General features: G+C 49.8%; 2 protein-coding genes and 2 long non-coding RNA genes across 7 annotated transcripts; 2 read left to right on the top strand and 2 right to left on the bottom strand.

Moving 5' to 3' along the window:
• Positions 1-2,136: 2,136 nt before the first annotated feature.
• On the bottom strand, positions 2,137-5,357 carry SLC25A5 (solute carrier family 25 member 5). The gene is made up of 4 exons (XM_045472642.1): positions 5,097-5,357; positions 3,568-4,054; positions 3,210-3,350; positions 2,137-2,545 (listed from the first exon to the last, which is right to left on the bottom strand). Exons 1-4 carry the CDS (start codon positions 5,205-5,207, stop codon positions 2,388-2,390), a joined length of 897 nt encoding a protein of 298 aa, XP_045328598.1. The 5' UTR covers positions 5,208-5,357; the 3' UTR covers positions 2,137-2,387.
• A 9,376-nt stretch (positions 5,358-14,733) lies between these two features.
• Positions 14,734-50,314, bottom strand: SLC25A43 (solute carrier family 25 member 43). 2 transcript variants are annotated; one of them, XM_045472639.1, is made up of 5 exons: positions 49,941-50,234; positions 42,139-42,380; positions 39,286-39,458; positions 17,626-17,760; positions 14,734-17,031 (listed from the first exon to the last, which is right to left on the bottom strand). In XM_045472639.1, exons 1-5 carry the CDS (start codon positions 50,213-50,215, stop codon positions 16,831-16,833), a joined length of 1,026 nt encoding a protein of 341 aa, XP_045328595.1. In that variant the 5' UTR covers positions 50,216-50,234; the 3' UTR covers positions 14,734-16,830. The 2 variants fall into 2 exon arrangements, with proteins under 2 accessions (XP_045328595.1, XP_045328596.1); XM_045472640.1 differs by lacking the exons at positions 14,734-17,031; positions 17,626-17,760 and adding an exon at positions 33,350-33,779 and having other exon boundaries at positions 49,941-50,314.
• LOC123595237 lies at positions 28,310-39,926 on the top strand. The gene is made up of 3 exons (XR_006711093.1): positions 28,310-28,352; positions 29,564-29,565; positions 39,646-39,926. It is a non-coding gene; the product is annotated as an uncharacterized LOC123595237 (long non-coding RNA).
• Positions 49,474-55,322, top strand: LOC123595236. 3 transcript variants are annotated; one of them, XR_006711091.1, is made up of 4 exons: positions 49,474-49,659; positions 50,764-50,970; positions 52,795-53,127; positions 54,862-55,322. It is a non-coding gene; the product is annotated as an uncharacterized LOC123595236 (long non-coding RNA). The 3 variants fall into 3 exon arrangements; XR_006711092.1 differs by lacking the exon at positions 49,474-49,659 and adding an exon at positions 50,019-50,126; XR_006711090.1 differs by lacking the exons at positions 49,474-49,659; positions 50,764-50,970 and adding an exon at positions 50,468-50,763.
• The last annotated feature ends 14,343 nt before the right edge of the window (positions 55,323-69,665 follow it).

Below are 69,665 nucleotides of genomic sequence, written 5' to 3'. Positions count from 1 at the left end.
AAGAGTCACATGCTCTACCAACTAAGCCAGCCAGGAACCCCTCAAATCCAAGTCCTTCCGATTCTGGAGCCCCTGAAACCTTCACTGTCTCCTAATAATTGTCATAGTCACCACTTATGGAGTGGTTATTATGTATGTTCTATGGTGGATGCTTCGCCTAAATTCTTTGATCCTTGTAACAACCTTCTGAGGCAGGCGTTATCACCCTTATTTTATAGAGGGAGAAAACCAGGGCTTAGAGAAATCAAGGTAACTTCCCTAACAGCAAAAGCAAACAGCAGAATCCAGGCTTCTCTGATACTACGGCCGAGTTTTCGGTTTTTGAAAACTTTGAGATATCTTTGACATATAAAAATGGTATATATTGAGGGGCACCTGCATGGCTCAGTCGGTTAAGCGTCCAACTTTGGCTCAGGCCACGATCTCACGTTTCTTGAGTCCGAGCCTGCTTGGGTCCTGTCTCCCTCTCTCTCTGCCCCCCTCCCACCGTTTGTGCTCGCGCTCTCTCTCAAAAATAAATAAGCACTAAAAAAAAAAATTTTTTTTTTAAGGTATATATTTAATGGGCACCTGGGCAGCTCTGTTGAGTAAGCATTTGACTTCAGCTCAGATCATGATCTCTCGGTTTGGGAGTTCGAGCCCCGCGTTGGGCTCTGTGCTGACAATGTGGAGCCCGTTTGGGGTTCTCTCTCTGCCCCTCCCCTACTGGTGCTCTCAAAATAAACAAACTTAAAAAAAATGATATATATTCAAGGTTAGGACTTGATGTTTTGATACCTGTATATGCCATGACGTGTTCTTAACTAAGCCATATTCTGATTCTGGTGCTTTGCCAGGGGGCATGTAACAAAACCCTAAGGTCCCCAGGGCATTCCTCCACGGCCCCCCGCAGACCCCGTGTGTGAGCTGCACTTAAGACACCCCAGGGTGTGCGACGTCCCTCAGGTGTTTCGCCCGTGCACGTGGATCACCGGTCACTTTCTACTCTTAATGATGTGGCTTGTCAGCCCTGGTGCTTTATTGCTCAAGTCTTGGGTTACAGGCAAAATCCACTGGATTTCTGAGGCCTAGCCAAGAGCTGCACAAACTGTAAACACGTTCTCATGTGGATCCCAAATAAGGGATTATTCAAAAGAAACATAAGTGTCCTCCATTGACTGGGCTTATTATTAGCATGTTTGACAAAAGGTGGCAGATGCTACATTTCCTTTTTTTTTTTTTTTTTTTAATAAAATGAGTTTTGAGGTCATGGCAGGTGTCTGGCTCCCTCTAGAATCTTAAAGGGCCCAGCAATCCCCGCACTAACTGCCGGCTCTAATCCTCTGCTTTGAACGCGATTAAAAGGAGACGGCTTGGGCCAGGTGGACGAGGGAAGGCAACTGGACGGAAGTCTGGAATCATTGTAGTTTAGGATTTTTTTGTTTCAATGAGATTAAATTCGTGTAACAAGAGGCAACCATTAAAGAGGTTTTTGTTTTGAGAGAGAGCACACAAGCGGGAGAGGGTCAGAGAGGAGAGGCAGAATCCCAAGCAGGCTTGAACTCTCGAACTGTGAGATCATGACCTGAGCCTAGATGGGGAGTCGGGACGCTTAACCGACGGCCCCATCCGGGCACCCCCAGTAATCATTTTAAAGTGAACAATTCAGGGGTGCCTGGACTGCTCAGTTGGTTTAGCATCAGTCTTGACTGAGGCTCAGGTCATGATCCCACGGGTTTGGGAGATCGGGCCCCATGTGGAGCCTGCTTGGGATCCGCTCGCCCACTCTGCCCACCCCTCCCCCCCCTTACAGGCTCTCTCTCAAAATATTAAAAAAAATAATCAAGTTTATGGTTCTTAACAACCACAGGATTAGGAAAGAAGGCTACATAGTACTTTTTGGAGAAAGTGCATTCAGTTAGCACCATCCACAGGCAAGGGACCAGTGGTGTTTGGATACAGTGTGCCTGAATTTCATTTTGCTACTTGCTTGGGAAAATGGATGGGTTACACCACACCAAGCTGCTCTGAGAAGTGAATGGCCAGCCGCTGCCTTGAAAAGAAAGCTCATCTCAGGAGATCCTGTAGCATTTATTAAACACGCAACATGTGCTCAAACGTAGCATTTCCTAAAGTACGAGAAGTCACAAACAAAAATATGTTTCGGATAGTGTTTATTTCTTCAAATTTATTTATCAGGAGTGACTGAAATAAAAAATATAATTGAGTCCCGTCATCGTGGAAATAGCTTTGAGAGAAAACTGGTCAGATGAACATTATTGCTTCCCATTTTCAACCAGTCAATAGTTGCCGTTGATAAATAGACAGCCAACAGTCTGTCGAGAATGCTCAAGATGTGTTATATAATACAACATGCCTGTTCACAGGGGAAGAAACTAGGAAATAACTTATGTGAACTTCTTGATTTCATCATACAAGACAAGCACGAAGGCACCACCCATGCCTCTGAGAACATTGGACCACGCCCCCTTGAAAAAAGCTTTGGCCCCTTCGTCACGAGCAATCTTCCTCCAGCAGTCAAGCGTGCCTGTGTACATGATGTCGGCTGCAAAGAATAAAGACATGGAGTTGGTGGCCAAAGTCCTCCCCAAGACTTACGACACTAGACCAGGGGCGCCCGGGGGGCTCTGTCAGTTGAGCGTCCGGACTCAGGTCATGATCTCACGGTTCGGGAGTTGGAGCCCCACATCGGGCTCCGAGCTGCCTGTGTGGAGAGCCTGCTTTGGACTCTCTGTCCCTCCCCTGCTCGCAGTCCCACCTCTAAGAGCTAATCGCAGTTTTGGAATATCCAAGGGTTACACGCTTGTGTGGGCGATACTGAAATATTAATGCCGTGACTAAGACAACAGGGATAGGTACACTACCCATTGGTCTTAACCTCTAATACCATTTAAGCGCCCTCACTCATAGGCATGCCAAGGGCCCGCTCAAAGGCAGATACAATCAACCCCATCCCTTGACCAGAACAGACTGCATTCCTCATTTTAGAGAATCTTAAGCAGGCTTCACGCTTAGCACGGAGCCTGACTCGGGTCTCCGTCCCACGACCCCGGGATCATGACCTGAGCCGGAATCAAGAGTCGCACGCTCAGCTGACTGAGCCCCCCAGGCGCCCCTAGATTGCATTTGTAAAGTCAGGCATCGCTAGCTTGTGGCCACACGTTGCCCCGTGCCCGCATCTCTTTCTCTTTTGCTCAAGTGGAACTTACTTCCTTTGCGCCCTGACTGCATCATCATTCGGCGACGAACAGTGTCAAAGGGATAGGAAGTCAACCCGGCAACCGCTGTGACGGACTGTGCGATCATCCAGCTGATGAAGATGTGAGTGTTCTTGGGATCCGGAAGCATGCCTGGTAACAGGAAAGGGACACTTTGACCAGAAAGCAGAGTTTTAGTGGCTTGTTGTTTTCTACACCCCACCGCCAGCCCCTCGTGCGTCCAGTTTGTACTAGACAACCACGGCTTCCTCTAGCAATCACAGACAATCTCGGGCTCCGGAAAATTAGGATGGCATTAGTGATCTTTTAGATGAAAAGAACACAGCTTCAAAGCACACAGCGAACTTACCCTTTGCGGTATCATAGATACCGAAGTAGGCAGCTCGGTAGATGATAATGCCCTGCACAGACACATTAAAGCCTTGGTACAGGCCCTTAATCCCATCAGATTTGTAGATCTTAACCAGGCAGTCGCCAAGGCCTCGGAATTCCCTTTCCGCTCCGGCTTTGCCCACATCGGCCGCTAGACGGGTACGGGCAAAATCCAGAGGATACACAAAACACAAGGATGTGGCCCCGGCGGCGCCACCCGATGCCAGATTCCCTGCAAAGTAGCGCCAAAACTGGGTTCTCTTGTCCACGCCACCCAGGAAGATCTGCTTGTATTTATCTTTGAAGGCGAAGTTGAGGGCCTGGGTGGGGAAGTATCTGATGACATTGGCCAGGTTACCGCGCCAGAAGGACAGGACTCCCTGCTCCTTGGGGATACGAACCACGCAGTCTATGATGCCCTTGTATTGCTTATCTGCGGTGATTTGCTTGCTGGCATGCTGCACCTGATAGACAAGGAGGCCCACAGGGAGAGTTACAACCGAGGAGGAGGGAAAAAGGAAGACAATACACCCTCCCGATCACGGAGGGCGCTTTAAGGTTAGTTACTTCCTAAATCTAGTCTTCTAGGTCACACAGGATGGACCCTCCTAACCCTGAGGTTGTCACCAGCGGAAGGGAGGTCGGCACCCTTAGAAGGCACTAAGCCTCCACCCCTTTGGGTGGGGAGGGGGCGCCCTCAGGTGGACCCGTGCCCTTTAGACCCGGGAGAAAGGTCACTCACTACCTCAGATCCAGGTTCCGAGGCATTAGGTAGGGCCTGTCCTACGCAGGGCGCGGTCACCTTGGTGACCGTGGCCTCCGCCTCAGGTCTCCGGGGCTGCTTCCCTCTCCCGCTCCGCCCCCACTCCTCTCCTAGAGGTGACCCGCGGGCCACCACCCCTATGCCCGACCGGGAGCGCCCTCTAGAGCCGCAGCGGGAGAGCGCGGCGCGAGGAGGCAGGCGGCGGGGACACGCCGGCGGCTGCGCGGGGGCGGACGCAGTAGTCACACGCGCTTCCCGGCGCCGGCTTCCGGCCCGGCGAGGCGAGAGCGCGTCCGCGGGCGGCGCGGTCCCTCGACCTGCCGCGTGGCCTCCGCAAGGCTGTTATCTCCTTGCCGCGACCTTGAGGCCCTCGCCACGGCCAAGCGTTCCTGCGTCCAGCGCCGGCTTCCAGGCTTCGCCCTTGACCTCCAGGCCCCGGGGAGACTGCCACTCCCGGAAAGCCCCCTCCGAGCTCGCCGCCTCCGGGATGCCAAGGCCCCGGTCTCCCTCGCCTCCCTCCGCCCCGACCCCTTCCTAGATCCACAACTTCAGGTCACTAAAGCACCTCCCTCGAGTTTGCCTGTGGGTCGGCCGCTACGGCCACCCCAGCCCGCACGCGGCCACTTCCCCCGACCGGCCTGAAGAGTTGGCTCCCCTCCACCCCTGGCGCAAGGCTTTCCGCGCCTCCCCCGCCCCGCACCCCCCGCCACTTCCTGGTCGGGTTCTCCAACCCCCGGACCTACCTGCAGCAGCAGCTTGACCCGCTCGATGGGCGCTACCGCGGTCTTGGAGATGGCCGCCGCCACTCCACCCGCCAGGAAGTCCTTGGCGAAGGACACAGCGGCATCTGTCATTTTGAAAGGAAAGAGGAGCCGGGCGACTGCGGGACTGCGGTAGGAACCGGCTGGGACTCCGGGAGTGCGGGGCGGAGCGAAGCAAATGGCCGATTTATATAGGGCGAGCCGGAGCCCGGGCGGCCGGCGTCGGGGGCGGGCCTTGGGCGGGCACTGAACCCCGGCGCGCGGGCCCGCGGGGCGGCTGAGTGGCTCAGCGCGCGGGGGGCGGAGCCGCGGAGTGGGGGCCCGGGGCCGCCCCCCGCGCCTCGCCGCTAGCCCGCCGCACCTGCCCTGGCGGGAGGAAGGGGCGACCCCAGGGAATACCTAGGCCCGGGGCCGCTGGACTCTTGGGAAAAGCGCGCGAGTGGGGAGGGCGAGTGAGCTCACGGTGTGCCTGGTTAGAAACTTACCGAGTATCAAAAAAAAAAAAAAAAAAAAAAAATCCCTATAATCAAGATAAATATTCAGTGCAATATTAAAAAAAAAGTAATACGGGCAAACTACGGCCCGTTGGCCCGGTCGCCTGTTTTTGTAAATAAAGTTGAATCGGAGCCCCAGGGTTGGGATTAGGGTAAGGAGGATGAGGCAGGGTCATGGAAGTGCAGGGTGGCATCCTGTCTTTATTCTAAGTTTGGATAATTTGTTCATCATAGACTTTTGCATTACTTTGGCCTTTTTAAAAATAGTGCATTACAGATCGTTGGTCTTGATTACTGAGTTGTTTGGCGCCCCTTAAGCGAGGGCGGGTGCCTCGTTCTTCGCAGCTAGACCTGGCTCTGCTCTGGAGCTGCCCGGGTGAAGCCAGAGGAAATTGGGGGAACAGCAGAGTCGGGACACTGTCAGCGTGCCCCGGACTCTGGTTTGCAAAACCGACTTGACAAAGATCTTGCTGGGAATTGGCAGAAGAGACTCCAAAGAACTCGGCTGGGGGTAGGGAAATTAGTTTAGCCAGGGGTCAAATAAAGAGGTTGTATCAGGAAGGTTGAGAGGCTGTGTGAACTAGGTTGGCATTTGGCTTCTCGGATGCAAAGTAAAGTACTTTTGGATTGAGTAGATTCCTCACTCCAGAAGCTTTCAGAGGAATCAATTGAGTTCGGTTGACAGCCATTGTGTCAATGGACAAGTGCTTACTGAGTCCCTTAATCCCTGCTCTGGGTAAGCATTTGCCAGACAAGTCCTTAAAAACCTACTTGCTAGCTTGAGTGGGCTCTCAGGTTCAGAACGGGACAGGAGAGTATGAAAACATATCATACGCCTAAGTAATCACGAGAATGTTGACAAAAATGATCATTGTTGTAAATTGTAACTGCTGCTGATCCAAAGCTCCCAGCACACTGAAGACACAGGGGTGTGCATCCCTCGCTTTCCTATCCCGCCCTCTCCCAGTTTCTCCGAATCTGCTCATTGAAGGGCCCAATTCTCGGGGTTCCTCCAGGATTGTCAGGTCCTTCATTTAAGTATACTTTGCAATCCATTAAGTCTTCCCAGGAAGAGGTGTTCCTGGGACACCTTAGAGGTGTTCGAAGAAGAGCAGTTTGTTGTTGTTGTTGTTTTCAAATTTATGTATTTATTTTGAGAGAGAGAGCGTGCACGTGCGCGAGAGAACGTGAGTGGGGGAGGGGCAGAGAGAGAGTCCCAAGCAGGCCCCACACTGTCAAGTGCAGAGCCCAACTCCAGGCTTGATTTCCACGAAGCGGGAGATCATGACCTCAGCTGAAATCAAGAATCAGATGCATAACCGCCCGAGCCACCCCGGTGCCCCCAAAGAAGAGAAGTTTTGAATCCAGCTTTGTTGATCCTGGGTGACATCTTTGACCTGTGTTCTTGGAAGCTGCTCCAGTTCTCATTAGTTGATTATAACAGTGACGCAGCTGGATACCGAAATGACCTTACTGTAGAGTTTAAGTGATGAAGTATATTCTCTGAAAGTGATGGCCACTCCTCTCACCTTTACTGGTGAGAGAATTAACAGCTAAAACAAAAATCTACGGAGCATTTTATTTAGAGGGAGGTGGTTTCTAGAGTGCATTTCAAAATAATATTCAGGGGGCGGGCGCCTGGGTGACTCGGTCGGTTGAGCGTTCGACTCTTGATTTCAGCTCAGGGCATGATCTCACGGTCTGTGATTTCGAGCCCTGCATCGGGCTCTGCATTGACAGTGCAGAGCCTGCTTGGGATTCCCTCTCTCCCTTTCTCTCTCTGCCCCTTGCCTGAGTGCTCGTTCTTTCACTCTCTCTCAAATAAACTTTAAGACTAAATAAATTATAGTAAAAAAAAAAAAAAAAAGACAAAAAACCAGGGGCGCCTGGGTGGCTCTGTCGGTTAAGCATCCTACTTCGGCTCAGGTCATGATCTCAGGGTTTGTGAGTTTGAGCCCTGCTCTGGGCTCTACGCTTTCTCTCCCTCTCTCAGGTTTGGGAGGGGCATGAAACTCTTGATCTCAGGTTTGGGAGTTCAAGCCCCACGTTGGGCATGGAGCTTGCATTAAAAAAAAAAAAAAGGTAAAAAGTATCCGAAGGCAATTCTCTCTCTCTCCCTGTCTCTGCCCCTTACTCACTTGTGCTCTCTCTCAAAAATAAATAATAAAGAAAAATAAAACAACAACAACAACAACAACAACAACAACAAAAAACACACAAAAACTAATTCATCCAGTGAAGCCTTAGTGGGGGCTCTGTGTTAGTAACTACTGTGAGTTCTGGAAGCTCTTTACAATACACGTATAATTAAGAAAAAGAAGTTAAAGCTAAGGCCGTGCCTAGTAATTCTCAAGAAAAAACTAGGAAGAAGGTCAGAAATGATACTTAAGGCCTCAGTTACCTATGTCCCAACACACCCAGAATATAGGTCATAAAGTGAATGTAAAATGCTGATACAAGCAAGAAAACACAAGTTTACAGGCATTGTTCAAACTTGGTAGAGTAGGACTTCTGACTGTCATTTGGAAAAGGAAGGGGAAACCTGGTTCACAGAGATACTATGTAGAAAGACAGCCGAGTAGTAACAATGCAGCAACAATGTATCAATAATTCATTGGCTGGAGGGTGAAAATGAAATGAAAGGGAGAAATGAAAGTGATTGTAGTTGTGGAAGGATACAAGGAACTGCCTGGTTAGATAACAGCTGTGAATAATACTTCATAAAACCATCACATAGGCGAGAGATGGTGACCAGAGGCATAAACCATCTGAACACCTGCTGATAGTCTCATTATTTTGATAGCAACACATTGGATACATTCTTGACTCTCTGGTTGGTAATTACAGTTCTCAGAAGTCTAAAGAATCAGTGAGGTAAATTGCTAAATGGGGCTTCATCCTGATAAGAAATAAGGAAGATCTGGTTAGCAAAGTGAAAGTGACAAGAATATTGGGGAAACTGACCATGCCAATGCCATCTGGATCTGTTCAGCAAAAGAATGCTGGGCATGGTCAGGTAGGTTAATGTGTGCGTGTGTGTATATGTGTGTGTGTGTGTGTGTGTGTGTGTGTGTGTGTGTGTGTAGAGGATAGACTTCACAGGGAAAAGATAAATAGATGTCCTGGCAAAATACCAAAAGAGAAAGATCGCTCAAGGGGGCAAAAGATTCCAAAGATAAAGTTCAAACCTGTACAATTTACAAAAATTCCAATGTGAAACTACAAAGGGAGAGATACTTATAAATGTAAATGTCCTTCCAGATTATTCTCTGATAAGCTCAGATTTTAGAAGTACATATATAGATGACAGGAGGGCTGGACTTCCGAGGACAAAGACCAAAGAGCATCACAGACCTCTAGGAGCTAAGTCAGAAGGGCTGAAGTCCAGAATAAACCCGGCTTATAAAATGGGATGGACCACAATGTAGGGTTCCAATGTTCTATTTATTGGAGGACATTTAAGGATGAGGAGTTAGAGTGGGCAGCAGGTTGGCTCGGTTGGTTAAGCGTCTGACTCTTGGTTTCAACTCAGGTCATGATCTTAGGACTCGTGAGTTCAAGCCCTGCATCAGGCTCTTCACTGACAGCCCAGAGTCTGCTTGGGATTCTCTGTCTCCCTCTCTTTCTGCCCCCCACTCTCAAAGATAAACATTTTTTTAAAAAAATGGATGAGGAGTTAAATGGGAGCATGTATGATAAAGAACTGGGGGGTCCTCACTGTGCGTTGGCAATGCAAAAAAGGGCCAATGAGTCTTTATGAGCTTTATGCTCACTTCTGGATGCCATGTTTAAGAGGAAATTGACAAACTGGAACATATTCAAAGAAGGCATCAGGAAGGTGAAGTTCCCGTAAATCATGTCGTTTGAGAAATGGCTGAATGAATGAGAGATACTAGGGAAGAGCTTTGGGTGAAGGAGGGACATCATAACTGTGTTCATGGGGGTGCCCGGCTGGCTCAGTCCGAGGGGCATGAAACTCTTGATCTCAGGTTTGGGAGTTCAAGCCCCACATTGGGCATGGAGCTTGCATTAAAAAAAAAAAAAAAAAAAAAAGGTAAAAAGTATCCGAAGGCAAAATATTAACTTAGATTGACCAGCTCTTGAGTTTTAATGGACAAATCACTCCGCCCTTACTTAAGCAAGGTGGTAAGCCAGTTCTCAGCACCAGGTTGAGGACCCTACCTATAATCTGGCAACCCTATCAGTGACCACTGAAGCTGGATTTGAGTGTCTAAGAGGTACCCAGGAAAAGCACTCTGTGTGCCGACCTGGCATGCACCACGGAAGACTGTAACATCACACCAGGGTTTGTCCTGCAGCTACTGAGGAGAAAACAATGCTGATCTTTGGCGGCAATCTTCTTGTCTCTAGTCTCCCATTACCCCTTCAGCTTCTGGAACAGTCTTGCTTACCTCCAGTTTTCACCACCGTCCCTTGGGTTGCTCAAGAAACAAGTGATCCCTCCCTCTTTGCTTGGTTGGTCAAACTAAAACTCCTCAGTTTAGCATTTGAAGCCCTTTTTTCTCCCATCCCCACCAAGGATTTTATTTCTGGCCCCTCCGGGTGTGTTTAGAAAGCATTTGATGGATTCCAGCCCGGGAGCCGCTGCCTTTAAAACAAAAAGCAAAAAACAATCTTATTGAGGTATAATTATCATACAATCAAACTGTAAGTATGTAAAGTTTACAATTTGGTAAGTTTTTTATGTATGTATAACATCTGTGAAGCCATCACAATTAAGATAGGGAATATTTCCATCACCACACTAAATGTTCTTCCTCTTGCCCCGAACAACCACTGACCGGCTTTCTGTCACCATAGTTCCCATTTTCTTAGAATTTTCTGTCAGTGGAATTCTACAGGGGTGCCTGGCTGGCTCAGTGAGTAGAGCATGGGACTCTTGATCTTGGGGTTGTGGGTTCAAGCCCCCTGTTGGGGGTAGAGATCACTAAATAAAATAAACTTAAAAAAAATAAATGAAACCATACAACATGTTACCCTTTTGGGGGGGTTTCCTTCTCTCACTTGATACATATATCTATGTAAATCAATATATCAGTATCTATCAATATTTTCGAGATCCTTCTGGGCTCATTTTCACTTTTGGCCTATTATGAGTGATGCTGCTCTAAACATTCCTGTGCAAGTCTTTGTGTGGGCCTGTTTTCATTTCTCTGGGGTTTAAACCTAGAAAGTGGCATCATCAGACTGTTTTCCCAAATGATTATACCATTTTACGTCCCCAACGGGAGAGTCCAACATTTCCAGTCTGAGCCAGAGTCCAAGATTTCCAGTCTGAGCCACCCAGGAACCCCTCAGTCTCTTGGCTTTAAAAGCCGTCTATTTGCTGATAACACCCAGATTTCTGTCTCCAGCCATCACTCTCCCCTGAACTCCAGACCTGTCCAGGTTCGCCCAGGACAGTCCTGATTTCTGTGTATTATTCGGACATAATTCTTAGCAGCGTTCCGGTGTGTGACTTTCCTGTCGTAGCTGTAACAAACGACCGCAAACTCAGTGGCTTAAGCAGCACAAATTTATTACCTCACAGTTCTGTGGGTCAGAAGTCTGACACGGTACTCCACTGAGCTAAAATTAAGGTGTCCAAAAGGACTGCGTCCCTTTCTGGAGGCCCTAGGGGGATACCAGTTTCCTGGCTCATTCAGGGTGTTGGCTGAATTCAATTCCCCATGGTCGTGAGACTGTTTCCTTGCTGGCAGTCGGCTGAGGGCTATTCTCAGCTTCTAGGGGCCACCCTACCCCTTGGCTCGCGGGCACCTTTGTCGTCAAAGTCAGCAAAAATGAGTTAAGTCCTTCTCATGCCCCGTTTCTTCTGCCTCTTGTTCCTTCCTTGAGTGTCTGTGACCCACTCTTCCACTTGTAAGGACTCCTGTCATTAGATTGGCCCTCCCTGGATAGGCCACGATAACCTGTCCGTCTCAACGTCCTTAACCTTAATCACATCTGCGAAGTCCCTTTTGCCATATAAGGTAGCGTCACAGGTTCTAGGGATAAGCGTGTGGATACCCTTGGGGGTGGGGGGATCATTATTCTGTCCATTGCAACCGGTTTGGACAGTTACATGGACAGCTTATGCTCAAGCCAACTGTCTATTTGACTTCTCTACTTCGGTATTTCATGTGCATTTCGAATTTAAACATGTCCAAAAGAGAACTTTTAATTCTTTCCCCACCAAAAGTCTTTTTTTTTTTTTTTAAGATTTTATTTTAGGGGCGCCTGGGTGGCTCAGTCAGTTAAGCAACTGACTCTTGATATCGGCTCAGGTCATGATCTCGAGGCTGTGGGATCGAGCCCCGAGACAGGCTCCACACTCAGCGTGCGTTTGCTTGCTCCCTCTCAAAATAAATAAACATTTAAAGATTTTATTTTGTTTGATATTTTTAATTTTGTCATGTTTATCTATTTTGAGAGAGAGAGAATGAGTGGGGAGGGGCAGAGAGTGAGGAGAGAGAAAGAACCTCAAGCATTTGGCTCCTTGCTGTCAGAACAGAGCCTGACTCAGGGCTTGAACTCATGAACTAGGAGATCGTGACCTGAACAGCAATCAAGAGTCAGACACTCAACCAACTGAGCCACCCAGGCACCCCTAAAGATTTTATTTTTAAGTAATCTCTACACCTAACATGGGGCTCGAACTTACTACCTGATATCAAGAGTCACATACTCTACCACTGAGCCAGCCAGGGGCCCCATTCCCTACCAAAAGTCTGCTCTACGTCATCAAATGGCAACATTATCCACCTTGTTATTCAAATCAAAAGCGAAAAACCCAGGTACCACCTTTGATTCCATCGTTTTCTTTTTTATTGTATTTATTTTTCTAATGTTTATGTTTATTTGAGAGAGTGACAGAGCACGGAAGGGGAGGGGCAAGAGAGCGAGGGAGACACAGAACCGGAAGCAGGCTCCGGGCTCAGAGCTGTCAGCACAGAGCCCGACGTGGGGCTCGAACTCACCAGCCGTGAGATCATGAGTTGAGCCGAAGTCGAATGCTCAAGCAACTGAGCCGCCCACGTGCCCTTGATTCCACCCTTTTGTTGCCTACATTCAATTGTTCAGCACATCCTGCTGAGTTCAACTCCAAAATTTGTCTCGAACCCATTCTGTCCTCTCCATCACAGCCTTGCGTCCCTCTAATCTATTATCCACGTAGCAAACAGAGGGATATATTTTTTTATAAGTGTTTATTTATTTATTTTGAGAGAGAGAGAGTGTGTGCGCGTGTGCATGCACGAGTGGGGGAGGGACAGAGGGAGAGGGAGACCGAGAATCCCAAGCAGGCTCCACGGGGTCAGTGCAGGGCCCGACTTGGGGCTCAAACTCGCGCACCGTGAGATGGTGACCTGAGCTGATGTCAGGAGTCGGACCCTTGACTGACTGAGCCACCCAGGCATCCCCAGAGGGAGATTTTAAAAAGAAAATCAGATTATATCGTTTGTGTACATAAAAACCTTCAATGACCTCCAACTGCATTTAGAATAAAAGCCAACTGAGGGGCACCCACGTGGCCCAGTTGGTTGAGCGTCCTCCTCCTGATTTTGGCTCCCGTCATGATCTCACGGTTTGCTTTGTGGGTTGGAGCCCCGCATCGGAGCCCGCTTGGGATCCTCTCTCTCCCTCTCTCTGCCCCTCCCCTGCTCATGTACTCTCTCTCTCTTTCAACATAAATAAAACATAAAAAAAAAAAAAGTATAAAATCTAACTTCTCATTATGGCCCCAACGGCCACATATCCGGCCCTCCGTCCAACCTCAGCTCTTAACGCTCTCGCTCACACAGCCCACTCAGGCCACGCTCACCTCTCCGCGGTTCGCCGGTCTTTTTCCACTACTGGTACCACTTTAGCACCTTCTGTTCCCTCTGCCAGAATGCTCTTCCTTCAGGCCTCATCTCTTTTTTTTTTTTTTTTTTTAATTTTTTTTTTCAACCTTTATTTATTTTTGGGACAGAGAGAGACAGAGCATGAACGGGGGAGGGGCAGAGAGAGGGGGAGACACAGAATCGGAAACAGGCTCCAGGCTCTGAGCCATCAGCCCAGAGCCCGACGCGGGGCTCGAACTCACGGACCGCGAGATCGTGACCTGGCTGAAGTCGGACGCTTAACCGACTGCGCCACCCAGGCGCCCCAGGCCTCATCTCAAAATGTCAGCTCTCAGAGCAGCCTTCCCTGAGTCTGTGATGCAACATTATTTCCCTGGCCCCCTCATAATTCTCTGATGAAGCTCCCTGTTTATCCCCTTCATAACATTACAATCTGTAATTACCGGACTTGCCGGTTACTTTTTTATGGCCTGTGACCCTTAGTAGAAAGCCCCAGAGGGCAAGGACCTTGTCCGCCTTGCGTTACCGCTGTGGCCGGGGGTCCGACGGCCGTTGCATCGACGTGTGGAAGTCAGTCTTCCTACTCTACCCCACTGTTTGCTTACTTCCATTCTTTGCGATACCACATGGGCCTCCCCTTCCGCCGGTAACCTATCCTTGACCTACCTCCAACCTGTTCTTCACCCCCCAGTGTCCTCTCCCTTCCTTCAAGACTCATTACTGGCTCCTCTCATCTATGATGATTCCTTTAATCATTGATTCGGTGGCTATACAGGGAGCCCCCTGGCAGTCTTATACACGACTGCTACCACATTAATTTTTAAAAATCTTTTATTTACTTTTGAGAGGGAGAGAGACAGGGACAGAGCATGAGCGGGGGAGGGGCAGAGAGAGGGAGACACAGAATCCGAAGCAGGCTCCGGGCTCCGAGCTGTCGGCACAGAGCCCGACGCGGGGCTTGAACTCACGAACCACGAGATCATGACCTGAGCTGAAGTCGGACGTTTAACCAACCCAGTTTGGTGCACCCTGCCAGCCATAAAGCAGAAAAGCAGAACGCTCCCTTCGCACCCCTGAGAAAATGAAAATAAGCTGGAAGTTTCTTTTAGGACAAAACTAGGGGGATTTACAAAAATGTATTTTTAGCAGTCTCTGCGTCCAGCAGGGGGCTCGTACTCATGATCTCGAGGTCAAGAGTCACATGCTCTTCGGACTGAGCCAGCCAGGCGCCCGGCCCCCAAACTAGAGTTTTAAGAGTGGTCCCGAAATTAGAAAAATGAGGCATTCCTTTTCCCCACGTAATTTTATTGAAAAAGTCAACCCTGTGGAAAAATACACAGAGGATATTAACATGATGTAAGTACCCTGAGGTTAGGATTTTAGATCGAGTAAAAAAAATAATTTCTTTTTGTAGATTTTACAGCTGAAAACAAAATTGTTCACCTCCAGGAAAACGAAGAGGAATAAATACGACGCCTCACTGTGGGGAAAGAATTTGCCACCCTCCAAACTGTAACAAACAGACCGGGCTACAGCTACAACTCACATGAGTAACAAATGACCACACATTTTTCTTTGGGAAATAAATTTAACAGGGTACAATACCTTTTATTTAAAATATTTTTAATGTTTATTTATTTTTGAGACAGAGAGAGACAGAGCATGAGCGGGGGAGGGTCAGAGAGAGAGGGAGACACAGAATCCGAAACAGGCTCCGAGCTGTCGGCACGGAGCCCGACGCGGGGCTCGAACTCACGGACCGCGAGATCATGACCTGGGCCGAAGTCGGACGCTTAACCAATGGAGCCATCCAGGCGCCCCCCAAATACTTTCAACATACCAAAAGCCTGTGTGTGTGTGTGTGTGTGTGTGTGTGTGTGTTTATGCGTGTGTAAATTAACAATTTTACTGTTTTTTAATGCATACATAGGCACTATTGGAAAGTACAGCTATAGAAACTTGACATGGAGTCCTTAAGGTGGAATAATCTGAAATGTGATTTTTAAAAAATCTAGTAGAGATGATTAGCCTGAAGCGTTTTTGTTCAGTTATATATGCATTTCTGATATGTGTGTCAAATGTTCTATTTGATCCTTTTTAGGCAACGGGGACATCTTGTGGGAATAACGTGACTAATTTATTTCCAGGGTAAGCTTGCAAGTTAAAGCAAGTTAAAAAGGTGGAGAATTCAGGCCCCTTCACCTGCACATGACTTCAACTGGAAGAAGCTCTTTTGGGGTATAATTAAGCGGTCACAGTAAAAACTGCCTTCTTGAAACAAGATTCCTGAAATTCCTCAGCTTGAGATACTTTAAATTAAAAAAAAATTTTTTTTAGTGTTTTTTTTTTTTTTTTAACATTTATTTATTATTGAGAGACAGAGCATAAGCATGAGCATGGGGGGGGCGCGGAGAGAGGAGGAGACACAGAATCCGAAGCAGGCGCCGGGCTCCGAGCCGTCAGCACAGAGCCCCACGCGGGGCTCAGACTCACAAACCGTGAGATCATGACCTGAGCCGAAGTTGGACGCTTAACCAATGGAGCCACCCAGGCGCCCATAAAAAATTTTTTTTGATGTTTATTTATTTTTGAGAGAGACAGAGAGAGACAGAGCGCGAGCAGGGGAGGGGCAGAGAGAGAGGGAGACACAGAATCCGAAGCAGGCTCGGGGCTCTGAGCTGTCAGCACAGAGCCCGACGTGGGGCTTGAACTCGTGAACTGCAAGATCATGACCTGGGCCGAAGTCGGATGCTCAAGCGATTGAGCCACCCGGGCACCCGGAGATACTTCAAATTTAAATAGAGAAGGATGCTTCTACTACGACAGTGATAATTTTTAAATGTTAAACGTTTTAATTTAGTTTCTGAGAAGGTGTAATTTACGCTATAGCGTGTGCACTCCGGAGTCAGCAAGGATTAGGAGTTTCAGAGCAGCTATGTTGGGAAGTCTCGGGTCAAATGGAGCAAAGCTAGGCCAGTGTGGCTTAGTGCAAGCTGTGACCCTGCGGCTAAGCTCACGGTGTGGTATGTATCCGCTCAGCCACTCCAACTACACGTCGCTTTGAGGTCGCGGCGGTGCCATTTCTTTGGTGTCGTGTAAGTTGCACGTGTACGTTGCACATTTCGCTACAGCCACGTTTTGTTATGAAATCGGGTGGAATGCTGCCACAAAACAGTCACGTTGGGAAACTTCCCCTGGCACAGGTGTTCACCAGGACATCAGATCGGATCTCGGAGGTGAGACGCGGCTCAACCTTCTCATCTCCGAGAGCAGCAGACAGGAGGACCCGCTTGTCGCTCCACGCACACGCAATTCCGAGGCTACCTCTTTTCTGTGATTGTAACACGCCTTCAGTCAGTGCCCTTCTTGCTCCATTCGGTTTTAAAGAGTTGGTTTCTTAGACTTCAGCTGTCTGGTTTTGAAGAACTTTTTAAATTCCCGTAATTCCTGGGGCTTCAAACTCTGATCCACCCCTGGGGTCAGCTGATAGCTCAGAGGAGACACAGTGTAACCGTTTTGGTAGAGACAGATTCTCTTGCAGAACTCAAAGGTGCCAAACATAACTCCAAAATACGGAACTATCTGTGTAAAAAGAAATGGAAAGCATGTTCAAATTTTAAGCAGAAAGCAGTCAGTGCGTCTGCAGTCAACCTGACGCGATTCTCGGAATCAGGGAAGATGACAGAATGAAAGCTGGCGACGTATGCTGGTCTTGGTTGGAATCATTTAAGTGTCAGCTCACGCAAGATCAGTCCGGAGTTCTTTGCCTTCTTCGGTGGTGGTGGTGGTGGTGGGGAGGGTCATGAGCTACTTTGGGAATACGATGAACGCTTGGGATCCTCTCCCCAGAGAGATGCACGCGGGCACATCGTACGCTTTTTTGCAAACGATGTTAGGCTGGGGGGGGGGGGCGGGGTTAGGTTCCCCTTAGGAGGCCATGAGCCCCCATGGGAGGAGCCTCTACACTCAGTGCTCAGCTGCTCGGGGGTGGGGTGTCAGATGCCCCAACGCCGCACAACGTCCCCTCTCTCGGGGCTGACTGCCAGCCTCCACGCCTGGGTCTCGTGCGACCGTCGGCACAAGACAGGGTGTCTCTATACATCCTGTCGGGGAGCGGCAAGGGAACGGGCTAGAATTGGAAGAGGTGGGGAAGAAGAGACTGACCGCCCTTCTCACCTTTAGCAAGTTGGGTGTCAGTCCGTTCCAGAGCGCCAGGACCCCTTGGGCCTTGACTATCTGCCGGAAGCAGTCCGCCGCTCCTGAGAAATGGACGTCCACTCCTCCACGGTGCGGAAGGCACGGGCTCTGAGCCTGGCGGGAAATCGAGAAGATGGGATGAGGTGACGCAGTCACTGGGAAATAAATGTTCTAGCCAGAGAAGCCAGCGTCTCCAGTCCGGGCCCCGGTTGCTATGCTCCTGGCCAAGAGGCTGGCCAAGAACGGCTGTCACAGGCCTCTTGTTCGATGGGCTCAGGATGAACATCAACACGCAGTAAAGTCACGACGCCCCGTTCACATTTTTGCGGCTTGTTTTGCTCGGAAGGAAGCAACCATTCAGGACAAAGGAAACGTCATACTTAACGTGGCTTCCCTACCTATGCCCTCTGGACGTGATGAACATTCTCCCAGGCCCTTAACCTTTAAATGCCCCCCTCCTCTGGCTCCCTTTTTTTTTTTTTTTTTTCTTTATGTTTATTTTTGAGAGAGAGAGAGAGACAGAGGGGCCAGAATCCGAAGCAGTCAGCACAGAGCCCGATGCGGGGCTCGAACCCACGAGCCGTGAGGTCGTGACCTGAGCCGAAGTTGGACGTTCAACGGCCTGAGCCACCCGGGCGCCCCTCCGTCTCCCTGTCTTAACTGAGGCCTCCCTTGTGAAGCTCTCAGGTGTGGGCCGCTCATTTCTCCACGTCACAGATGTCCCCGGTTGAGGAGCAGATCCGTCTCGCCGTCCCCGGACCCTGACTCCTTGGCTCTAAGGCCACAAGTTCTCGGCAGGGGCTCGTGTCACTGAACCACACTCCTTGCTGCTGCTCCCGTCTCTTGGCCCCCTGAAGGTCTGCCATGTCCACTGAAGACCGTGCCCCCCTGGGGGCTCCCCCTCTTCCAGATTCAACAGCATCTCAGGGAACTTCGGCATCCGTAAGACAAACCCCTCCCGCACCCAGTTTGTGGACCTCGACTTCGGCGATCCTTACTTTGACACCACTTTGGGCCACGTTCACGGACTTCATCACTACTCCGAGGACTGTCCGGGCCGATCACCAAAATGCTCCCTCCCGGAAAGTCACATTTTTGTCCTTTAGTAAAAGTTTCAGGGACCAGACGAAAGGACTCTGACAGACTCTGACAGCTCTGGGCCACCGTGAGGGGGACGGCCCCTTACAGCTGGCGTTCAGAAATGGTGTCAGGGTCGCGCTGAGCGTCGCGCATACTTTGGTTTGCTTCTGAAATGTCTAGTTGAGGCTAGCATGGCATTCTCGTGAAGTGCGATCCAGATCTGCCAGGCGGGAGGGGCGCCCCGCTGGCTCGGTCAGAAGAGCACGTGCCTCTTGATCTCAGGAGTCAGACGAGTCAGGTTCTATCCTGGCCGCCTCACCTGCTGGCCCTGTGACCCTGGGCACTTACCTAGCCCCCCCCCCGAGCCTTGGTTTCCTTATTCATAGTACCCACTTCATGGGACTTCCGTGAGAATTAAACGAGGGGTGCATGGAAGGCACTCAGCAGCGTCCTGCACATGGGAAGGGTCAATAAATATGGGCCAGCGTTGCTATTTACTATTACATAGAAAGTTCGCTTCAGGGCGCCTGGGTGGCTCGGTGGGTTAAGCGTCTGACTCTCGCTTTCACTCAGGTCATGATCTCACGGTTCACGGGTTTGAGCCCTGTGTGGGGCTTTGTGCTGTCAGCGCGGAGCCTGCTTTGGGTGCTCTCTCTCTCTCCCTCTCAACCTGTCTCTGCCCCTCCCCCGCTCATGCTGCCTCTCTCTCTCTCTCTCTCTCAAAAATAAATAAACATTAAAAAAAGAAAAAAACGTTCTCTTAAGGAAAAAAGACAACAACTCCTTCCTCCGTAGAGCTTCGTGTGACCATCAGCACCGTCAGGACACAGAAGTGCCCCTCTGCCCCCGTGATGCTCTTACGGCTGCCCCTTTCCCGTCAGGGCCTCCCCCATTCCCAGTCCTGGGCGGCCGCCGATCTTTTCTCTGGCCTTCTAGTTTTGCCTTTTTTTTTTTAAATTTTTTTTTTCAATGTTTATTTATTTTTGGGACAGAGAGAGACAGAGCATGAACGGGGGAGGGGCAGAGAGAGAGGGAGACACAGAAGCGGAAACAGGCTCCAGGCTCCGAGCCATCAGCCCGGAGCCCGACGCGGGGCTCGAACTCACGGACCGCGAGATCGTGACCTGGCTGAAGTCGGACGCTTAACCGACTGCGCCACCCAGGCGCCCCTAGTTTTGTCTTTTGAGCATGTCACATACATGGAAGCGTACAGCCGGTAACCTTTCGAGACGGGCTTCTTCCACTGGCCCTGATGCTTCTGAGATTCATCCCTGTTCTGGTGTTCCTCGGTAATTTGTTCTTTTTATTGTTGAGTCGTGTTCCGTTGTGCGGCCCCACCACAGGGTTTACCCACTCGTCTGTTAACGGACGTCCCTTTCCCTTTTCATTTGTACATTTTTTGCAAGTTTATTTATTTTGTATGAGAGAGAGAGAGAGAGAGAGAGCATGCAGAGGAGGGCAAACACAGGGAGAGAGATTCCCAAGCAGACTTTGCACCATCAGTGTGAACCCTGATGCGGGGTTTGAACCCATGACCTCACGTGATATCATGAAGCGTGATATGACCTGAGCCAAACTCTAGAGTCGGACACTTAACCGACCGAGCCACCCAGGCGCCCCTTATTTCTTTTCTTATTTGTCTGTTCCTCTCAACTAGAATTTTAGTTCTGGGGCAAAGGGGATTTTTGCCTGTTTGGTTCACTATGGTATCTTCTGTATCCTTGACACAGAGCAAATGTTCAAGAAATATTTGAATAAATGAATATATTCATTTAGGGCCTCCTCACTGCCAAATTCAGTAGGATTTTTAAAAATATCTTTTTAAGTTTATTTTGAGAGAGAGAGAGACAGAGAGAGAGAGAGAAAGAGAGAGAGGGAGGGAGGGCGAGCTGGGGAAGGGCAGAGAGAGAATCCTAAGCAGGTTCCTCGAAGCATGGAGCTCAAGAACCATGAGATCATGACCTGAGCTGAAACCAAGAGTCAAACGCTTAACTGACTGAGCCACCCGGGCACGCTTGGTATTTTCTTATTGGATTTTGGAGCAGTATTTGGCATTAATAACCAGTAACGTTTTGCCCTCCTCAATTTATACGACTTCTCTAGGAAATTCTACCATAGCCATGGCTTTAAACACCATCTACAGCTATATGACTTTCAAATTTTTCTCTTTGGCTCTGACCTCCCACCCTGAGCTCCCAAACCAAGCACTCAGCTGCCTACTGGACATCTCCACCTGGATAGCACACAGGTTTTCAAAACTTCACACCCCTAGAACCCATTATTGACTTTCACCTTGACCACATGAAATTTATTCTTTCTTTTTTTAAGTTTATTTATTTATTTTGACACAGAGAGAGAGAGAGAGTGGTTGAGCACAGGGGAGGGGCAGAGAGAGAGGGAGAGAGAACATTCTAAGCAGGTTCCTCACACGGTCAGGGCAGAGCCCAACATGGGGCTTTATTTTCACCAACCGTGAGATCATGACCTGAGCCAAAATCAAGAGTTGGATGCTTAACTGACTGAGCCACCCAGGTGCCCCATGAAATTTATTCTCTCTTCTGTATTTCTTTTTAATTAATTAATTAATTAATTAATTTTGAGAGACAGAGAGAGAGAAAACGCATGCATAAGTTGGGGAGGGGCAGAGAAAGAGGGAGAGACAGAATCCCAAGCAGGGTCTGCACTCTCACCACAAAGCCCGATGTGGGGCTCGATCTCACGAACTGGGAGTTCATGACCTGAGCCAAACTCAAGAGTCTGACACTCAACTGCCCGAACCACTCGGCCACTCTTGTATTTCTTTTTTGTTTTTTTAAATTTATTTTTGAGAGAGAGAGAGAGAGAGAGAGAGAGAGAACAAGCATGCTAGTGGGGGAGGGGCAGAGAGGGAGAGAGGGAGACAGAGGATCCAAAGCAGGCTCTGTGCTGACAGCAGGCAGCCTGATGTGGGGCTCAAACTCATGAACCGCAAGACCATTACCTGAGCCAAAGTCAGATGCTTGACTGAACCACCCAGGCGCCCGGCCTCTTCTGTATTTCTTAACTCCGTGAATGTCACCACCATTCAACCTGCTGCCCCAAGTCAGGAACCTGGGATTCCTGGGAAGTCCAAGCTCCTTAGAATGACGTACAAGGCCCTTAAATAACAATTTTCCTGGCATTAAAAGCATCATTCACCCCCTGCACTCCTTAGCAATATTTCTGTGCTTCCATTAGCGCTCATCCCCTCTGAAGACTTTTCATTTATCCAGATGCTTATTTCATACCCACTAGGTGCCAGGTGCGGAGGATACAGCAGTGAACAAACAGATGAAAGTCCCGTTGGGGGAGGGGAATAGACAAAGAAGGTAAATAATTATACCAAATATTAAAAGGCACGGGATGCTCTGAAGAAAACAGGGGCAGGGAAAAGGTACAGGGAGTGCCTAGAGGGTGTTGAAGTCTTATTTGGGTGGTCAAGGGAGACTCACCAAGCAAGACCTTTGAGGAAAGATCTGAAGGACTTGAATTGTGCAGCTATCTGCAAAGGCCCTGGGGCAGGAGCACGCCTAGGGGGTTAGAGAGACAAAAAGGAGGCCAATGTGGTGAGAATGGAACGAACAAGACAGTAACAATGGCTGGTAGGCCATCGTAAGTATTTTGGCTTTTACTGAGTGAGAATGGGAGTCCCTGGGGGGTTCTCAATAGGAGAGTGACATAAAAATGTTCATTTTGAGAGGGGGGGGGGGCGGGAAAGGGCAGAGAGAGGGGGAGAGAATCCCAAGCAGGCTCCACACCGTCAATGCAGAGCCCGACGTGGGACCCGATCCCACGAACTGTGAGATCATGACCTGAGCCGAAAGCAAGAGCTGGCCACACAAGTCTGGAGCTCAGGAGAGAGGGTCAGGGCTGGAGATAGAATTTGGGAGTCCTCAACACCTGGATGGTATTTAAAGCCAGGAGACCGGACGAGATCACTTAGGGCCCGAGTCCGGGGATACCCCCGCATTTAGAAGTCACGCAAAGAAGACCGAGAAGGGGCTGTCGGTGTTGAGAAGGGACAGCAGGCCAGGGTGGTGTCTCAGAAGCCAAGTGCAGGCAGTGAGCGAATCAGAGGGAGCCGAGAAGATGAGGCCTGAGTACCGACCGCTGGATTTACAGACACGGAGGTCACTGCTTGCCTTAAGAAAAGAAGTTTCTGGGGGCGCCTGGGTGGCGCAGTCGGTTAAGCATCCGACTTCAGCCAGGTCACGATCTCGCAGTCCGTGAGTTCGAGCCCCGCGTCAGGCTCTGGGCTGATGGCTCAGAGCCTGGAGCCTGTTTCCGCTTCTGTGTCTCCCTCTCTCTCTGCCCCTCCCCCGTTCATGCTCTGTCTCTCTCTGTCCCAAAAATAAATAAACGTTGGAAAAAAAAATTAAAAAAAAAAAAAAAGAAAAGAAGTTTCTGTTGGGTGGTAAGGGCCAAAGTCTGGTGGGCATCATTCAAGAGAGATGGGAAGAGAAAGACTGGAGACAGTGAATACAAACAACTCTTTCGTATGTCCGTTTTTCGGAGGGGGCTGTGCCCTCCGTAGGGACTGGCCTTGTTCAGTTCTGTATCACATGGCCGGGGCTCGGTGAACGGTTTGCTGAACGAATGCCTGAAATGCTCAGGACGGGAGTGGTCTGGAGTTTTTAAAGCGTTTTGGCATGACGTTAGGCACGAGTCACAAAGACGGTGGCTCAAACGCTGTCCAATATGATACGGAATCCTTTGAGAAAACCAGGATCAACTTTCATGCGGTTTCTTTTCTCCCTTTGCAACACTGTGTAGATAGTTCTATTTTGCTAAGCACACCCGTCGCCCATAATAATAGTCGTAGTCCTATTACTAATCCACAGGCATTTGTTGACCGCGTATGCACCTGTTCCAGGTGAGGAAACTGAGGCCTGGGGACAGGTTCAGTGATTTGATCAAGGTCACACGGCTAGTCAATAAGACATTTTATTCTGTTTTCTGTTCGTTCGTTGTTTTGTGTTCTTTCCCCCAGAGACCGTAACTCCTGATGGCCGAGACCACGTCTTACTCTCCTCTTTCCGCCATCCTCCGTAAATCTCCGTAGAATGTACGAGCAAATTACAGCCAGAGAAGCAGCGCTCAAACTCAAGTTTAATCACTGAAACAAACTACCAAGAAGGTCAGGCCTCGGGGACTGTAGATTTCTGTTGTCTCTGACCACAAAGCCTGGCCCTGTCTTGCTCTCCTTCTGGTTCCCAGATCTTCATTACTCTGGGCCCCGATAACCCCGAATCCCCAAACCACAGACTCAGATCTGAAAGGGACTTTAAGATATTCTAGTCCAACGGAGGCGCCCGGCTGGCTCATTCAGTGGAACGTGTGACTCTTGATCTTGGGGTTGTGAGTTGGAGCCCCACCTTGGGTGTAGAGATGACTTAAAAATAAAATCTTCAGAAAATGATATTCCGGGGCGCCTGGGTGGCTCGATTGGTTGAGCGTCTGACTCCTGATCTTGGCTCACGTCATGATCTCGCGGTTCGTGAGATCGAGCCCCGCATCGGGCTCTGCGCTGTCAGCACTTGGGATTCTCTCTCCCCCCTCTCTCTGCCCTCCCCAAATAAATAAATAAACTTCAAAAAATGATATTCCTCTCCAATGACTTCATTTGACAGATGAAAACTCAAGATCTTGAACGGAAGAATGACCGGGACGAAAGCCAGGTCCTCTGCCTCCTGGGTCACTGCGGCCTGCCCTCCGGGACCTGCCTCCCAGGGACTCCCTGACCTTGGCCTCTAAGTTCCAAGACATGGGGGCGCCTGGGCGGCTCAGTCAGCTAAGCATCCGACTTCGGCTCAGGTCATGATCTCGTGGCTTGTGGGTTTGAGCCCCGCATCAGGCTCGAAGCTGTCTCGTGGAGCCCGCTTTGGATCCTCTGTCCCCCTCTCTCTGCCCCTGCCCTGCTCGCGCTCTCTCTCAGAAATAAATAAAGCATTAAGTTCCAAGACATAAAATGACAACGTGTGCTGCACCCAACATGTACCTCACTTGTGTCCTTGCAGGACACCCCCACCCCGCTCCTTGTCGCAACCCCCCTGGCGATGGCAGCAGTCCTCTATATCATTAGACTTTAGCCTCTCTCGTGAACCCCCACCACAAGGGCATTCAATACACAATACAGAAAAACGTCACTAATTCCGACGTGTTATGTGTGTGTGGCGGGCGGGGGGGGGGGGGTTCGTTTAAATTAGTGACACCTAAATTACGAAATTTTAGAAGGATATTCTGTTTTATTATATATGACTGAAAGTAGGTTAACGAAGGACAGCCTAGTAGAGAAACTTTCCGGGCCCTACAATCGCAGACAGCTGAGCCGTTTGGGGAAGTCCAAGTGGGGCACAAAGGTCACGTGCATGGGTTTTACCGTCACCCAGACCTGGATTCCAACCCTTCTCTCTGCCAGTCACTAGCTGTGTGATCACAAGCAAGTTCCTTAATTTCTCTGAACTTCAATTTCCTCATTTCAAAAATGGGATTTATTTTTTTTTTTTTTTTAAGTTTATTTGGGGGGAGACAGAGAAGAGTGTGAGAGAGTGGGAGCAGGGGAGGGGCAGAGAGAGAGAGAGGGAGAATCCCAAGCAGTCTTTGCGCTGTCAACGCGGAACCCAACACGGGGCTCGAATCCACAAGACTTGTGGGATCACGACCTGAGCCGAGACCAAGAGCCAGGCGCTCAATGCACTGCACAACCCGGGCACCCTATGCTATTTATATTATTATTTTTCTTACCGAGTCCTGGGTTGTTAGTATAATTTTAATGCCATGCAAATTAATAAGGTTCTATAGTTCTTCATTTTTTTTAAAAAAAAAATTTTTTTTTTCAACGTTTATTTATTTTGGGGACAGAGAGAGACAGAGCATGAACGGGGGAGGGGCAGAGAGAGAGGGAGACACAGAATCGGAAACAGGCTCCAGGCTCCGAGCCATCAGCCCAGAGCCCGACGCGGGGCTCGAACTCCCGGACCGCGAGATCGTGACCTGGCTGAAGTCGGCCGCTTAACCGACTGCGCCGCCCAGGCGCCCCTATAGTTCTTCATTTTATATGAGACATCGTTGTCTCTTTCCTCATTAATCCAGCTTGATCAACTTTTTAAAAAAGATTTTATTGTTTTTTAAAGTTTATTTATTTATTTTGAGAGATAGAGAGAGAGAGAGAGAGTGAGTCAGTCAGTCCCAGGCAGGTTCCACACTGCCAGAAAAGAGCCCCATGAGGGGCTTGAACCCACAGATCATGAGATTGTGACACGAGCTGAAGTCTGATGCTTAACCGACGGAGCCACCCAGGCGCCCCAAAGATTTTAAGTAATCTCTACATCCAACGTCGCTGGGGCACCTGGGTGGCTCCGTCGGTGGAGCGTCCGACTTCAGCTCAGGTCACGATCTCATAGTTCATGAGTTCAGGCCCCACACTGGGCTCTGTGCTGTCAGGGAAGAGCCTGCTTCGGGTCCCCTGTCTCCCTGTCTCTCCATCCCTCCCCTGCTTGTGCTCTCTTTCTCTCTCAAAAATAAACGTTAAAAAAAAAAAAAAAAAGGACTCTTGCTAGATACTAAAAGACTCCTTTCCCCGGGGGTGCCTGGGTGGCTTAGTCGGTTGAGCATCTGACTCCTGATTTCGGCTCAGGTCAAGATCTCACAGGTTTGTGAGACTGAGCCCCGCAGTGGGCTCTGGGCTGACAGCACGGAGCCTGCTTGGGATTCTGTCTGTCCCTCCCCCACTTGTGCTCTCTCTCTCTCTCTAAATAAATAAATAAATGAACTTAATTTAAAAAATTGTAAATTCCCTAATTGGAACTGTTTCCCAGCTCCTTCTTCCCTCTCTCTCTTCTTTTCTTAAACTTTACCTCTCTTTTTTTTTTTTTTCAGGATTTAAAAAAAAAATATTTATTTATTTAAGTAATCTCTACGCCCAATGTGGGACTTGAACTCACAACCCTGAGATCAAGAGTCATATGCTGTGGGGGCGCCTGGGTGGCTCCGTCGGTTGAGCGTCTGCCTTCGGCTCAGGTCATGATTTCGTGGTCCGTGAGTTCAAGCCCCGAGTCGGGCTCTGTACTGACAGCTCAGAGCCTGGAGCCTGCTTCGGATTCTGTGTCTCCCTCTCTCTCTGACCCTCCCCCGTTCATGCTCTCTCTCTCTCTCTTTGTCAAAAATAAATAAACATTAAAAAAATTAAAAAAAAAAGAGTCGTATGCTCTCCTGACTGAGCCAGCCAGGCACCCCTACCTGTCTTTTTAAAAAACGTTGGGGGCGCCTGGGTGGCTCAGTTGGTTAAGCATCCGACTCTTGATTTAGACTCAGCTCATGATCTCATGGTCATGGGATCAAGTCCTGAGTCGGGCTCAGTGCTGAGCATGGAGCCTGCTTGGGATTCTCTCTCTCTCTCTCTCTCTCTCTCTCTCTCTCTGTCTCAAAACTAAATAAATCAACATTAAAAAACCCCACAACCTTGTATTGTAGAGGTGCCTGGCTGGCTCGGTCAGTGAGCATATGGGATCTTGATTTCAGGGTGAGGAGTTGAAGCCCCACGTTGGGCCTCGAGCTTACTTAAACACACACACACAGGGGCGCCTGGGTGGCGCAGTCGGTTAAGCATCCGACTTCAGCCAGGTCACGATCTCGAGGTCCGTGAGTTTGAGCCCCGCGTCGGGCTCTGGGCTGATGGCTCAGAGCCTGGAGCCTGTTTCCGATTCTGTGTCTCCCTCTCTCTCTGCCCCTCCCCCATTCATGCTCTGTCCTTCTCTGTCCCAAAAATAAATAAAAAAACGTTGAAAAAAAAATAAATAAAAATAAACACACACACACACACACACACACACAGACACACACACACACACCCATCTCTGCCACTGTTCAGGCTGCTGCTTTCGCCTGCAGAGACCTCCCCCGCCCCCCCTTTACTGCCAGGTAAACTCCCGGTGACCCTTCAGGACCCAGCTGAAATGCCTCCTCTCCGGCACCTTCCCAGGTGCCAACCCACCTCCCTCACCTCCCCCTCCAATATATGACCCTCTGGAGACTGTAAAAAGATCAGTGCTTGCAGAAGTTTGGGGGGGGGGGTGGCAATGAATAGGCAGAGCCCAGAGGATTTTTAGGGCAGTGCAAATACTCTGGATACTATAATGATACATCATTATACATTTGTCCAAACCCATAGGATGTACAACAGCAAGAGTGAACCCTAAGGTAAAGTCCAAACTTTGGGTGATTATGATGTCCCCGCGGAGTTCCATCGATTGTAACAAGTGTATCATTCGGGTGGGGGTGGTGAGAATGGGAGAGACGGGCATGTGTGGGGGCCGGGGACGTGTGGGAAATCTCTGTACCTTTCTTTCAACTTTGCTCTGAACCCTAAGACTGCTCTAAAAAAATAAATTCTTGGTTTAAAAAAAGAATATTTAAATGAGGTGCCTGGGTGGCTCAGTCAGTTGAGCGTCCCGACTCTTGATTTCAGCTCAGATCGTGATCCCCGGGTCGTGGCATCGAGCCCCGTGTCGGACTCTGCACTGAGCGTGGGGTCTGCTTAAGATTCTCACTCTCTCTCTTGGGGCGCCTGGGTGGCTCAGTCGGTTGAGCGTCCGACTTCAGCTCAGGTCGTGATCTCGCGGTTCGTGAGTTCAAGCCCCGCGTCGGGCTCTGTACTGACAGATCAGAGCCCGGAGCCTGCTTCAGATTCTGTGTCTTCCTCTCTCTCTGACGCTCCCCCATTCATGCTCTGTCTCTCTCTGTCTCAAAAATAAATGTTAAAAAAAAAAAAAAACTTAAAAAAAAAAAAGATTCTCACTCTCCCTCTGCCTCTCGCCCCTGCTCACGCACACACACTCTCTCTCTCAAATAAAATTAAAAAAAAATTATAAAAAAGAGGGGTGCCTGGGTGGCTCAGTCGGTTAAGCGTCCAACTCTTGATTTCGGTTGATTTCGGTTCAGGTCATGATGTCACGGTTTGTGAGTCTGAGCCCCACGTGAGGCTCTGTGCTAACAGTGTGGAGCCTGCCTGGGATTCTCTCTCTCTCTCTCTCTCTCTCTCTCTCTCTCTCTCTCTCGCTCTCTCTGCCCCTCCCCCACGTGTGCGAGGGCCCTCTCTGTCTCTCTCTCTCAAAAATAAATCAACTTTTAAAAAACTATAAAAAAGGAGTACGTAAAAGGAGGGACAAAAGAAAGAAAAGAAAAAAAGAAGAAGGGTCTTGTACTTGGAGCAAACGGGAGCTCAGAACCTTTGGCCTGTTACTGGAAACAACTTTTATCTTCCGTGGACACGTTAAGACACAACCTGAAGCCCAAGCCGTCCCGTCCCCACACCGTCTGAGGACGTATAGACGCGGAAGGCAGTCGTGGTAGGAAGCTTTTGTCTTTTGGCCCGTCTCCGATAACTGAGCGACAAAAGAAGCCCACCGTATGGGCGTAAAAGGACCTTCATGGTCCTGTGAACCACGTGGCCCAGGTTGCTCTTGGCAGACCTTGACCCCCAAGGGCCGTCCACATACGGCTGGGGAGCGCCCGGCTCTGCCGTGGGGAGGTCCGCACAGTGGGTGTGGGCAGCTGGCCTCATCACGGCCACCGACAAGCTACCCTCCACCCCTACCCGCACGCCTCGCCTCTCAGCAGACCAGGGGGGCCACTAGCAGTCCAGAAAGCGCGAGGTAACGGGAATGGCGGGGAAGCCGGCAAAGGGGACCGCAGGTTAGTATTGCGCTTGGCAAGAGAGAAGAGAAACCGTGAGTTCCTGGGTGCGGGGTCGGGAGGTGGGGGTGGGGAAACCAGAGGTGCGGCTGGGCCCGACTCGCGGGGACTCGAGGAAGCGACTGAGATGTAGGGGAGTGGAGCCGGCTGAGGCCTTGGGAGCAGCGCCCGGAGCAGCAGTGGCCCTGAAGAGCCAAATGTAGCGTCACCCCGATGGGGCTGACGGGAAAGATCAAGAAAGCGGTTTTCGGAGGGCTGGGAGTATACAGATTTGTGCCGTGCTGGCGCACGGTGGCCTCTAGGTAAATGCCTGTCAAGCTCACCCAACCCGATGAATCATTAACCCTCCTACCGTCCCCGCTCCCCATTCTCTCTCGAGATCGAGGGTCCTTTCCTTTGAGGTTTTGTGAGGCTAGCTGGCCCTTTTGTGTGTGTGTGACAATCACAGAGCACACGGAAACACACCTGGACAGGCTTTTATAGTTCGAATCGGGCCTCCAACGCCACGCATAGATTCTGAAGAGATGCTTCAAGAACAATAACAAATAGCACCTCAGTTTTATTGAGGATCTGTCGCGTGCCCGGCTCTGTATCTGCATTAACCCAATTCTGTGTTCTCTGCGGGTGTATGAGTCAGGCACTACGCTTATCCCCATGTTTTACAGACGAGGAAGACGAGGCTCAGAGAGGCCGCACGCCTTACGCAAGTTCACAGAGGGGTAAGGGGCAGGGCCGGCATCCAGACCCCATGCTCTGAATTTTTTTTTTTTTTTAATTTTAATATTTGAGAGAGAGAGAGAGAGCGCGTGAGCAGGGGTGGGGCGGAGAGAGGGGGAGACGGAGGACCCCAAGCGAGCTCTGTGCTGACAGCAGACAGCCCAATGCGGAGCTCGAAGTCTCAGACCACAAGGTCACGCCCTGAGCCGACGTCAGGTGCTTAACTGACTGAGCCACCCAGGTGCCCCCCAAAGCCCATACTCTTGACCACTGAGCGAGTCTGCCCATTACGGCTTTAAGAGGAACGTAGCTGTCAAAGCCAAACAAGCAACAGCTCCGTGGGGGGAGGGGGTGACCACCAGGGGTGTGTGCCTTTCCCAGCTGGCTGGAGGCCAGCAGAGGGGGCAGCAAGCTGTGGTCTTGGTCTCCTCCTGACAGCAGGGGCTGCGGTCTTTCCTGGCTGAGAGCAGGCCTTCTCTGGGACCTCTCTTTCTCTCTCTCCCCTACCTCCTTCTTCACCCCTGCTGTGGAGGTGGGGACCTCGCTCTCTCCCCTACCTCCTTCTTCACCTTTTGTGGAGGGGGGGGGGTCAGCGCCTATCAGAGCTGCTGTTACTGTTGAGCTGGAGCTCAGAGAAGCCTGCTTAGCGCAGGGCGGCCATTTTGATTCCCAGAGCAAGCCAGCTCAGGTCAGAAGAAAAGGGCAGAGTGATTTTATAGGAGTGGAATTAGGCAGGCCCCTCCCTGCTGCCTCCTGGCCTGCCTCTAGGGCCAGTCTTGTTTCCATGACCAACAACTGCCATCCCTAAAGTATTCAGGGCACTCTACACCTTTTGGGAAAACCCAGGGGAGAGTTCTCCTTCCCCTACACCGGCACAACTGATGCTCAACCAAAGCCATCTTGCCTAAGGGATGTCCGGACATCCACCTGGATCCGAAAAGTGTCTTCTTCTTCTTCTTTTTTTTTTTTTTTTTTTTTGGCAGACTGCCAAGGTAATGCTACTGACTTAGGCAGAAGTTACTCCCCAAAGGGGCCAGACCCCAGAGTAAGCCGGCAGACAGCCAGGAGCGGCAAACGGCAACAGAGTAAAGACAACGTTCCCGTCCTCTCCCACTGCTCCGGAGAGCTTTAGAACTCAGCAGTGTTTGCACCACTGGATAGGTGAGGTGGCTCTACTGAGCTCTGTTCCAGCTCTGTTCCTGCTGGGAAGAGACGCTATGTCAAGCAAGGAGTGTTGAACTAGACAGAAGACCTGAAACCCTGCTCGCCTGTGCCTGCCTGGTCAGTTTGTGGCCCGCCAGAGGTCCTGGCTACTGAACCATCTGTGTTCCTCATTCCGATCTGCTGGCTTCAAGCCTTCCATTGTCAGCCTGCCAGGGACTAAAAGAGAGCCTTTTGGGCAGCCCGGTTTTTCTAAAGACTCCCCTCCCCGCCCTTTTAACTTGAGTTAACCATTCCCCGGCCCAAACCACGCTCTTGTCTGTCCGTTTCTGAGCGTGTACGTTATTGTTTTTTTGTTTGTTGGTGTCAACTGCTCTGGCACTGAGACCGTGAGCTCCCAGTTGTCAAGGTCAGGTCTCCGCCCTCATCCTCTACTCCTACCTCCAGGGCAAGGGAACGGAAAGAAACGGACAGATTACCTGGTGTCTAGGCACAAGCGCCCCGTACTCCGTCCTGGAAGATAGAGCATGGGTCTTTCACTCCCTCCTCCTGACCTACTTTTGTCCCCACCCTTGCCCCTGACAAAAGCCTCCCCCGTCACAAGAGAGCACAGATTGAGACCCCCCCCCCCCTGTTCGTTCACCTGGGGCCACAGTTACTGAAATCAACAAACTAACAAATACAAATTCTCCGACGCTGGCCTTTCAGCATATTCACCTGTCTTCAGATGGGAACAGCTGGGGGAGGGACGGGCACAGGACTTGGAGCTCACCCCATGGCAGCTAAGGCTCAATTCTGTGCTCACGGGCAGTGAGATCTCATAAGCCGGCCCTGAACTTCATTCATTTTTCAGCAAGTATCGAGTGCCTGCCACATGAGGCCACGTGCGGTGGGGACACACAAATGTGTGAGCCCTACTTCCCGAAGGCAAAGAGCTTGCAGTCTCGAGGGGATGGAGGGGCTCGTGACACGGAAGGTTATAACACAAGGAAGCAGGTGATTTCGAGCCAGGAGAGAGCCAAGGAGAGTTGAGCTATGGGGCATTCCGAAGGGGGAGACTCCCGCTGTGAGGTGACGGAAGGCTTGAGGAGGTGGCCCTGATAGGGGGGAGGCGGAGACACAGACGTGGGAGAGGGTGGGGCCTGTAGAGAAACGCTAAGGAAATTCAACTGGCTGGCTCAGAGGGCACATACAGACTAACGGCGTCATTTAAAAGGGATTACTTGGGGGGGGGGGGGGCGCCTGGGTGGCTCAGTGGGTTGAGCGTCCGACTTGGGCTCAGGTCATGACCTCATGCTTCGTGGGTTTGAGCCTGGTGTCAGGCTCTCTGCTGTCAGCACAGAGCCTGTTTGGAATTCTCTGTCTCCCTCTCCCTCTCTCTGACCCTCCCTTGCTTGATCGCACTCTCGCTCAAAAATAAACATTTAAAAAACGGGGGGGGGGTGTTACCCACTAAACTCTTGAAACAAATAAGTATGCCCTCAGGGGTGGGGTGGGGGTGAAAATGAAAACATAGTATCTGCAATTGGTTTTTTTTTTTAATGTTTATTCTTGAGAGAGGGCGAGAGAAAGAGCGTGAGCAGGGGTGGGACAGAGAGAGAGAGAGAGAGAGAGACACAGAATCTGAAGCAGGCCCCAGGCTCTGAGCCGTCAGCACAGAACCCGACGTGGGGCTTGAACTCACGAACCGTGAGATCATGACCTGAGCCGAAGTCGGACGCTTAACCGACTGCGCCACCCAAGCAACCTTGGCTTCCAGTGCTTTCCAATCTGCAATTGTGGTGGTCTGGAACACCCTCATTGTGAGGTGAAACACCTCCGTTGAGCCTTCAAGAGGCAGGTAGATGGTCCAGGCAGAGGTGACAGGAATGTGAAATACATTTATTCATTCTCTAGGGGGCCGAGGGGCGGGGACTAAGATCATTCTGACGGAACTGGAGGCTTGAATAGAGCAGAGGTTATAAAAAGGCAGGGCTTATTTAGCCCACGCAAGATTCAACAGTTTTTATTTGCCAACATTGGAACGCTGGGAGATTTTGACATAAAAATCTGGAGTGTAGCCTCCCCTGAAAAACTCGGCCCACGTTTCAAAATGGCATCCAACCCTTGGAGAAGGGGAACTCGCCTTGGCCTCCACTGGCTTCCTTTATTCCCTCCCGCGACCCGTATTGAGATGCTAATCACGTTTTTGCGAGCGCCGAACCAGTTAGCTCTCCAAAATGCTTCGCAAGCCAAAAAGACTGTGATGGCTCGGAAAGCCTTTGCAAGCCGTCTTTAGTGGGTGAGTGTCTGTTATCTGGGTTTCCCTGCGTCGGTTTTTTTTTTTTTTTTTCCTCCATGTTACTTCCAAGTTGCTGCTGGCATTTGATTTTGCAACTCCGAATATAGGACCTCTGTGCAATGCGGTGGCAAAGTGGGTAAAGGCAGCAGGCCAGGCCAAGGGGCTCAACTTCAGCTTGTGTTCTCTACGGGCAATAAAGAAGGACAGAACACAGGCAGATCTTAAGGAAATGGGGCTGGCAGGAGCCAGGGGCTGGGCTGGGCTGGAGGGACTGAAATGAGTACTGACCCTGGAGACAAGCTACCTCTACCTGGTCTTTTTTTTGGGGGGGGGTGCGCAAGTGAGCCAGGGGCAGAGAGAGAGAGAGAGAGAGAGAGAGAGAGGGAGAGGGAAGTAGGGCTTGTGTTGTTTTTTTTTTTTTTTTTTACCCAAAGCGGGAAGTGAACCGTGAGATCATGACCTGAGTGAAAGTCAGGTGCTTCACGACTGAGCCACTCCAGGCTACCTGGTCTTCAATCACAGCTCAGTTACTTGGGCAGGCTGCAGGACCTTTCTTTCTTTCTTTCTGTTTTTTTTTTTTTTTTTTTTTTTAAAGTTTATTTATTTTGAGAGAGAGAGAGAGAGAACACGCAGGGGAGGGGCAGAGAGAGAAGGGGACAGAGGATCTGAAGCAGGCTCTGTGCAGACAGCAGAGAGCCCAATGCGGAGCTTGAACTCATGAACTGAACCGTGAGATCATGACCCCAGCCAAAGTCGGCCGCTTAACCAACTGAGCCACCCAGATGCCCTGGGACCTTTCAGTGCCTCTGTTTTCTCATCTGTCAAATGGGCTTCATATGAACAGTACCCACCTCGTAGGGTCGTTGTTAAGGATGAAATGAGATAATGAGCATGAAGTACTTTTGGCACAGTGCCTGCTACGTTAGTGTTCGGTGCTTATGACCATTTTTAGATTAAACATTTTTTTAATGTTTATTTTTTTTTTATTTTTTTTTTTCAACGTTTATTTATTTTTGGGACAGAGAGAGACAGAGCATGAACGGGGGAGGGGCAGAGAGAGAGGGAGACACAGAATCGGAAACAGGCTCCAGGCTCTGAGCCATCAGCCCAGAGCCCGACACGGGGCTCGAACTCACGGACCGCGAGATTGTGACCTGGCCGAAGTCGGACGCTTAACCGACTGTGCCACCCAGGCGCCCCTAATGTTTATTTTTGAGAGAGAGAGAGAGAGAGAGAGAGAGAGAGAGCAGGGGAGGGGCAGAGGGAGGAGATACAGAATCTGAAGCAGGCTCCAGGCCGTCAGCACAGAGCCCGACGCGGGGCTCGAACCCATGAGCTACGAGATCATGACCTGAGCCAAAGTCAGCCGCCCAACCGACCGAGCCACCCAGGCGCGCTCCCATTTTTTGGATTTAATCCTGGAGCCCAGTTAGAGGATTTACTGCCATAGCCTGGGCAGGAGCTGACAAGGTCCTAGGTTAGGGCAGGGACCAAAAAGACCAGGGTGGGAGCAGCAGGCACGAAGAACCAACTGGACTCAAGGTTGCCTGGGGGAGGGGAAGAGGAAGCATGAACAGCAACTTCTGGAATTCCAGTCTGGGTGACTGGGGGTGGGGGGTGGTGGGACTGAAATGGAAAGCCCTGGGCACAAAGTTGCGGGGGAAGGAGAGGTCGGTCTGATACAGATTACATTAGAGGCGACAGTGTATACAGGTGATAACCACGCGCAGCGGGCAGCGAGGAGCGTGGGTCGGGGCCGAACACGTGGAGTTGGGTGGGAGACCCAGGAGGACAGGGCTGTGCCGGGAGGGGACGGACCAAGTGACAGCGCGCCCCATTTGGTAAAGGCAGCCTGAGGTGCTAAGCATCTCGGGTGGGTTCAGCGTCTCTGTTTGAACAGCCCGGGGCCTCTCTTCGCTCAGGGACCCTGTGTATTCTGCTCGGTCAGCTGTGCCACTCGGATACCACCTTTGTCCTTCAGTTTATGTACTTTCCGTTCAAATGCTGACCTGGCCCAATCCCGCTTGCCTTGTGAGCCTTGATGGGGTCAAAGTCCCCTGGGGTACAGAGCAACAGGCAGGCACTCGGTTTTATATTTGATGAAATGGAGACACCTAACATGGGCCGCGGGGGAGGGTGTCAGAGATTCTGGGCTGGGTGTGGGGCGGGAGGGGGGGGGGCGACACCAAGCTGGTGCCTGGTGCCTCCCACCTGACCCTCTCAGAGGGCCCGCCAGGTTCCAAGGCTCCCATGTTCTCAGCTGCTCCCTCGAGTGTCAGGGCAGCCGGTCTCCCTCTCTCTTCCACATGCACCTGTCCAGAGAACCTTTTGCTTAGGACTCCGTCCCCGGCCGTTATTAAGGGCCCACAGATTAATGAGACGGATTAGTCTCCGTCAGTATCTTCCCGGTGCCACTTATTCTCTCAGTACACTCAGTGCTGCCTTGAAATACACATTTCAGGCCCACGTTCTGGGCCACGTGAGGGAGAATGAAGATGAAAAGGACAGGCTGTGCCTGCAAGAGCTTGAGCCATGATGCACTGAAGCGTGGCCAAGGCGATTTCAGGCGGCACACCCGGTGGGGGACATCTCCTGCCATTGGTGCACGGGGCTGACCCACCCCCCCGCTTCCCACCGGAAACCACTGCGTCAAAACATGCACATTCATAATTTATTTACCTCCCCATTCCCTAGCATGCCAGCCAGGAGCCAGGGCGAGAGAAAGAGAAAGGAATAAAAATGAGTGGAAGCATGGTGAAGGAAGGGTTCAGCTGGTTCAACGAGACTTCTGATCATTCTCATTAATGTTCGAGAGCGTTCCAACCTGATATGGCATTAGATGGGCAGATTGTGTGTGTGTGTGTGTGTGTGTGTGTGTGTATCTGGACAAAAGCATATTAGGAGAACGAGACATTCAGATAAAGTGGCCAGTCAGTGTGGGAGTTGAGAAAATTCCCCGCCCAGCTGGTTATCTAACAGACACCTGACGTGGATTCGCTTCTTGACAGGCAGCTCGAGGAGGAAAGCCAGCAGAATGCAAACATTGCCATTAAGTGTCCTCAGTTCAGGGCAGCCTGGCTCCCAGGCAAAGTCCCCTCGTTATAAATTCCACTGGCAAAACTGGCAGGCTCCCGCGGGGGGGGGGGCTGCTACCGAAGCTTTGTTTTGGAGAATGTGGATCGTGTGCCTTGCAGGAAAAAACCCACCACAACAGAGTTTCGAGTTAGCCTGTTGTTTCTAGGCTCCCTACCCTCCAAACTGAAGGTGGATTTCAAGCAGGGATTAGGAGGTTGTTAACTGGACAGAGATCGCTACCTGCAGGGCTAAGATCCTGAGTGCTCAGAAATGCCCCGTTTACTGCAGCGACATCTAATGGCCAAAGGAAGCAATGCATGTTGCCATGGAACAGCAGCCTGTGGTTCTGTCTTGGGAGTGAATTTTTTTTTTTTTAAGTAGGGTGGACCGGGTATGATTATGTTTATTAATGCCTGTAAAATAAAACTTTGACCGCAACCCTAAGAATTCACTTCCTATATCTTTGGGTGATATTTATGATGTTATTCATAACTGGATGCTGATCATACTTTATGAAACCCATGCAATGACCTCTTTGGGATTTTTTTTTTTTTTTTCCAATAACCATCATGACTTTGCGTATATTTTAAAGCTTCTTGTTGAAGCTTTGTGCATCTGTTATCAAGAAGGTTTCCATACCAGGGAAAAAGATAATCAGGTGTACCCCCGAATACCTACTTCTAGTGCATCTTACCCCGATTTATAGTATAAAAAAATAAAAATAATTTTAAAAATAAATAAATAAATAAACAAACAAACTTAAAAGGGGGGGCACCTGGGTGGCTCAGTTGGTTAAACATCTGACTCTTGGTTTCAGCTCAGGTCATGATCTCATAGTTTGTCAGTTCAAGCCCCACATAAGGCTCCTCTGGCCGTGTGGAGCCCGCTTAGGATGTTCCCTCCCCGTCTTCCCCCCCCCCACAATAAACAAACTAACAAACTTAAAAAAGCAAAAGAGCCTTACAATTATTTTTATCGTGAGACCTGTAAGTCGATTTGTAGGAATAGAGCTGAAGGGTGTCATCACGGATGTGAAAAAAATACAAAGGTTTTCACTGTAACGTTATCACCCGGAAAAATTAGAAATAGCCTAAATATCTAAAAACCAAGAAATTGTTATTTATGGCACAATGGAGGCAGAGATTGAATCATGCAGCCACAGACCAAGGAATAAGCGACCAGAGGCTGGAAGAGACAAGGAAGGATCCACCCCAAAGCCTTCAAATGGGGCCTGGCCCTGGCATCAACCTGATATTAAAATTCTAGCCTCGAGAACTTTGCAAGAATAAATCATCATTAAAAAAAATATCTATGGCACATCCACATGACGGAATATTTTTACATTTTATTTACTTTTTTTTTTTTTTAATTTTTTTTTTCAACGTTTATTTATTTTTGGGACAGAGAGAGACAGAGCATGAACGGGGGAGGGGCAGAGAGAGAGGGAGACACAGAATCGGAAACAGGCTCCAGGCTCTGAGCCATCAGCCCCAGAGCCTGATGCGGGGCTCGAACTCACGGACCGCGAGATCGTGACCTGGCTGAAGTCGGACGCTCAACCGACTGCGCCACCCAGGCGCCCCAACATTTTATTTACTTTTGAGAGAGAGAGCGAGAGCACAAGTGGGGGGGGGGGCAGAGAGAGGGAAACACAGAATCCAAAGCGGGCTCCAGGCTCCGAGCTGTCAGCACAGAGCCCGATGCTGGGCTCGAACCCATGAACCATGAGATCATGACCTGAGCAGAAGTCCGACGCTCAACCGACTGAGCCACCCAGGCGCTCCCATATAATGGAATATTATGTGAAACTTTAAAAAGGCATTTTCAATAGCTGATGGCCTGGGGCAATATCCATTATATAATAAGTGAACAAAGTAGGATATTAATTTTTATACGTGGTAGGGACACAAGTTTGTAAAAAAACCCAACTTTCCATATACATGTATCATATACATTTATGCATACACACACATATACACATGCACACACACACACAAACATGCAGGAAAACTATTAATCATAGTGCATAGGTGCTGGGTTTATAGGTAATTATTGTTTTCTTTTTTATACTTTTCTGTATTTCCCAAATTTTTTTTTAAGTTTATTTATTTATTCTGAGAGAGACAGAGAGAGAGAGAGAGAGAGAGAAGGGGCAGAGAGTGAGTGCGAGAGAATCCCAAACCATGAGATCGTGACCTGAGCCAAAGTTGGATGCTTAACCAACTGAACCACCCAGGCACCCCTCCCAAATTTTCTATAATCCACGTGCATTATTATAGATAAACTTAAACTAAACTAAACTGATTTTGGTTCCTTCCAGTCTCCCTCATTGAGGCAGCTTTGAGGAAGAGAGGAAAGAAAAGTGGGCCTCATCTGGAGGCTTTGACAAGGACCTACAAAAGCAGAGTATGGGAACAGGGAGGTGACCTGGCTCGGGCCACTAGCCCTGAGGTTAGTAGCAGAAATGCCGGGAGGAGGGTGCGTGGGGTTGCACAGGATTTTCGTGAGTGGTCACGAGCGCCCTGGAGACCCGGCATCACTCAGGGTCACTGTTCTTTGCAGCCCACGTCAAGGCGCCCCTTCGTACGCGACGCGCCCCCAACATAACCCCTCACCTGCATATTTCTCTTCACTGTGTCGAAAGGAAAGGAGAGGGTCTGGGTTACTGCAGCGGCCAGGCAGACATTGGCAAAGTTCTGGAGGAGAGAGAACCGATCTCGGGGTCCATTCCAGATTCTCTCCAGGTTCATGTAAACGAGAAGGGAGCCGGCAGAGAACGGGAGAGCACCTGCAAAACGAGGCCAGGAAGAGGCTGCTTCTGTCTCTGGCAACACTGGCGTGAGAACAGAAATGCCCGTGGGGAAGCCCGGTGAAGTAAACAGGACGGCCCGGGCTTGTTAAAATCCCTCCCACCAGGGGCGCCTGGCTGGATCGGTTGGTTAAGTGTCCGACTTTCAGCCCAGATGACGGAGGAGGATCTCAAGGTTCGTGCGTTCCAGCCCCATGTCGGGTTCAGTGCTGACAGCTCAGAGCCTGGAGCCTGCTTCGGATTCTGTGTCTCTCTCTCTCTGCCCCACTTGCACTCTCTCTCTCTCTCTCAAAAATGAACATTAAAAAAAATTTTTTTAAATAAATAAATAAAATCCCTCCCACCAGAGCAATAGGAAGGAACTTTTCTTGGGTGGTGATAATGTGCTACATTTTGATAGGGGCTGTGTTATTTGTCAAAACGCATGGGATGGTTCACTAAAGGTTTGCGCCCTTTACTGTGTGTAAGTTTTATGTTACGAGGAACCACAAACGAATATTGAACTCTAGATAATGATTGCACAATGTTGAATGGGTTGAAGGGTGAAGTGCCTCGATGTTTGGAAATTACATGGAAATCATCAAAAATTATGGAAGATGGACTGGTGAATGGCCAGAGGGATGGACAGACAGATGATAAAGCAAAAAAATTAATTGTAGCATCTGGATGGTTGGGTGTTAGAAATTTTTAAAAATAAAATCTTGGGGGAAAAAAAAATCACTCCCATAAAGAAAAAGTCAGTGAGTGGCACTTAATCAAGTTTTGGAAGCGGTTAGGAGGGACTGGTCTTCCAGAAACTTTGGGAGCTATCTTAAGTTTACAGAGGCACTACATTTCCTTCAAATGAGATTTAAAAGAGGGGATAGCATCAGTGGGGTTGCTTGCCTTTAGGAAAATGCAATAATATTTATTTAATAAACACATTAAACATGAAGCACCAACCCCGCATTTACCTTCATTCAGAAAATATTTGTGGACTTTATGTCATATGCTGGGCCCTGTGTCAGCTGCTGGGAATACAAAGAGGAGTAAACACAAAGAGTAGGCTAATTCCTAGAGATACTCACCCTCTGGTGGAGGGGACAGGCAGCGGATATGTGCCATAATTGGGTGGGGCGGGGGGGGGGGTGGGCTATACAAAGTTCTTTAGGCACATGACGATCCTCGTAATTTTGCCTAGGGGGATCAGGAAGGATTTCACAGAAGAGAGAACTTTTCCACTGGGTCTTGAGGATTGAGTAGGAGTTCGCCAGACATCGGGAGAGAGGACAGGCAGTCCGGGCAGAGGGAACAGCAGGTACAGAGGGAGTGGGGTTTCCAGGAAATCGCAGGTTTTTCTGTATGGCTGGAGAGTGAGTGCAGGTGGAGGTGGGGCAGGAGAGGAGGTGGGATGGGCCGTGGGGGCCACGTGTGTGAAGGATCTGATGGTGTGCCATAAGGAATTTGGGCTTTCCCCTGTAGCTCAGAAGTCAGTGAAGGCTTTATCTGTTTATTTGAGAGGGGGTGGGGCGCAAGTGAGCGAGGGGCAGAGAGAGAGAGACAGACAGAGAGAGAAGCAGGGCTCACCTGAAGTGGGGTTCGAGCTCACCCGATGTGCTACTCGAACCCACGAACTGTGAGATGGTGACCTGAGCCGAAGTCAGGTGCTTAACGACTGAGCCACCCAGGCGCCCATCAGTGAAGGCTCTGAAGGAGGACAGCGGCATGGGGGTGGTGAAAGGGCTAATTTCAGTGTAGGCAGCAGAGACCCGGGCCTGGGACCAGGTGGGAGCGTCTTGCTCATGTCTGTGGGAAGGGAGGATGGGCGCAGCGGGTGCAGGGAAGGAGGGGGACGACAGACTGAGAGTGGAGAGGTCGAGTCGACGTTATGCGCTGACTGAAGCCACAGCGGTGAGAGGAGCGGAGCTGAGGCGATTGTAAATTTCTTCGATTGTAAATTTCTTCCCGCTTGAGCCACAGGAAGCAACAGGGGAACCGTTAGTCTCTGTTATTACAGAGGTGCCGTTGAGGGGTCATTAGAGTATCATGATGCCTGTTTAAGCCACTGGCTTAGCTGAGGCCACCCGGGGAGGGGATGGAGGGTGGAAAGAAAGGTAAGGAAGGAGCCCCGGGGAGAGTGTCAGGTGAGCCAGAAAGATGGGGAAGACACCCAGAAGCCGGTAGGGTCCTAGAAGCCAAGTTTCCGGAAGAAGGGGTGGCCAGTCTCCTCGAACGCTGCAACAAAGGTCAGATAATGGGTGAAAGTCGGCTGCGTCTGGCAACTGGGGGACACGGGCGACTCGTGCGTCTGTAGCCCTGGCCAAGGTTCCCAAGACCACAGAAACTCCGGTTGTTGCCCTGGTCGTGTGCGCCCATGGGTGCGGGCTGAGACGCCTCCCCGCAGTCAGATGGGGTGCGTGGGGTTGCCTTCCTATCAGTTTGGGCTGAGCCACCTCCACTGTCTCCTCCTTCCCGCCCTGGGGTGTGACAGGCCAAAGTTGCAAGTGGGGCGTATGGCTATGGAATAGAACCAAGCTAACTGGCTCTATATGGATTGGATCCGTGTGACCACGACCTCAAAAAGCTGCATTTAACTGGTTACGAGCAACGGTATACGGTACGTTCAGACATATCACAGAACGCAGCCTTTTCTTGGACAAGGTGAAAAGTTCCATCTTACCTAGAACAGTAAGGGAAACCCCTCGGTAAAGGGCTAGGAACCCTTCTTGTTGATAGACAGTAGAAAAAGCATGGAAGATCCCTCGGTAAGATGGTTCCAGCAGGTTCTGCACAGTCAGCCGGGTTTTGATGAGGTCTGTAGGGTAGGTCACAACAGTGGAAACCATGCCTGCGAGACTCCCGGCCATGATAGATCTCCACTGGGAAATATGGCCCAGGTCATCCGTGAACAGCATGACAAACCTAGGAGACAAAAGGGGGAAAAGCCCAAGAGTGTCGGCTATGGATTGTGCTAGAGTGCTCTCTACGATTTCTTGCATTATCTCCCCGAGTTTGGAAAGGTTTTCCAAAGTGAAAAGTACTATACTAATGTATCTGTAGAATTCTAGTTAGCTGCGAGGAGCCGTCCAACCCTCTTCTTGATGTCTACCCTAAGTTCTTCTCACTTCATTTGTTTAAAAACCATTTTATTTTTGGGGCGCCTGGGTGGCTCAGTCGGTTAAGCGTCCGACTTCAGCCCGGGTCACGATCTCGCGGTCCGTGAGTTCGAGCCCCGCGTCAGGCTCTGGGCTGATGGCTCAGAGCCTGGAGCCTGCTTCCGATTCTGTGTCTCCCTCTCTCTCTCTGCCCCTCCCCCATTCATGCTCTGTCTCTCTCTGTCTCAAAAATAAACATTAAAAAAATTAAAAAAAAAAAAACAACATTTTATTTTTTGAAAGTTTCTTTCTTTATTTGGCGAGAGAGAGCCCGAGTTGGGACAGGGGCAGGGAGTGGGGAGGGAGGGAGAGGCACAGAGAATCCCAAGCAGGCTCTGTGCTGTCAGCACCAAGCCCCGATGAGGGGCTCGAACTCACCAACTGCGAGATCATGACCTGAGCTGAAATCAAGAGTCAGATGCTCAACTGACTGAGCCCCCCCCCAGGTGCCCCTCTTCCCACTTCATTTTAAGCATTTCTCCCCTGTTATCTGCCTGTCAACCCCGGCTTGCCAGTGGGATGTAAATGAATAGGAGTATTTGGTAAATCCTGGAATGTGCCCCTTTGGTTCTGTTGAAACTTAAACGAATCCCTTGAAATGATAACTTGGGGCATCCCCAGTGGTTGATTTTTTTTTTTTTTTAAACTAAGCTCTGTGCCCAATGTGGGGCTTGAACTTCCAATGCCGAGATCAGGAGTCACACGCTCTACCGACTGAGCCCGCCAGGCGCCACCCCTGCGCCCTGTAGTTGAGTTTTAAAAATGTATTGGTTGAACAATTAGAAGATGTGTTACCCCACTCACTGTCTGGGAAACGACAAGTAAAAACAAGGTACCATTTCTCCCCTCGCAGATTGGCAAAGATGAAATAGTCTGAGAATATGAAGTGATGGTGAGGACCTGGGGAAACAGGAATGTTCACCCACTGCTGGTAGAAATGTAAATTGCGGGGGGGGGGGCGCCTGGGTGGCTCAGTCGGTTGAGCATCCCACTTTGGCTCAGGTCATGATCTCACGGTTCATGGGATCGAGCCCCACATCAGGCTCTGTGCTGACAGTGCAGAGCCTGCTTGGGATTCTCTTTGTCCCTCCTGGTGCCCCTCTCCCTCTTCTCTCTTTGAAAATAAATAAACATTTTTAAAAAAGGAATGTAAATTTGGTACGGCCCCTTTGTAGTATCTAGCACAACTGAAAGAAAGCCTTTCACCCCAGAAATTCCATTTCTAGGCGCATCCCCTGGGGAAACTTCTGCACATGTACATGTGAGGACACATACGACACTGTTGCTGTGAAAAGTCAGACAACCTACAAGTCCATTCATAGGGAGATAAATTGTAGCACGCTCATACAATGGATACTGTAGTTAAAATGACTTTGCAACTACGTATTCACGTGGATAATCCTGAAAGCATAAAGTTGAGCGCAGAAAGCAAGTCTCAGGCTGACTTCCAGTGTACGACAATTAAGAAACTATTTACACTGAAAAACACACCCATGAAAATCATACCTTGTATCATTCATTGAGAGGCGTTGTCGATACATATAAAAATGTGTAAAATAGACCTCCAGGAAGGTGGAGGGGGGGAAGGGGCTGGGAATGAGAATGAGCAGGACTCCAGCTTTCTCAGTAATATTGTATTTTCTTGTATTAAAACAAAGAAGGTACTTGAAGTATCTTTTATACTTTCATACTGTCGCTCGTACTGTTACTTCCGCGCGGCGGGCACACGGGGTTTGTGTTTCTCTACAGTTTTATAATGGAGTCCAAAATGGCTTTGGGTGGACTTTTCCAAATGCCAACCAGAAAGCCACTGTGTTACAGTCTCTCTCTCTCTCCCCCCCCTTTATTTACTTGTTTATTATTTAACTTTTTAAAGCTTATTTATTTTGAGAGAAAGACAGCAGGAGGGAGAGAGAGAGAATCCCAAGCACTGTCAGCACAGAGCCCGACGCGGGGCTTGAACCCACGAACTGCGAGATCACGACCCGAGCTGCAACCAAGAGTCAGAGACGCTCAACCGCCTGAGCCACCCAGGTGCCCCTTTTTGGAAGCAGTGCATCCCCTAGTCATGAGGGCCTACCTTGGCAGAAATGGTTATAAAGGGACTTTCACACAGTACCCATTCCCTGGCCAGGAAGCAAAGGAATTTTACTCCTTGCTGATGAGGACAAAATCAAAAAGTGCTTGGAGACCAGGAAAAATAATATTCTCTGCCGGAGAATGGGGTAGGGGAGAGGGAGAGAAATATCAAGGGTTTGACTGAAAGGAAAGTGAACGGGGCTAGGCTAAAATAAAATTATTATCTTTTTAACAACGAGAGCATCCTCAGTACTTTGGCTTTTAAATCTCCCGCAAAGAGGCATGTCCTGAAGTCACTGAAGAGGTTCCAGGAAGGTTTCCTTGGCGCCCAGGTAAACACTCATTGGTTAAAAGCATCTCCTTCGAACTGTAGGAAAGTCTTAACTTCATTTTGTCAACCTGCCTTAACCGCACTAATGGAAAACTTAAAAAAGTAAAGAAACACTCGTGAGTTAACCAGCTGCTTTTGTATAAATTTTTTTTAAATGTTTATTCATTTTTGAGAGACAGAGAGAGACAGAGCATGAGCGGGGAAGGGGCAGAGAGAGACGGAGACGCAGAATCCGAAGCAGGCTCCAGGCTCTGAGCTGTCAGCACAGAGCCCGACGCGGGGCTCGAAGTCATGAACTGTGAGATCATGACCTGAGCCGAAGTCGGGTGCTCAACCGACGGAGCCACCCAGGCGCCCCAACCAGCTGCTTTTGAAAGTCGCAGTAACTACAGCAGGCATTCGCCAAGGGACCATTGGCCTGTTTCATGGCATGGACACTTCCTTGTTCCTCCCTTTTTTTTTTCTCCCCAGGCTAGTCAGGTTGGAGGGGACCTGAGGAGGGGCAGGGGAGACAGAGGAAATGGAAATGTTCCACTGGAAGGGCGGCCCGCGGCAAGCAACAGGCCCTTGGTTCACTGAATACCTTAACGGACTAGGAATAGGAACCTTGTCTTTGATCAGTCTGGTTTACAAAGGAGGATCTTCCTCTCAAATCTCCAAAATTAAGAGGAAGGAGTCCTTTCTTCTCAGACTCTTACCATCTGAACAGGCAATGACCACCAATCCTTCCCCTTTAGAATTGCAGAGTCAAGGCAGGCAACCCTGATAGGCCATCGATGACATCAGCTTAAGCTCTTGTCTGATTGCCTGGGGCGGCAGTGGCCCCCTTTCTGCTCTCCTCCCCCAGCTCGCTTCCCACGCAAGCACAGAAGCTTTTCCCAGGGAGACTGGGTAAGCTGGTGAACAGCAGTGACCCTTGCCTTTCAGCCGCGATGATATTTCACACACCCTGGACATATGTAGGTAGAGCTTCAACCTAATGTAGCTTAGCAGCCAGACCCAAGCTCATGACGTGGTTATACAATAAAGAGGTGGTGTTGGTTATGAACTATTTCAGTGTGGCAGGGACCCAGGCCAATGTTTATACAGCTAGACGAGGAGTCGTGGAGTAAAGTTGGATGAGCATCTACTATTTGATGTATTTGAAAGCCATCTACTGTGTTACGTACTATTTATTGCAAGGACCTAGCTCCTAAAAGACTATGGAGTGGACTTTTGATCAGAAATCCAAGTGAGCAGACAGATGATGGTGGGCAGAGCCCTGGACTAAGGAGCCAGAAGACCCGGGTTCAAGCTCCAACTCTGCCATTAATTCTCTCTGGGGGCAAGTCAATTAACCACTCCATTTCCTGAACATTCTGGACGCTTACACTTTGTTCAAACCCACGATCACAGGCTATACCATGAACCTCCGCCAACTGTTTTCACAAACTCATGGCCAGGAAAGAGTAGAGATGAGTCAGTAGGATGCTGGGCCAAAGGTATCATCTTTATGTAGGAGGGATGGCACCATGATTAATCAACCACTTGGCTTTCTATGCCTAGCCACTCACTGAAACACTTCCTTTTAGTTTCCAGAAAGAAAATAATCGCGCCGGAAAAATTATTAGCAAACTTAGCCGGGGTAACTATCTCTTTCTTCCTCTCCCAGTCACCAGCCTGTCTCAGGTGCCCTCAGCTGCTACACGAACTAGTGCAACAGGTCCCTAACTGGTCCTGCCACCAGATGACAGTAATTCCCGTGGAGTTGCTTTTCATCATCACACCCACCCCCCACCTCCTTAAAAATCTCCCATGCCTAACCTTGGCCGTGCGGAACCAGACTTCTTAACCTGGCACTCTGAGGTCTCATTCTAACCTGTTTTTCTGGCTGTACTTCCCATTACTGCTGCAGACCCACCTTGTGTCCCAGCCATGCTACATGCCTCCCCGCCTCTGTGCCTTTGCTCTTGACATTACCTGCAACCTCCTTCTCCCCGTCTTTGCCAGCAGATTCCTCCTCGTTCTCCCAAGGCCAAACTCAGATGGCTTTCTTCCTCTGTGAAGTCTTCACATCTTCTCCTCATCAGAAGTGTGAATTTCTTTTTCTTTTTTCTTTTTTTCTTTTTTTTTAAGATTTTATTTTTAAGTAATCCCTACACCCCACGTGGGGCTGGAACTCACAACTCCGAGATCAAGAGTTGCACGCTCTACCGACTGCGCCAGCCAGGCGCCCCAGAAGTGTGAATTTCTATAGCATTTCAGCCACACGCTACAGACACACTAATCTTACTCTTCTATCACTCTGTAAGCTCTGGTGCACAGGGACCGCGCCCCGTTCATCTTTGCGTGGCCCCAGCATTACGCACACAGCGGGTACTTAAGGAAGCCTGGCTAAATTAATGTCAGATGAATGCAGACAGAAAGGCAGCATGATGTAATAGAGTAATAGATCTGGAGGCAGAAGGTCAGGTGACGGGGCTCTCTGCTCGATCACTGAGGAGTGGTGCGGCCAGTCTGAGCCCAATTCTGCATCTGTAAAGTGGGCATAATGCTTCCCACCTTATGGACCTTACAGGGCAGGAGGCAGGAATTGTAGAAATCCAACGTAGAGGCGATGGATATATTGGTTAGCTTGATTGCGATCATTTCACAACGTCCATCAAAACATCAAGTCGTACACCTTAAACATCTACACTTTTTATAGGTCAATATCTCAATGGTGCTGTTAAAAAAAATCCAATGATGTCTATACATACTAGGTGGTGCCAAGGCCAAGGGCAGGCTTCGTCATCCTCAGGAGCTTGCTTCAGGTTCTGTTCTCTCTCTGCCTCCCCCCACTCATGCTCTGTCGCTCAAAAATAAATAAATGCATAAAAAACCTTAAAAAATAATAAAAAAAATTCCTAAGTCCCCTTGTTTCTGAGTGGCCCAGCAAACACTTGTTCAGCAAACATTTTACTCTTAGTCCCAGACGCCTACACCTCCTTCTTCTTAGTTCGGAGTGACATCTCTACCTCATTTTGCCAGTCTTTGCAATCTCGTGTGTGTGTGTGTGTGTGTGTGTGTGTGTGTGTGTGTGTGTGTGTGTGTATTCCGGAACATACATAGGAAATTAAGTTTGGCTTTCTCCCCTTAATCTGTTTCACGTCAATTTCTTAGTCCAGCTAGAAGAACCTCCCACAGAGGAAAAGGTCTTCCTCTCAGAGGAAGGCTGTCCCCAGAACAGCTGACAATACTTCAACTAGCCTTCAAAGTTCCACCCCCTTCTCCTTGGCACACATTCCAAAGTAAGATTTCCATACCACTTTGTGGAGAATGGAGGGAAGTAGGGAGGACTGGAGTCATTAAAACTCTGATAACTGGGGCGCCTGGGTGGCTCAGTCAGTTGAGTGTCTGACTTCCGCTCAGGTCATGATCTCCAGCTTCCTGAGTTCGAGTCCTGTGTCGGGCTTTGCACTGACAGTAGGGAGCCTGCTTGGGATTCTCTCCCCCGCTTTCACACTCTCTCTCAGGATAAATAAAACTTACAAAAAAAAAAAAAAAAAACCCTCAGAGAACTGTTTACAGACATCAGGCCAGATGTTGCAAGAGAGCCTTGAGAGAAATGCCCCAGGATCTCACTACCTTTCCTCCCCAGGGGAAGAGAAGGTAACTTCTCCCAAGCCTAGGTCATGCACGCTAGAGACTCAATGAGAATGATTCCATCTGGCCTGTCAGCTGCCAGGTAAGCCGGGCCTCCCAGAAAAAAAGGCAAAAATCCTGGCTGTTCGCCTCCAAGGCTTCAACTGTGTGGTTAAGACTGTGAGCTGTTTGTCTACTTCAGAGCCAAGGCCAGTCTTCGGAGTTGGCACTGTGCGCCACGGAATGAGGAACACAGGGACCATCCCAACCCAAGTACAGAAACATCCCCTCTTCCTGAAATTCCATCAGTACCATTTCATTCTTTTAAGCTTGTTTTCAGTTAAAATGCAAATATCTCTGAGCTCTGAAGAAGCTTTGAAGACTCATCTGGTATTTACATGTTTCGATAAGTTTCCTTAAGAAGCAGCTGTTGAGGGGGCGCCTGCGCGGCTCAGTGGGTTAAGCCTCCGACTTCAGCTCAGGTCAGGATCAGTTCGGGAGTTCGAGCCCCGCCTCCAGCTCTGTGCAGACAAGCTCAGAGCCTGGAGCGTGCTTCACATTCTAGGTCTCCTCCGGCTCTCTCTATCCCTCCCCGAGTCGCCCTCTCTCTGTTTCAAAAACAAACATTAAAAAAAAAAAAAAAAAAAAGCAGCTCTTGTTGGAGAAGGTGAAAAAAAGCCCAAAGGAGGAGGCCGGTGGGCAGAGGGTGCGGCGAGACAGTAAGTTGAGGGGCCTGTTTGCAGCCTCTGGTGAGCCCAAAAGGCAAGCTTCGGGGAGGGGGGGGCGGGCAGAAATCTGTGGCCTTTGCTGGCGCCTCCCCCTAACCAAGCACTTTCTTCGGCGGGCTTTGCTCACAACTGCGCCACCGCGCAGACACCCCTTCCACGGGGTCTGTCTCTCCTGAGGCAGCCCAAGGCGAACTTTGCAAGTCGGTGCACGGAACTTTCCAAGTCGGTGGACGGTGGGAATGGTTTGGAGCCAGCTCTCTGGAGATGCTTTTGCCCCATTCCACGTCCTCGCCCGTCCGACACCGGTGAGCCTCTCCGGGCGGGGGCCGCGCCCCCACAAAACGGCGCCTGGCGGGGCAGGGAGCCCCAGAGTGCGCCCGGGGGGCCCGCGTCCCGGCCTAAGTGCCCCGAGGGGCTCGCACGCGATCCGGAAGGAGGCTGCGCCCCCTCCCCCCGCTCCCCGAGCGCGCCGCCCCCCCCCCCCCCGCCCCGAGCGCGGGCCCGGGCAGCAGGGCGGCGTCGGGCCGCGGCGGCCTCCCGGCTCCGGCTCCCGGGCCCGCCCCGCCCCTACCCTACCCCGGCTTACTTGCGGTAGGCGGCGAGCTGCACGGCGCTGCAGGGGAAGAGGCGCAGGCACGCCACCGCGTTCCCCTTCCACAGGGCCCGGGGCCCCTCGGCGCGCCACACCCGGAGCCCCTCGGCCCACGGCCCCCGGGCTCGGCCCCGCCGGGCGCCGACCTGGGCCAGCACGGTGGCGAGCTCGAGCGGCGCGGTGAGGCTCAGGCTGAGCGCCCCCGCCACGCCGGCGCACAGCAGCCGCTGGCCGCCCGTCAGCCGGCCGTCCCGCCGCCACGTCGCCATCGCGCCCCGGCCGCCCGGCCCGTGGGGACCGCGTGGCGCGGGGCTGCGGCTCCCGGCGCGGCGGGCGGATCGGGCCCCGCCCGGCAACGGGGCGGGCCGCGGCCGGGACGGGAAGCCGGGTCCTCGCCCGCGCCGGCCTCGGGGCCGGGACTGGGCGGGGAGGCCGCCCCGGGCTGAGGCCTCGCCCCTGCACCGCGCGCGCTGCGGAGGGCCCGGTTCTGTTTGCCGTTGAGAGTCCCCAGGGCCCCGCCGCCCCCACTTCTTGGTTCCTAAGTCTTCAGCGCTCCCCCCACCGCCTCGTCTCTCGTGTTTACCTCTCCTCCCCCGCCCCCCTCCCCTTTCCACATTCCACCTCGGCCGCTTCCTCCCCGGGCCGGGGCTCTCCTTCCGACCTCTGCTTTTCTGCTCCAAGAAGAAGGCGGGCCAGTTTCGCAACGCAGAAGGGGAAAAGAAACCGATTACACACAGCTGCCACCCGTCGCCCTTGTCAAACATCGGGTTCCCTCCCGCACATGATCTCATTTAATCCTCAAATCATCCTTGAACAGGTACGTCCTCCTTTACTGCCCTCCTTTGGAGAGGCTGTACGTGGTGGCGGCTAGAGTTTGGACTCTGGAACCTGCCTTAGCATCTCGGCTCCGCAGTTTACCAGCCGTGTGACCTGGGGGAAGTCCAACCTCTCCGTGCCTCAGTTGCTCGATCTGTAGTTACTTCCTCCAGGAGTTGTTGTAAAGATTAAATGAACAATGACACAGGTAAGCACCTCCGGGCAGCAAGAATTTCCTGTCCCCTTCAAGGTCCTTCTAGATAAAGAATCAAATTGACACGAGGGGCGCCTGGGTGGCTCAGTCCGTTTAGCGCCGAACTCTGAATTTCAGCCCCGGTCATGATCTCACGGTTCCTGAGTTCGAGCTCCCTGCCCCCCGCCCCCCACCCCCACCCCAGTGCAGCTCGGGCTGACTTTGTACAGCCTGCTTGGGATTCTCTGCCCCTTCCCTGCTCGTGCTTGCTCTCTGTCTCTCTCTCTCTCTCTCTCTCTGTCAGAAAGAAATAAGTATACTTAAACAAAAGAATCAAATTGACATAAGACAGATTAATAGAAGATCAAATTTAATTTTGTACACACAGGGAACCACACACACGTGGAAATTCCAAAGACAGGCAAAACAAGGGATATATGTCATCCTGAACTCAGAAGGGGGTAGGGTCTGGGACTTGAAAGGAAAGGAATGCAGCTCACCGGGCAGTAAGAGCAGATGTTTGGTAATTAGATGTTTGTCCTGCCAGACAGATGCGTCACTCAGATAAAATTTATCTCTGGTAATAGCCCTTTATTCGGGAAAAGACCCTCAATTTAAATTCTTTTGTGTCGTTAAGGGAGGGGCAAACGTTTCTTTTGAGCTCACCGGGGTCTCGATTGCCTCAGCTCCAAAGAGTTGGCCTGCCGGAAGTGGTCCATCTTGGGACCGCCTGTCCACGGCCCCCGAAGGCACTATGTGTGCTACGATTAGATATTATTTTGCAGAAGAGGAAACCGAGACGGGGAGATTGACCTGCTCTAGGTCACAGCTGCTGGAGGCAGGCGGGATTCAAATCTAGGTCAGTCTTATGCCACCTAATAGCTACACTACACGTCCGCCATGACTGCAGGGTGTACCTCAAATAGGGACATTTTCAGTGGTTTTGTAAGCTTCAGAGGGCAAGGAATGGAGGCTAAGAGTGATTTGGCCAGAACCCAAGAAGAATTGTCTTTTTTTGTTTTTAAGAGGAATTTTCTTAAGTTAAAAAGAATTCCCAATTTCTCCCTGTCCCTCTTTTTAAACAGCCACATTGATAATAACAGTGAAAAGGAAAGGGGCAGTCAGCAGTCTCTTAGGGTAAAACATCCCAGGGACACAGTTGCTTTTAGGCTCATTCAGTTCTTTTCTTTTTTTTTTCTTTTTACTTCTTAAAAAACATTTTTTTTAGTGTTTAATTTTGAGAGAGAGAGAGGGGAGACACAATCCGAAGCAGGCTCCGAGCTGTCAGCACAGAGCCCAACGCGGGGCTTGAACCCATGAACTGTGAGATCATGATCTGAGCTAAAGTCGCATGCTTAACCGACTGAGCTACCCAGGGACCCCTCTTTTTTATTTTTGAGAGAGAGAAAGAGCATGAGTAGGAGAGGAGCAGAGAGAGAGAGAGACACACACACACACAGAATCCGAAGCAGGCTCCAGGCTCCGAGCTGTCAGCACAGAGCCGGACGCGGGGCTCGAACCGACGAGCCGTGAGATCGTGACCCGAGCCGAAGTCGGACGCTTAACCAACTGAGCCACCCAGGCGCTCCTGTTTTTCATTTTGTTTTAAGGCAGCTTGCGTGAGCGTCACAAGTGCACCCGTCCTGACGACAGGGTACATACATGCTCTTGTCTCCAGCGCTGCTGTTCTTTTTGTCCCCAGCACGAATAAGATGCTCCAGTGAGCCAGAGGCGGGAACAAGTGTTTCACTTTTCATAGCTGGGAGCTGGGAGAAATCACCAGCCGACGGTTTATTTTAACCCAGAAAGTAAAAAAGTATATGTTTCTTTTTACTGCAGGTGCATTAAACGGTAACATGACGAACAGGAATATGTATTGCCTGTCCTTCTGTCTTTTCGCGATAGGGTGCTAACACAAGGAGGTGTGTTCTTCTTTTTACTCTGCCACGGCCCATTCATTCGCTAGGATTGACAACCTGGTGTGCGTTGATCTTAACCATAACTCAGTTTCTGATGGTGTCTTGGATGTGCATTGTGCCTTGTAGACTCGAGCTAACGTTACTGCTTCTGTTGCACCCTCGTTGAAACGTCTGTGAAGAAGCACTAGCAGGTTAAGGATCCCCAACTTTGGAAAAGGAACGTGATGTGAAACTAGAATTCTCTGTTTAAAAGGTATGGTTACTTTTTAAAGAGGAGGCGGGACTCAGTTGGTGGAGCGTGGGCTCCTGATCTCGTGGTTGCAAGTTCGAGCCCCACGTTGGGTGTAGAGATTACTTTAAAATAAAAATAAAAATTGGGGCGCGTGAGGGGCTCAGTCGGTTAAGCCTCTGACTTGGGCCCAGGTCATGATCTTACGGTTCGGTTCGTGAGTTCGAGCCCCGCATAGGGCTCTGTGCTGACAGTTTAGAGCCTGGAGCCTCCTTGGGATTGTTATTAGCAAAAGAAAAGAAAGGATTGCTGTAGGCCAGGACATCTGCTTTGGAGGGGTGGGCAGTGCCGGAAGGGAATGGCAGGGTGTTTATCATGCAGGTTACGTGACAAGTGCTGAGGGAAACATTTCTGATTGGCTGTTAGAAAGTCACATTCCTGGGAGAGGTGGAAACTAAATCTCGGCTTGCTGTCCTAGGTGGGGGGCAAGTGACTCCAGTTTGGGCTTTTTTTTAAAACAATAAATTACTTTAGTTGACTTGCTGATGTTTCTCAGATTATAGTGTACCTTGCTATGATTTTTAAAAATTTTTTTAATGTTTATTTATTTGAGAGAGAGAGAGAGAGAGAGAGAGAATATGAGCGGGGGACGGGCAGAGAGAAAGGGACCCACGGAATCCGAAGCAGGCTTCAGGCTCTGAGCTATCAGCACAGAGCCTGACGTGGGACGCGAACTCACCAACCGCGAGATCATGACCTGAGCCGAAGTCGGACGCTCAACCGACCGAGCCACCCAGGCACCCCTATCTTGCTATGATTATACCAAAGTTAGTTGATGCCTGCTCTCTTAATTTGTCTTCTATTCTTTAGCCTTGTGGAATTTTGCAAATTACAGAAGTAGTACATGCCTGTCAGAAGCTGGGACAAACAGTACAGAAGTGTATTAAAGAGAGTTAGGCGCCCCCTGCACATGCTTCGAGGCGCTCAGGGGTAAGAGCTTGGCAGGCATCTGTGCACCTTTCCTTGCATTTTTTTTTCACGCTCAGATACTCCTTTATGTGGGTTTCCCCCTCCCTTTGTTCCCTCCTTCTGTTAAAAATGGAGTCACTTACGTTAAACCCCACCAAAACTTAGTACCCAGGCTAATTGCAGCTTCCCAGCTTCTCCCAGAAATGTGATCCTTAACCAACCTGGGACTTTTCTGGTCAGCATTTGGAGGTAACGCTGCTGGACCCTCCCATTCCCCTTAGGGGGGTGGCCTTGCCTAAAACAATGCATTCTTTGCTAAGAATACAGGCCCACCCACCCCCACCTTTAAAACCCTGGGCTGCAGCTCAGTGGAGCGCCTTACTATCTGCTAGATGGAGTGCTGGCAATTTGATCTTTACATTTACTCAGTTGAATTTTTTTCTTTTCTTTTTTCTTTTTTTCTCATTTTTAAGTGTTTATTTGTTATCGAGAGACAGAGCACGAGCAGGGGAGGGGCAGAGAGAGAGAGGAGAGAGCGAGAATCCCAAGCCGGCTCCTCACGGCCAGCACAGAGCCGGACACGGGGTTCAAACTCATGAACTGGGAGATCATGACCTGAGCCACCCAGGCGCCCCATGCCAGCCTTTCTTTTAAACAAAAGCGAGATCATTCCTCTGGAGAGACATCCAAAAAGCTATTCAACAGGTTCCCTCAAGGAAGGGAAACGTCAAACTTGGGAACAGAGGTGCAAGGGAGATTGAGGTTTGACTGTGCCCTTTTGTGTTGTAGGGGCCAAGGCCGACTGCCCCCAAGATGTGCCACTTTGGTCACGCAGATCATGCCGAGCTGAAAACAATCCAGGCCCAGAAGACGCAGGGAGAAATTTTGACCTTGCCCCCAAAACTGCCTCAAAGAAATGAGATTGGGGACGTGCTCCAGGAAGGGAGCCATTGCCATATTTACCTACATTATAATGTGAAGTAGGTATGATAGAGAGCGAGGAATTCAGCAAGGTCTGGTTGATCAAAATCTTCCCTGTGTCCCATTGCTTCTGGATGACCCAGTCAACACTTATTTACCACGTTCGCTCTTTTTCATTCTTCCTGTGAGCATTCCTTCCCTTTGTAGTCTCAGACTCCTTCCTCCTCCTTAGTTCAGGGTGACTTCGCACTGCCTGGCTGTCTTTGGAATCTTAACGTGTGTGTGGATTCCCTATGCCCCTGAAATTAAATTTGATTTTCTCCTGTTAATTTGGCTCCGGTCCATTTGCTTCTTACTCCAGCTAGAAGGATCCTGGAGGGCAGAGGTAATTTTTCCTTCCTCACAGTGCTGTTTCCCTCCCCCGCTCTTTTTGCCAATTTAACAACAACGACAAAAAATCTCTACCAATTAAAAAAAATGCTCTCATCCGCCATCAATTTCCTCTGAAGCATTCCCGTTCGGTACAGTGTTTTCTGTGACATTGGCTTTACCCTCAGGAGGGGTCGGTTTCAAAATGTTGACTGGCTCTTGGTGAAGGTCCGAATGCAACAAACTACGACCTACCTTCTATTTACGTGTTAGTTGCGTTCCTGGGAAATTTCATGCACAGGAAACCGTGCAAAAGCCGGTTCGTCTTTGAGTTGAGCAGAGTTAAGCTCTCAACTCGGATGATTATTATTAACACGAGTGTCTGGTAGGATCTATGGAAGTCATGAAGGAGGCAGGACATTCCCCTGCATCGCAGAGGCCTGGCCTTTGCCCATTGATTGCCAGTAGAGCACCACAATCGGTGAGGCGCCCCCCCCCCCCAATTTTCAAAACGCCCCCCTAAAAGCCAGCGCCGTTCCTTTTGAGAACCACGTGCTCTCGCCGCTGCTCCCTCGGCCTGGAAAGTTCTTTCCTCAGATGTTTGAGGAGCTGGTTCCTTCGGCTCGTTCAAAGCTCAGCCGAAACGTTACCTCCCCAGAGCGCTGGCCTTTCTACCCATTCCACGGAGGCCCTGTTCACTTTACCACATCTTGCCGCCTTCCAATTCTCCCTATAGCATCTGTCCCGCTCTCCTACTTTTCTTTCTCGGTTGATTGCCTGTGTTTTCACCTACCAGAGTGTAAGATTCACGAGGGCAGGGATCTTGTCGCTTGTTCACAGCTGTGTCCCCCGCCGCGCCCGGAGCGCTGGTTGACTCACGTCACTCTGCCATCGTTAGTTACAGGAAGGAAAAAAAAAAAAGGAAGGGAGGAAGGAAATCTCTTTTTCCGCCGTACGATTGGGCAAAGATGAACGAAACACAATGTCTTCATGAAAGTTTCTAGGTCATGTGTGATAAATAGCAGAAGATTAGCTGAATTCACAAGATCAGTGGATTCAATTTGCACTGGATGATATTCGGCCTGGTCAGAATTGGATATTTGCCATTTTACGTTTATAGCCGCATCTGGAATTCTAAAGTGAACTGATACTTGACAGGGACACTTGGCTTTTAGCCCCAGTCCTCACCGTCACCCTGTCTTCCGTGGCAGTTTTTTTGGCAGACGTGTCAACAATGACTTCAGGGGGCGCCTGGGTGGCTCAGTCAGTTGAGTATCCGATTTCGGCTCAGGTCGTGATCTTCCGGTTCGTGGGTTCGAGCCCCACGGCGGGCTCTGTGCTGACAGCTCAGAGCCCGGAGCCTGCTTCGGATTCTGTGTCTCCCTTTCTCTGACCCTCCCCTGCTCACATCCTCTCTCTCTCTCTCTCTCTCTCTCAAAAATAAATAAACATTAAGAAAATTAAAAAAACCTTCGCAGTGAAATATAAGCACCATAAAATGTGGCTTCCGTGGCTTTGGCATTTTTATCCCTTGGCACGCGGTATTTAACTTTAGGCGATGCTTGGACATCCTTCTGCTCCGCTTCAGAAGTTTCGATGATGTTTGACGCAGGAAGCCTTCGCGTGAAAACTAGGTGAGGTTTTCATTCATTCATTCATTCATTCAATCACTCATTTATTCATTCCACAAATATTTAACAAATACTTGCTCTGTATCAGGAACTATGCTGTCACCTCATGGAATTTAATTAGCTCCCGTGACCAGGCCACAGTAATCCAAATTTCAATTTTTTTTTTTTTTATGGTAGTCACATGATACTTTTAGTTTCTTGGCTGCTGGTAGGTTACAACTCTGAGAGATGGTCCAGGTTGATAGAGTGATACATCTGTAGTACCGTGTCAGTGTAAAACGCACTGTTTTTTTTTTTTTGGTTTTTTTTTTTTTTTTTTTTAATTTTTTTTTCAACGTTTATTTATTTTTGGGACAGAGAGAGACAGAGCATGAATGGGGGAGGGGCAGAGAGAGAGGGAGACACAGAATCGGAAACAGGCTCCAGGCTCTGAGCCATCAGCCCAGAGCCCGACGCGGGGCTCGAACTCACGGACCGCGAGATCGTGACCTGGCTGAAGTCGGACGCTTAACCGACTGCGCCACCCAGGCGCCCCAAACGCACTGTTTTTAAATTGTTTTTTTTTTAATTTTTGAGAGAGAGAGAGAGAGCAGGCGAGGGGCAGAAGATCCAAAGCGGGCTCTGTGCTGACAGCAGGGAGCCCACTGCAGGGCTCGGATTCACGAGCCATGAGCTCGGGACGGGGGCCGAAGTTAGACGCTTCAGGGACCGAGCCACCCAGGCGCCCCAGTGCAAAAAGCATTGTGCTCTTAGCAGGGACACAATAAGGGATTAGAGCCCGGGCGCCCAAAGTGAATGCAGAAAGCAGCTTTATTAGTGACAGTACACTTAAGGTGGGACAGCTGGCAGGCCCCCAGGCGGCAACTGCCCTGAGGGTACAGGGTCCTTTCCTTTTCTGTGAGGGAGGCGGTCTAGGACCTGGGACAGGGTCCTCTCTCTTGGAGGCTGCTTCCAATCATTTGGGGGCACTCCTCCCACAGGTCGCGAGGGGGAGTGTTTGATCCTACAAGGTTTGCAGAGAACCCTTGAGATCGTGACCTGAGCTGAAACCCAGAGTCTGATGCTTAACCGACCGAGCCACTGCCCCTCTGCCCCCGTGATGCTCTTACGGCTGCCCCTTTCCCGTCAGGGCCTCCCCCATTCCCAGTCCTGGGCGGCCGCCGATCTTTTCTCTGGCCTTCTAGTTTTGCCTTTTGAGCATGTCACATACATGGAAGCGTACAGCCGGTAACCTTTCGAGACGGGCTTCTTCCACTGGCCCTGATGCTTCTGAGATTCATCCCTGTTCTGGTGTTCTTCGGTAATTTGTTCTTTTTTTTTTTTTTTTTTTTTTTTAATTTTTTTTTTTCCAACGTTTATTTATTTTTGGGACAGAGAGAGACAGAGCATGAAGGGGGGAGGGGCAGAGAGAGAGGGAGACACAGAATCGGAAACAGGCTCCAGGCTCTGAGCCATCAGCCCAGAGCCTGATGCGGGGCTCGAACTCACGGACCGCGAGATCGTGACCTGGCTGAAGTCGGACGCTTAACCGACTGCGCCACCCAGGCGCCCCTGTAATTTGTTCTTTTTATTGCTGAGTCGTGTTCCGTTGTGCGGCCCCACCACAGGGTTTACCCACTCATCCATTGGTGGACATTTGGGCTGATTCCAGTTTGGGGCTATTATGAATAAAGCAGCCATGAACATTTCTGTACAGGCATTTGTCTGAAAACATCTCCTTTAGTGGCACCTGCGTGGCTCAGTCGGTTGAGCGTCCGACTTGGGCTCAGGTCATATCTCACAGTTTGTGAGTTGGAGCCCCGCGTCGGGCTCTGTGCTGACAGCTCGGAGCCTGGAGCCTGCTTCGGATTCTGTGTCTCCCTCTCTCTCTGCCCCTCCCCTGCTCGCACTCTGTCTCTCTCTCATAAATAAACATTAAAAAAATTAAAAAAGAAAATATCTCCTTTTGTTACATAAAAGGTAGCATTCTATGGATGCAGCCTTTGGCACTTGGCTTTTTACACTGGACACTATATCTAAGGAGTCACTCCGACTCAGTTCATAGACATTTTTCTCACTTTTTTTTAATGGCTACATAGTATTCTATTGTATAGATGTATCTGTTTATTCAACCACACTCCCAAGAATGGACATTTCATACTTATATTGCAATATTTTGCAATTATAAACACTGTTACAGGGGCGCCTCGGTGGCTCAGTCGGTTAAACGTCTGACTTCAGCTCAGGTCACTATCTTACAGTTCATGAGTTTGAGCCCCAAATCAGGCTCTGTGCTAACAGCTTCCAGAGCCTGGAACCTGCTTTGGATTCTGTGTCTCCCTCTCTCCCTGCCCCTACCCCGCTCTCCCTCTGTCTCTCTCAAAAATGAATACACATTAAAAAAAAAAAAAGCAATGTTACAATGAATAACTTTGGGAATATGTATTTTGGTGTTGCTGGGGTTGATCTTCATCTGCTGTTAAACTTTAAAATCCCAGTTGTAACCACTGATCCATGTTGAGTTCAATAGAAAACAAAACAGAATTGGGAATGCAAGCTGGTGCAGCCACTCTGGAAAACAGTATGGAGGTTCCTCAAAAAACTAAAAATAGACCTACCCTATGACCCAGCAATTGCACTACTAGGCGTTTATCCACGGGATACAGGGGTGCTGTTTCGAAGGGACACATGCACCCCCATGTTTATAGCAGCACCATCGACAATAGCCAAAGTATGGAAAGAGCCCAAATGTCCATCGATGGATGAATGGATAAAGAAGATATGCTATATGTATACAATAGAGTATTACTCGGCAATCAAAAAGAATGAAATCTTGCCATTTGCAACTACGTGGATGGAACTGGAGGGTATTAGGCTAAGTGAAATTAGAGAAAGACAACAGTCCTATGACTTCACTCATATGAGGACCTTAAGAGACAAAACAGATGAACATAAGGGAAAGGAAACGAAAATAACATAAAAACAGGGAGGGGGACAAATCAGAAGAGACTCGTAAATACGGACAACAAACTGAGGGTTGCAGGAGGGGTTGGGGGAGGGGGGATGGGCTAAACGGGTCAGGGGCACTAAGGAATCTGCTCCTGAAATCGTGGCTGCACTATATGCTAATTTGGCTGTCAATTTTAAAAAATAAAAACATTACAAAAAAAAAAAAAAAAAAAAAGAAAACAAAGCAGAAGAATGAAGCCCTGGCCTAATTCCTCATAAAAATTATACACGTCTTTTCCTCCTTCCTGTACGAAGGGTTGGGTTGTCAGCTTCCAGCAATGGCGTGTTGAGGTCTGTGGACCCTCAAGATACAAGGCCCCATGCTAGTGCTCCAGCCTGGGCTTGTGAAGTGCTTCCCCACACGGCAGCGGTCGTTGGCCAAGAGCTGAGGCGGCCTTGGGGAGCAGGGGGAGCCCCCCCTCCACTCCGTGCACCCTTTTAGGCATCTCAATGCCTACGAGACAGAGAAGAGACAGCCTGGTCTTCAGAGGGGTCAGCGGACCGCCAAGGTTTCAGTTACAGCGGGATGTGGAGGGAACGTCCTGAGGAGAGGGTCGAGGCTGGAGGGACTTGGCCCATCACAGCCTGGCAGTTCTAACCTTAACCTAGCCCCTAACCCTGACTTCACCCTCACCCTCACCCTCACCCTCGCCTTCTGGCTACAACGAGCCATGTGGCCCTTCGCTATTGGGGCACTGGGAATGGTTTCCAGCGTCTCTTCTGGGTGTTCCCCAAGATCGGGCCCAAGGACCTAGTCGGCGTGGGGGAGGTCACAGGGCCGAGCCCCCCCCCGCAAGTGTGACATGCATGGTGCTGGTGTTTAACGTCCCAGTTAGAGGCCAGCCGCACCTACCAAAGTATCGCCATGCTGCCGCTGCTGTTCTGCCTATGATTTGCGTGAGGTTTGTTGCGCTGAAAAGAAGTCAAAGAGAAAGGCGGCCCGGCTACTGAGTCAGACTTCACAGGACGGCAATACCTTGGTGGAACTGGGGCAGTGAGTCAACTCTTGATAACTGTTGGTCACGCCTCAGTCTCCTTTGCTGCTTCTTCCTTATCTCTTTCTTTAAAAGTTTTTTTAAAGTTTCTTTACTTAGAGACAGAGACAGAGACAGAGAGAGAGAGAGAGAGCGTGAGCGAGAGCACTAGCCGGGGAGGAGAAGAGAGGAGGCCTGGAATCCCAGACAGGCTCCACTCCATCAGCGCGCGGCCCAGTGCGGGGCTCAAAGTCTCAAGCCGAGAGATCATGACCTGAGCCAAGATCAAGAGTTGGAGGCTTAATCCACAGAGCCACCCAGGCGCCCCTGGTTTCTCCTTATCTAAATATTGAAGTCCCCCAGGCTTAATCCTTGAACCTCTTCTCTATTTACACCGAATTCCATGGGGATCTCATCTAGCCTAATGGCTTTAAATACCATCTATGTCCTGACGGCTCTCAAATGTGTATCCCCAGCTTTGAATTCTCCCCGAACTCCAGATTCTCATACCCGGATGCCTCTTTAACAGCTCCTCTTGGACATCTAATGGGCATTTCAAACCTAATGTGTCTCAAACCAAACCCCTGGCCTTCCCCATCTTCGTGAATGGAAACTTCGTTCTTTTGGTAACTCAGGCCAAAACACTTGTAGTCTGCCTGATACCCAGTTTTATCTTTTTAAAAAATTATATTTAATTTTTTAAAAGTAGGCTCCATGCCCAATATGGGGCTTGAACTCACAACCCTGAGATCAAGAGTCACATGTTCTACTGACTGAGCCAGCCCGGTGCCCCCTTTTTTTATTCTTTAAAAAAAAATTGTTTTTAATGTTTATTTATTCTTTGAGAGAGAGAGAGAGAGAGCATGAGCAGGGGAGGGGCAGAGAGAGGGAGACACAGAATCTGAAGCAGGCTCCAGGTTCTGAGCTGTCAGCACAGAATCCAACACGGACCCACGGACCATGAGATCATGACCTGAGCCAAAGTTGGACGCTTCAACTGACTGAGCCATCCAGGCGCTCCTCTTTTTTTCTTTTTTAAAAAATGTTTATTTATTTATTTTTGACAGAGAGAGAGAGAGAGAACATGTAGGGGAGAGGCAGAGAGAGAGGGAGACACAGAATCCGAAGCAGGCTCCAGGCTCTGAGCTGTTAGCACTGAGCCCGACGCGAGGCTTGAACTCACGAACCTTGAGATCATGACCTGAGCCACAAAGTCAGGCACTTACCTGACCGAGCCACCCAGGCACCCCCAGGTGCTCCTGTCTTTAAAATGTATCATCTCTCACCTACGTTATTGGAATTTCCTCCTAACTGGTCTTTCTGCTTCCACCGTTGCCCCCTTCCCTGCTTTCTTTTTCTCTATAGAATGTATCACTGTCTGATGTAGCATATATTTTCCTTAAAAAAACCTCTCTTTAGCCTGCTAGACTGAAGACTCCGTGAGGAGTCTGTTTTTGTCTGTTTTGTATACACTTGACCCTTGAACAACGTGGGGTTAAGGGTATGGACCCCCTGTGCAGTCAGAAATCCACATACAACTTTTTACTCCCCCCAAACTTAAATACCAATAGCTTGTTATTGACCAGAAGCCTTACCAATAACAGAAACACTGGTTAACACATACTTTGTATGTTATGTGTATTAAATACTGTCTTCTTACAATAAAGTAAGCGAGAGAAGAGAAAATATTAGGAAAATCCTAAGATAAAATACATTTACTGTACCGTACTGTGTTTATTGAAAAGCATCTGCATATAAGTGGACCCATGCAGTTCAAACCCGTGTTGTTCAAGGGTCAACTGTACCTCCATATTTCTAGCACGTAGAACACTGCTGTGGAACATAGTAGGCTAGTAGGCACTCGATAAATATTTGTTGAATATATGTATATATATAATATACATATATATTATATATACATATATACATTATATATATGCATTATACATTATATACATAAATATTTGTTGAATATATATATATATATATATATATATTAGAATGATCCTACTTTAAGATACTGATATATATATAAATCAGAATGCCTGGTTTTTTTTTATGTTTATTTTTGAGAGAGAGAGACACACACACAGCACGAGCAGAGAGAGAGGGAGACACAGAATCCGAAGCAGGCTCCAGGCTCTGAGCTGTCAGCACAGAGCCCAACACAGGGCTGGAACTCATGAACCGCGAGATCATGGCCAGAGCCAAAGTCGGACGCTTAACCGACTGAGCCACCCAGGTGCCCCAGAGTGTCTGTTTTTTTTTTTTAAATATTTATTTTGAGAGAGCATGTGTGAGAGAGAGTATGCGTGAGTGGGGGAGGGGGCAGAGAGAGAGACAGAGAGAGAGAGAGAGAGAGAGAGAGAGAGAGAGAGAATACCAAGCAGGCCCTGGGCTGTCAGCACAGAGCCAGACGTGGGGCTCCATCTCACGACCTGGAGATCATGATCTGAGCTGAAATGAAGAGTTGGACACTTAACTGAGTCACCCAGGCTCCCCTAGAATGTCTGTTTATTAACCTACTGTGAGAAATATGACCGCTAAGCGGACCCGAATACTCACATTGTATATTCAGGGCACCCTCTTTCCTTTAGGGGAGTCTTAGTGCGCTTTTCCGCTACAATGAGAAGTTAGGGAAATATTAGGATACTCTTTACAGGTAATGCTACCAACCCATCTTTATTGCGGGAATACGCCTTCCTATTGGACTGTAATATTTATGGAAGTTTTTCTGGAATTGCCCTCGCACTGGGCTCCTTGGCTCTCTCGTGTTTTGTTTCCATGTAGAGGAAAGAACGTCTAAAGTTTGGACTTGACTCATTGGGTGGGGGCGGTGCTGCAAGTAACTGAGATAGGGAAGGACTTTAAGCTCACTGATGATTTCGTGAGAATAATTTAGGCTGAAGGTGATGTGTCAAGATAAAGTATGAAGCACGTTCAAGCTATGGTAAATCCAACTTGAGGGCTCGTTCCATGTATTCAAGCGGTTACGCCAAAAGCAAAGTCTGTTATGGCCGAGACTACACCAACACCTGTGTACTCGTATTTCCCAACTTTCCTTTTAGCCAAGTGAAGCCATGTGGCTTTGTTTCAGGCAGTGGAATGCGGACGGGATTGATAAGTGCCACTAAACGATGGACTCTAAAAGGGCGTTGTGCAATTCAAGGAACCTGGACCCTCGAAGGAAACCTACCTGGGAGAGTTGTTCAGACTGGAACCATCCCATGGGACTTTGTGCGAGTGAGAAATCCGCCTTTGTGTTAAGCCACTGACATTTTGGGGGTGGATCTGTTACCACAGCAGAGTCTCATCTGCCCTGACGAACATGTCTCCCCATGGTCGTCCACAGAGAAGCCCTCTCCGCCTGAGTTGCAACGAAGATAGGAGAGAAGCACTTAATACTTGCCAGTTATGTCAAGAATTTTTCCCCTCAGCTTTATGAAGAGATGGGCAAGGACTATAAATAACTACTTTTGCGCTGGTCTTCACGAGGAGAAGTCATCACCTGGCTATTTGAACTTTACAAAAAATCTGTGTCTTTCTGGGCGCGGCGGGGGGGGGGGGACATCTTCAATCCGAACGATCATAAGCACGAGTAGGATTGACTTGGAACAACCCAAATTCATGACAGGCTTCATCAGTGCACGAGAAACCCAATGACACGGTCGCAAAAATTGTAGCTGTAACATGTATATGCCTTGATGGAGATTGTTGAGTTTGGGGTATTCAATGGTTTTCGTGGTTGGAATTACCTAGTTTTGAATTCGACAGAGAAGCCTGCTGCCAACATTTTGATTATAATGAAGAGACTCTTGAAATGCTTGATTAAGGGTCTTCTGTAGAATTTCTCCAAAGTGGATGGCAGTGGTGAGTGGCTAATTGTGCCAATTTGGGTCCTCCAGGAAGCAGATGCTAATATGGAGTTGGGAATGCAAGCCGTTGACTGGGGACGATGCCAGCGAAAGGTACAAGGGCAGGGTGCAAGAATGGGCGGGGAAAGCCCTTACATCATCACGCAGCTCTGACGCTCGTGAAAGGGAGGGGGAAGGACGGGTAGTGGGCAGAATTGCCTTAGACTGCCAGGCAGATGTGACAAAGTTTTGGCCAACCCAGGGGGGAGCTCGGGAGGAAAGACTTCCTGCTAGAAGAGTCCTGTGTTGGGCCGAAGGGGCTAGGCCCTCGTACTGCTGCTGCGCTTGGCCATTGGCTAGAATCTTCCCAAAGAAGATTGTTGAGGGTGCTGCAGCTGATCTCCCAAGGTGTTGCGGTGGGAGGCTGTGGGCTAACCGCGCTCCTCAGAGACACGTGGCAAATTCTTTCCCGAAGGGAGATCGAGCGTGCACCTCCATTGCTGTCGGAGTCCACCCTTGGCGCTGCAGGGACCCCCTTCTCCGAGCCTGTTCAGTGCTCCCGTGGGCTTCTCTCCCTGAGGAGAGACATAGAAGAAGAGGTGAGTGAGAAGCACCACACCTCTCCGCAGCTGCTCTCAGGGCTTGCGACTGTCGGTCCTCACCTTTCTGTTCTCCAATATGCATTCTAGACTTGTCCTGATTTTGTGTCCACTCCATCTATCAATTGCCAACCAAAGGGTGTGTTGGAGAAAATCTCCAGTTATAATAGTGGGTGTTTTGGGAGAGAGTGAGAAGCGAGTTGGGGAGAGGGACAGGGAGAGAGAGAGAGAGAGAGAGAGAGAGAGAGAGAGAGAGAATCTTAAGCAGGCTCCACGCTCAGCATGGGAGTCCGACTCGGGGCTCGATCTTACGACCATGAGTTTAGGGCCTGAGCTAAAACCAAGAGTCAGGTGCTCAGCTGACTGGGCTACCCAGGCACCCCTGAAGATTTTATTTTTAAGTAATCTCCACCCCCAATGTGGGGCTGGAACCTACAACCCTGAGATCCAAAGTCACATGCTTCACCCACTCAGCCAGTCAGGTACCCCTCTTTTTTGTTTTCCGAGTGTTCCTAAGGGTGTTTCTGGATGAAGTTAAATTTTGTTTGTTTTGTTTTTTCCAGTTTTTGTTTTAATTGCAATTAGTTAAGATGCAGGGTTATATTAGTTTCAGGTGTACGATATAGGGATCCAACAATTCCATACATCACCTGGCGCTTATCACGGCAACTGCCCTCCTTAATCCCCATCACCTATTTCACCCATCCCCCACCCACCTCCCCTCTGGTAACCATTAGTTTGTTCTCTATAGTTAAGAGTCCAGGGAGGGGGGGTGCCTGGGTGGCTCAGTCGGTTAAGCGTCCGACTTCGGCTCAGGTCACGATCTCTCGGTCCGTGAGTTCGAGCCCCACGTCGGGCTCTGGGCTGATGGCTCGGAGCCTGGAGCCTGTTTCCGATTCTGTGTCTCCCTCTCTCTCTGCCCCTCCCCCATTCATGCTCTGTCTCTCTCTGTCTCAAAAATAAATAAACGTTAAACAAAAAAAGAGTCCGGGGGCACCTGGGTGTCTCGGTTGAGCATCCGACTCTTGATTTCAGCTCGGGTCATGATCTCACGGTTAGTCAGTTCAAGCCCCTGCATCGGGCTCTGTGCTCCCAGCTCAGAGCCTGCTTGGAATTCTCTCTCTCCTCTCTCTCTCTGCCCCTCCCCTGCTCGCTGTCTCTCTCTGTCTCTCAAAGTAAATACATAAACATTAAAAAGAAAAATGTTGTTACAGCCAGTGTCAGAAATATCCCTGCCGGTGCTCTCTTCTAGGATTTTCACGGTGTTACCCTCAGCCTCTTTTCTCTTGCTGCTTCGTAAAAAAATTTTTTTTCATCTTTATTTATTCTTTTTTTTTTTTTTTTTTTAAATTTTTTTTTTTTTTCAACGTTTATTTTTTTGGGGGACAGAGAGAGACAGAGCATGAATGGGGGAGGAGCAGAGAGAGAGGGAGACACAGAATCGGAAACAGGCTCCAGGCTCTGAGCCATCAGCCCAGAGCCCGACGCGGGGCTCCAACTCACAGACCGCGAGATCGTGACCTGGCTGAAGTCGGACGCTTAACCGACTGCGCCACCCAGGCGCCCCATCATCTTTATTTATTCTTGAGAGAGAGACAGGATGTGAGCAGGGGAGGGGCCGAGAGAGAGGGAGACACAGAATCCGAAGCAGGCTCCAGGCTCCGAGCCGTCAGCACAGAGCCCGACGCAGGGTTCGAACTCACGAACCGCAAGATCGTGACCTGAGCTAAAGTCGGACGCTCAGGCGCCCCTCTATTGCTGCTTTAAAAAAAAACAATGATATAATTAAATAATATCCTTGTTGGCTGTCCATCTATTTGCCCCTGGGGACACCATACTCTCTTAATCTTCTTGACTCCATGAGGGGCAAGCCCCCTTGGCTGCCCCTCAGCCCTTGCCAGCCAGTATGGTTACCGTAGCCTCCTGGCTTCGGGCAGTTAAACCCAGCTCCTAATCCTTGTTGCTTTGGTCTCTATTAACGAACCCAACTCCGTGGTTGCCTCTCCTACCGTTCCCACTGGCCTGCACTGGTGTGTATCCCTCAGCTCTGGTAAACGGCGTTTCCAGAACCTTCCCATGCAACGTCACTCTCTGGTGGGTCTTCTGAGGGGTTTAATTCTTTTCTTTACCATCTGCTGTGGCAATTCAGGCATTTTAACCTCACCCGGTATGGGTCATCACTTTCTCCAGGCTTCTAGAAGCCACCATAACCGTGGGTTTGCACCTACCCCTAGGGTCCTTGCTAGGGTTTTGAGTCCTGTATCTCAAGAGAGCACCCCCACGTCAACAGACTCTCCGTTACCTAGTCTTATGTTCTAGCCCCACTGATCACACAGTCGGCTAGGGCTTACAGCCCCTTGGCACATAGACCCTTTTCTTTCTCACCAAGCCCAGCACATCCCTAGCTGGGTTATACCCTGACTTAACCCGAGTTAATGGCCTAGTACCCAGGAGAACAGGTCGAGGCAGATCTTACTGCCTGACAAGGGAGAGACCTTTCCACTGTCTTCCCTTAAGGGGTGGGGTGGATGCTAGCCTTTAATAGGAAGGGGTGGGTTATCATTGCAGGCTCTGAGGGTCCAGCAGTCAGGGGAGCCAAAGCTCTTTGGACGCATCCACTTAGATGTCCCCATGCCATTTGCCAGGCTCCTGGGTTTCCCCAACTGGGGCCCTGACTTTGGTGGAACAGAGCTGCCTTGGATAAGCAGTCATCTCTGAAGCTTGATGACTCTGGTCATCAAGTTCTGAGTTTGGCTTTTAGGATTTTCTGCTCTCCCATCGAAGGGGATAAGGACCTCTTCATGAGCTACCAAATAGGTGCTCCGGCCATTACACCTTTAAAAAAAAAATGTTTATTTTTGAGAGAGAGGGAGAGAGAGTGCGTGCAGGAGGGGCAGAGAGAGAGAGAGAGAGAGAGGGAGGATCCAGAAGCGGGATCCGTGCTGACAGCAGAGAGCCCAACGTGGGGCTCAAGCTCATGAACTGTGAAATCATGACCTGACCTGAAGTCTGACGCTCAACGGACCGAGCCACCCAGGCGCCCATTTCTATTCTCAGTTGCCCTCAGCGGTTTCATTCTCCTTCCGTGGGGTGTCAATGCCGATTCATAACAGCCAGCCGATTCCGCTGTCCTTGTAAGTAATGTTGTCTACTCCCACTTTTCATTTCAGCTGCCTCTGAGCATCATGCTTTCACTGGGCCACCACCTTGTACGAAGGACTATTCTTGGCCTCCTGTATCACCTGAGATGAAGTCCTCATGTCAGTTCAGGTGGTAAGTGATCCGGTCCCACAGCCCCACCTTAGTTCTGCTTTCTCAGACCAATCCTAGGACGAATGGTGTCACTTTAGGTCCTCTCGGGAGCAGATACTGAAACAGCTCGGAGTTCGGGAGTTTTGCCTGTGAAATACAAAGCGGGAGGGGGACCCCTGGGTGGCTTAATTGGTTAAGTTGGTTAAGCGTCCATGGGATCGAGCCCTGTGTCGGGCTCTGCGTTGACAGTGTGGAGCCTGCTTGGGATTCTCTCTCCGCCCCCCCCCATCTCTGCCCCCCCCTCAGCTCGCATGCCTCCTGTTTCTCTCTCCAAATAAAAAAACGAACGTTAAAAAAAAAAACAAAAAAACTAGGGGAGCCTGGGTGGCTCAGTCGGTTAAGCGTCCGACTTCGGCTCGGGTCACGATCTCACGGTCCGGGAGTTCGAGCCCCGCGTCGGGCTCTGTGCTGACCGCTAGGAGCCCGGAGCCCGCTTTGGATTCTGTGTCTCCCTCTCGCTCTGCCTCTCCCCCGTTCACACTCTGTCTCTCAAAAATAAATTAAAATGTTAAGGAAAAAAATGTAAAAAAAAAAAAAAAAAAGAAAAAGAAAACCCCAAAACAACAAAGGGGGAGGAAGCAGGAGTGGGCAGGAAATGCCTCAGGCCAGACCACAGACCTGTCACTTGTGAACAGGGAGGGATAGGCCGCAGAGTCGGGAAGGGAGAGTCTTCAGACTGTAATGCTGATCTGACAAAATCTAATCTCTAAATGTCAGATGCTCCAGGACTGGGTCCTTGGCCCTCTTCCCTTCTCTATCTACACTTACTCCCTGGACAATCCCTCGTAATCCCGTGGCTTTCAATATCACGGATACTGATGACTCAAAAGAAAAAAGGCCAACCCACACCTCTCCCCTGAGCTCCAAACTTACATATTCAATTGCCCACTTGACACCCCCACTTGAAGACTGACTAGAGTTTTGAAAAGGTTTCATTTATTTTTG

This window comes from Leopardus geoffroyi, chromosome X (genome assembly GCF_018350155.1).
Source record: "Leopardus geoffroyi isolate Oge1 chromosome X, O.geoffroyi_Oge1_pat1.0, whole genome shotgun sequence".
NCBI classification, from domain to species: domain Eukaryota; kingdom Metazoa; phylum Chordata; class Mammalia; order Carnivora; family Felidae; genus Leopardus; species Leopardus geoffroyi.
The sequence above is the reverse complement of the archived record's forward strand: the minus strand, read 5'-3'. Positions and strand labels throughout refer to the sequence as shown.

Coding starts and splice junctions, on each gene's coding strand:
- SLC25A5 (XM_045472642.1), bottom strand. CDS start 5,207: ATGACAGATGCCGCTGTGTCCTTCGCCAAGGACTTCCTGGCGGGTGGA. Junction 3,351..3,567: donor TATCTATGATACCGCAAAGG/GTAAGTTCGCTG, acceptor TCCTGTTACCAG/GCATGCTTCCGGATCCCAAG. Junction 2,546..3,209: donor GCAGTCAGGGCGCAAAGGAA/GTAAGTTCCACT, acceptor TATTCTTTGCAG/CCGACATCATGTACACAGGC.
- SLC25A43 (XM_045472639.1), bottom strand. CDS start 50,215: ATGGCGACGTGGCGGCGGGACGGCCGGCTGACGGGCGGCCAGCGGCTG. Junction 39,459..42,138: donor GGTTTCCCTTACTGTTCTAG/GTAAGATGGAAC, acceptor CTCGTTTTGCAG/GTGCTCTCCCGTTCTCTGCC. Junction 17,761..39,285: donor CAGTGAAGAGAAATATGCAG/GTGAGGGGTTAT, acceptor ATTTCCCGCCAG/GCTCAGAGCCCGTGCCTTCC.